This window comes from Trachypithecus francoisi, unplaced genomic scaffold (genome assembly GCF_009764315.1).
Source record: "Trachypithecus francoisi isolate TF-2019V2 unplaced genomic scaffold, Tfra_2.0 Lachesis_group20, whole genome shotgun sequence".
In the NCBI taxonomy this organism is placed as follows: Eukaryota; Metazoa; Chordata; class Mammalia; order Primates; family Cercopithecidae; genus Trachypithecus; species Trachypithecus francoisi.
This window is the reverse complement of record NW_022681466.1, coordinates 45,609,587-45,679,267: the sequence shown is the minus strand read 5'-3', so window position 1 is coordinate 45,679,267 and position 69,681 is coordinate 45,609,587. Positions and strand designations below refer to the sequence as shown.

Here is a 69,681-nt window from a genome sequence, read left to right as displayed (position 1 = left end):
TGGTCCCAGTTACTTAGGAGGCTGAGGTGGAAGGATCACTTGAGCCCTGGAAGTTGAGGCTGCAGTGAGCCATGATTGAGCCACTGCGTTCCAGCCTGGGCAACAGAGCAAGAACCTGTCACAAAAAAATAAATAATAAATAAATAAACAAAGTAAATTTTAGGCTGATTTCCCTTCAAATATAAAGTTAATACATACTTAGAATAAATAGACTTTTTTTTAATGGAAAGTAGAAGAAATGGGTAAAACATCTATAGCCCTCTACTCAAAGGTAGCCACTGATAATATTTCTTAATAATTTTCCTTCTAGTGTTTTAAAATGTATCTTACATCATAATACTCCAAATAGAGTTTTGTCTTAAGGTATTTTTCATTTAACATTTAAACATAGTCATTTTCCCATGTTACAAATTCATCATTTTTGTTGCACCCTAATTTAATAATAACTAACACTTACTGCATGTTTACTGAGGTTTATGAGCTAAGCACAACTTTAAGAGCCTTACTCGCATTAACTCAATTTAATCTTCATAATAATCTTATGAGACATACACCCTGTTACTCCCATTTTACAGACAATGAAACTGATGCATAGAGAAACTAAGTAATTTCCAAGATCACAGAGTAAGTGGCAGAGTCAGGATTCAGACTCAGGCATGCTGGATCTACTCTCTCCGAAGTACTTAACTATGCTGGATTGACAGACAGTTGCAGTTCCTTTCAGTTACAAGATTATTGTACCTCTGTCTTCCAAAACGTAATTGTGTTATTTTACTTTTTTTTTTTTTTTTTAGAGACAGAATCTCGCTCTGTTGCCCAGGCTGGAGTGCAGTGGCGCTATCTCGGCTCACTGCAAGCTCTGCCTCCCGAGTTCACGCCATTCTCCTGCCTCAGCCTCCCAAGTAGCTGGGACTACAGGCGCCTGCCACCATGCCTGGCTAATTTTTTGTATTTTTAGTAGAGATGGGGTTTCACTGTGTTAGCTAGGATGGTCTTGATCTCCTGACCTCGTGATCTGCCTGCCTCGCCTCCCAAAGTGCTGGAATTACAGGCATGAGCCACTGTGCCTGGCCAGCTGTTTTACTTCTTTAAAGGTGAGATTGTAGGCCGGGCACGGTGGCTCATGCCTGTAATCCCAGCACTTTGGGAGGCTGAGGCAGGTGGATCACAAGGTCAGCAGTTCGAAATCAGCCTGGCCAACATGGTGAAACCCCGTCTCAACTAAAAATACAAAAATTAGCCGGGTGCAGTGGCGAGCGCCTGTAATCCCAGCTACTCAGGAGGCTGATACAGGAGAATTGCTTGAACCCGGGAGGTATAGGTTGCAGTGAGCCGAGATCACACCACTGTACTCCAGCCTGGGTGACACACAGCAAGACTCCATCAAAAAAAAAAAAAAAAAAAAAAAGAAATTGTAATACCCTATCTGTTCCCATCTCTGTATTCTTTACTTTTTTAGACTAATTGTCAGGCTTCATCACCTTGCTCTTGAAGTCTAAGTCCATTCTTTCGTACTTTGCTGCTTTCATAAGAATGACAGAAATGAATCATGAAGCTATTTCTTTTGTATATGGTATATTCAGAAATTATAGTGACTTGTGCTCATAGGACGTATGAGCCTTTTAAACCTAACTCTATAGTTCAAATCTTGCCAATTTTATTTACTACTATTTTTTTAAAAGTTACTAATTATAATGCTACTTTGGAAATGATCAGAAAATTTCAAATGGTACCAAGGGCATATGGTAAAATAGGAGTTTCTTTTTCACCTTTGAGCCCTAGTGATCTTGTTTCCCCTAGTAAGCACAGTAGGCAATGCATATAAGCATATGTGTAGATAAATACATACATGTTATTGCACTTGCACATGTATTCATTCCCTTAAACTGGCTTTTTTTCCCCACGTAAAAATATTAGATACAGATTTTTTTTTTTTTTTTTTTTTGAGCCTGTTGCCAAGGCTAGAGTGCAGTGGCGTGATCATGGCTCACTGTAGCCTTGACTTCCTGGGCTTAGGTGATCAGCCTCAGCCTCCCAAGTAGCTAGGACTTACAGGTGCCACCACACCCAGTTAATTTTTTTGTATTTTTTGTAGTGACGGGGTTTCACGATGTTGCCCAGGCTGGTCCCAAACTCCTGAGCCCAAGCTTTCCTTGGCCTCCCAAAGTGCTGTGATTACAAGCGTGAGTCATCATGCCTGAATTTTTTTTTTTTTTTTTTTTTTTTTGAGAGAGAGTATCACTCTGTCTTCCGGGCTAGTATACAATGGCACGATGATAGCTCGCTGCAGCCTTGAATTCCCAGGCTCAAGTAATCCTCATGCCTCAGACTTCTGAGTAGCTAGGACTATAGGCACATGCCACCATGCCTAGCTAATTAAAAAAATTTTTTTTCAGAGAAAGGGTCTCGCTGTGTTCCTCAGGCTTGTCTCAAACTCTTGGCCTCAAGCGAGGCTCCTATCTCAGCTTCCAAAAGTACTGAGATTGCAGATACAAACCACTGCACCTGGCCTTTTTCTCCACCCCTGACACTGGCTCCTTCCCCAGGCTGGTCTCGTGCCCCTGGACTCAATTGATCTCCCACCTCAGCCTCCTGAGTAGCTGGGAGCTGGTACTACAGACACACACCACTCCACCTTATTTTTTTTTTTTTTAAGCTTGGCAAGAAGTGACTATCCCCCAGTGACAGATGTGCTCTTTTCAGTAGATAATGACATTTTTAGCACTGTTAGCGTGACTCTTTGGAATACTAGTGTATTTTAATTTCTGTGAGGACATGTCAGTTACTCCTCCGAAACCAAAAATTTCCAAGACTTGTATATTTTTGTTGATAGGTGGAGGTATAGAGTAGCATTGCTTCAAAGCCGATTTCTTTTTTCTTAGGAAAAGAATTCCATGGCAACATCATTAAAGTGTCCTTTGCCACTAGAAGACCTGAATTCATGAGAGGAGGTGGAAGTGGAGGTGGGCGGCGAGGTAAGATCCTTGCTGCGCACAGTCCTGGATACTATCCAAGAGTTTAAATTTGAGTTCATATTCTGTTTCTATTTGTGTGAACTTGGTACTGCTTTTTCTCTCACTAGGTCTTTTTTCCTCTGTCTTAAAATGAGTTCGGGTACTGAATAGGTAAATGAGATATTGTAATAGCTAAGAAAGTAGTGGGAAATGGTTGTAGCAATCCCTTTGGAAAGCTGTATCGTGGTTTGCTGTTCACTTGGAAATCAGGAGGCAATTTTTTTTGGTTTTTGTGTTTTATTGAGATGGTGTCTCGCTCTGCTCAGGCTGGAGTGCAGTGGCGTGATCTTGGCTCACCATAACCTCCGCCTCCTGGGTTCAAGCAATTCTCCTGCCTCAGCCTCTCAAGTACCTGGGACTACAGGCGTGCACCACCATGTCCAGCTAATTTTTGTATTTTTAGTAGAGACGAGGTTTCACTGTTGGCCACGCTGGTCTCAAACTCCTGACCTCGTAATCCACCCACCTTGGCCTTCCAAAGTGCTGGGATTACAGGCGTGAGCCACTGTGCCTGGCGAGGCAGTTGTTTTAATGATACCTAATTAGGTAATTAATCTGACCAGTTTTGTTTTGTTTTGTTTTGTTTTTGTGAGATGGAGCCTCGCTCTGTCACCCAGGCTGGAGTGCAGTGGCACGATCTCTGCTCACTGCAAGCTTCGCCTCCCTGGTTCACGCCATTCTCCTGCCTCAGCCTCCCGAGTAGCTGGGACTACAGGCGTCTGCCACCATACCCAGCTAATTTTTTGTATTTTTAGTAGAGACGGGGTTTCACCGTGTTAGCCAGGATGGTCTCCATCTCCTGACCTCGTGATCCACCCGCCTTAGCCTCTCAAAGTGCTGGGATTACAGGCGTGAGCCACCGCTCCTGGCCAACTAATCTGACCAGTTTTTAAGCTACCTGATACAGTTACTGCCAGCTTTTTAAAAAAAAAATTTTATTTTAATTTTTTGTTTTTGAGACAGAATTTCGCTCTTGTTGCCCAGGCTGGAGTACAATGACGCGTTCTCAGCTCACCACAACCTTTCCCTCCGGGTTCAAGTGATTGTCCTGCCTCAGCCTCCCGAGTGGCTGGGATTACAGGCATGTGCCACCACGCCCGGCTAATTTTGTATTTTTAGTAGAGATGGGGTTTCTCCATGTTGGTCAGGCTGCTCTCAAACTCCTGACCTGAGATGATCCGCCCACCTTGGCCTCCCAAAGTGCTGGGATTACAGGTGTGAGCTACCGTGCTCGGCCCAGCTTCTTTATTTCTATTAGATTCATATACTTGTCTTTTTTGTTTTGTTTTGTTTTGTGGGTGAATGTTACTGTGGCCTTTACATTCATACTCTCACATTTGGAGTTTGTCTTCTCACCTCATCTTCATCATGGAGATTCTCTAAGTAGGGTATAGGTTAGGCATCGTAAGTTTGAAAATCTGAAATTGGGAATCCAAAACTTTGAGTACTGACATAATGCTCAAAGGAAATGGTCATTGAAGCATTTCAGGTTTTGGTTTTTTGGATTTGGGCTGCTCAACTTGCAAGTAGAAGGCAAATATTTCAAAATCTGAAAAACCCAAAATCAGAGACAGTTTTGGTCCCAAGTATTTTGAGGAAGGGTTCCTCAACCTGTATTATAGAAAATGGACTTTGAAGTTTTCTAGTGCATTATTTGCACTGTATTGTGTGCCTAGGGTCTGTTTTCAAGGTCCTCTGTTTACTGAGTACAAGACCCAAATCAAAGAATTACAAAGTCCTGCTGTAAGGGGTTAATTTGCAGAGTGCTGCCTAAGTATTGATGGGTACCTACTCTTACGTTTTATCTGATGCTTTTCTTCTGTTTTGTTAATGTCTGCTGCTGATTTTTCTCCCCTGGCCCCATCCCCCTAGGCCGTGGAGGATATAGAGGTCGTGGAGGCTTTCAAGGGAGAGGTGGAGACCCCAAAAGTGGGGATTGGGTTTGCCCTAATCCGTAAGTATCTTGTTTATTTTGGTGAGAGTAGGGGTTGGAATTGGGGCTGGAGGGTACAGAAAGGAGTTCTGAGTCCATTAGAAACTATCTAGGAGCATTATATTTTCCTCCTTTCTTAGGTCATGCGGAAATATGAACTTTGCTCGAAGGAATTCCTGCAATCAGTGCAATGAGCCTAGACCAGAGGACTCTCGTCCCTCAGGAGGAGGTGGGTCAGCCTTTTAATGGCATCTGCATCGTGCTTATCTTCTGACTAGCATTAAGGGGGCTTTACGTTGTTTCTGCTGGCCTCATTGTTTGCATTTCTACCTTGCAGATTTCCGGGGGAGAGGCTACGGTGGAGAGAGGGGCTACAGAGGTCGTGGGGGCAGAGGTGGAGACCGAGGCGGCTATGGTGGAGACAGAAGTGGGGGTGGCTATGGTGGAGACAGAAGCAGCGGTGGTGGCTACAGCGGAGATAGAAGTGGGGGCAGCTATGGTGGAGACAGAAGTGGGGGTGGCTATGGTGGGGACAGAGGCGGCAGCTATGGTGGGGAGAGAGGAGGCGGCTATGGAGGAGACCGAGGAGGTGGCTATGGAGGAGATCGAGGTGGCTATGGAGGAGACCGAGGAGGAGGCTATGGCGGAGACCGAGGCGGCTATGGAGGAGATCGAGGAGGTTACGGAGGAGATCGAGGAGGTTATGGAGGAGATCGAGGAGGCTATGGAGGAGACAGAAGCCGGGGGGGCTATGGAGGAGACCGTGGTGGTGGCAGTGGCTACGGTGGAGACCGAAGTGGAGGCTATGGAGGAGACAGGAGTGGTGGCGGCTATGGAGGAGACCGAGGTGGGGGCTACGGAGGAGACCGAGGTGGCTATGGAGGCAAAATGGGAGGAAGGTGAGTATTAGAATGCGTTTATTAACCTTTTTACTTCACCACACCTAGATTGAGGGGTTTGAACCACATTTTCTTTTTACCAATTTTTTGGAACTTGAGTTTCCCATTGGCAGTTCTCTCAGGATGGAGAAGATGATTTAGTTTCCTGCTTAGCAATTTCTAAAATTTTGTTTTGGAACTTTTTATTTTTTAACTTTAATTTTTATTTTTTAGAGACAATAAAAATTAAATTTAGTGACAGAGTCAGGGTCTTGCTCTGTCATCCAGGCTAGAGTGCAGTGGTGTGATCATAGCTCATTGTAACCTCAAACTCTTAAGACTCAGGCAATGCTCCTGCCTCTGTCTCCCAAGTAGCTGGGACTGTAGGTGTGTGCCACCACACCTGGCCAATTTTTTAAAAATTTTCTGTAGAGACAGGGTCTCACTATGTTGCCCAGGCTGGTCTCAAACTCCTGGCCTCATTCCTCCTGTCTTGGCCTCCCAAAGTGTTTGGATTACAGGTATGAGCCACAGCACCTGCTGGAAATTCTTTATTATTATTATTATTATTTTTTTTTTTTGAGTCTCACTCTGTGGCCCAGGCTGGAGTGCAGTGGTGCGATCTTGACTCACTGCAAGCCCTGCCTCCTGGGTTCATGCCGTTCTCCTGCCTCAGCCTCCCAAGTAGCTGGGACTATAGGCGCCCACCACCATGCCCGGCTAATTTTTTGTTATTTTTAGTAGAGACAGGTTTTCACCGTGTTAGCCAAGATGGTCTCGATCTCCTGACCTCGTGATCTGCCTGCCTCGGCCTCCCAAAGTGCTGGGATTACAGGCGTGAGCCACCGATCCATGCCACCTGCTGGAAATTCTTATTCATAAATCTTTATTTGTTTGGATGTATCTGTGTGTGTTTTTTTTTCTCATAAAGATAATTGAGATTGAGAGATAATAACTTGAAATTATGTGTAAATCAGGAGTTCCTAATCTAAGTGAAGGAACATACCTTTCTTTTTTTTTTTTTTTTTTTTTTTTTTGAGACGGAGTCTCACTCTGTCGCCCGGGCTGGAGTGCAGTGGCTGGATCTCAGCTCACTGCAAGCTCCGCCTCCCGGGTTCACGCCATTCTCCTGCCTCAGCCTCCCGAGTAGCTGGGACTACAGGCGCCCGCCACCTCGCCCGGCTAGTTTTTTGTATTTTTAGTAGAGACGGGGTTTCACAGTGTTAGCCAGGATGGTCTCGATCTCCTGACCTCGCGATCCGCCCGTCTCGGCCTCCCAAAGTGCTGGGATTACAGGCTTGAGCCACCACGCCCGGCCGGAACATACCTTTCATAGGGTGGTTCTTTTTCAAATCATATATACTGCCCTGCAGTTATTTTTCTGGAGATTCTGGTAATAACTTTCCTAGGTAAAAACCACTGATGGGAATGCCTTGTGCACATGAATGGTGTAGCAGCAGCAAAAGTTAAAGACCAATGATAGAAAGTAACTTCAATTATTATACTAAGGACCTCTATGCCAGCAGCAGTATAAGGCAGTGAGAATTAGTATAGAATATGGTTAAGAGCGTGAAGTTGGGAAACAGACTGTCTGAATTTAAATCCTAACTCTACCACTTATTAGCTATGTGATCTTAGGAAAGTTACTTAATCCTTTGAAGTGTTGGAGTGTCAGTACTTTTTTTTTTTTTTTGAAATGGAGTCTTGCTTTGTCACCCAGGCTGGAGTGCAGTGGCACGAACTTGGCTCACTGCAAACTTCGCCTCCCAGGTTCACACCATTCTCCTGCCTCAGCCTCCCAAGTAGCTGGGACTACAGGCGCCCGCCACCACGCCTGGCTAATATTTTGTATTTTTAGTAGAGACAGGGTTTCACTGTGTTAGCCAGGATGGTCTCGATCTCCTGACCTCATGATCCGCCTGCCTTGGCCTCCCAAAGTGTTGGGATTACTGGGTGCGTGAGCCACCGCACCTAGCCTGGAGTGTCGGTACTCTTATCTGTAAAATGGGGCTAATAAAACATCCTTTTCAGATTTGTATTAGATTACGTTGTACTAGTTGCTGGCCCATAGTAAGCACTATATAATTTTTAGCTATCATGAGTAACCTAATTACCATCTGTTGAACACTTATTAGTGTGTGGCCAATACTGTAAAGTGTTCTTATAGTCTTTAGTTCTAGTCCTGTCATCCCTATGAAGTATGTATACTTCTCATTTTATAGAGTCAGAGTCATTTAGTGTAACTTTTCCAAGGTCACCTAGTAAGTGGCAGATCCAGAATTCATGCATGTAAGTGCTTGCTTATTCCACTATGCCACTCTCCTATTTAGAGTGCTGGAATTGGGACAGTTTCTGATCTCCTGAAATATTTGTGGTTTGAAGTCTTTATTCTAGGTGGAAAATTTTTAAGAGTGAAGCAAAGATTGTTCTAGGAACTTCGTGAATCTTAAAGCTGATAAATTAGACATTTAAGTATCTTCTAGGAGTATAGAAATAAATGAGGCATGGTGTCATTCTTTAGAAATTGTCTAGCTGATGCCAATCACTTAGCACCCTGAAGTAGTGTCTGATGCCTCCCCCTTGGTAGAAAATTAGAATTTAGTCTGGCTCTTTATTTTTCATTCCTAGAAACGACTACAGAAATGATCAGCGCAACCGACCATACTGATGACTGTTTTGAATGTTCCTTTGTCTCTGACATGATCCATAGTGAAATTGCCAGAGTTTTGCCTGCTGCTTTCCTCGTGGCCTCTTCTTGGGTAGTGAAATTAAGTGACATTTGGATTTTTGTTTGGGTGGGAGGGCTGGGACAGTTTTTCTTTTAGAAATGTCTGTTGAGAGTTCCCCCTTTAGTTTCCAACCTTCTCCCCAACCCTTGGAGCTAAATGCGTTGTAAAATATTGCCAAAATGGAAAGTGTTTTGTAATACTGCAATAAAGGCTGCTTGTTTTTGTGGACTTTTGTACATATTAGTGCATTGTTCTGTCACACACAGGACTCAGTTACATTAGACTCTAATCCTAAAGAATTAGGAAATGAATTATGTACTTCAGTAAATTAAAATGTTACTTTCAACAATATTTATTGAGCTCCTAATGTGTTTAGTGGTTCCCAGGAATGACTACAAGTCAGAATCACCTGAAGAGTTTGTTAAAATTAGATTCCTAGGTTGTTAAATTTAGATTCCTAGATTCCCAGCCCCGTAGGTCTGCTGGATCAGAACTCAGTGAGGTATGGGGAGTTAGGGCTGGAAATACTTATTTATATCAAGCTTACCAGGTGATTTTGATACAGTTGTTTAGTATCAGTTGACATTTATTTAGAGGAGCGTTCTAGATGCTGGGAATATGAAGTTCCAAGGAAGAGAAAGGATTTACAAGCCAGGGTTAAGATGGCAACATATGTTATGTTTTTGCTGTTTATTAGAGAACTATTTATTCTACTCTTTTTTTTTTTTTTTTTTTCCTTTCTGAGACAGAGTCTAGCTCTGTCGCCCAGGCTGGAGTGCAGTGGCGCGATCCCTGCTCACTGCAAGCTCTGCCGCCCAGTTTCTGGCCATTCTTCTGCCTCAGCCTCCCGAATAGCTGGGACTACAGGCGCTTGCCACCACACCTGGCTGATTTTTTGTATTATTAGTAGAGACGGGGTTTCACCCTGTTAGGATGGTCTCGATCTCCTTACCTCATGATCCGCCCTCCTTTACCTCCCAAAGTGCTGGGATTACAGGCGTGAGCCACCGCGCCCAGCCTATTCTACTCTTAACTGTGGGTAAGGCACTGGATCAGATTGTAGATACGTTGCTGGCCAAGTAAGCAGAAAACATAGTCGATAAGTGCACCAGTAAAAAGTACAAGGTGCTTAGAGGGCCGATTTGGAGGACACTAAATTTAGTCACATGGGAGTAGGGAAAGGCGAATGTGGAGGGAAGACGAGGAGTTCACTAAGTACAGAGACTGAGAAAATAGTGTTCACTCAGTACAGAGGCGAGAAAATAGTGTTCCCAGAAGGAAACGACATGAATAAATCAGGAGTTAAGACAGAGTGGGGAGCAGGATCTGCACTTGAGAATTGTATTTAGTTCTTTGTGACTGAAGGGAAGAGTTCAAGGTTCGTCATGCAAAAGAAAAGACTGGAGAGGTAAACAAGCTCTATGACAAGGTCCTTGCATTTCACTTTTTATCTCCCTCCAAATAGGGAGTCATTAAAAGATGGTAAATTGGTGTGGCATGATCTGAGTGGCATCAGATGGATGATGATTATGACTGCCTTGCGGGAAGGCTGGACTGGAGACAGCCAGGTGAGGGATTATATTGGCCTGAGGCTCAGAAGGTGACTAGAAGAAAGGAAATAAACTAGATTTGAAAAATCAAGAGGGAAATTTGACAGGATTTAGTTGGATGTCAGAAATAGTGGAGAAGGAAGAGTCTGGTTTCTGGCCTGCGTGATTGGGTAGATAAGTTCATTGGGAAAGGAACAGCTTTGCAGGCAAGATGGGAATTAATTCCATTTTGAATATGTTGAGTTCGGAGTACTCATGAAACTTCTAGAGACATCCTCTAATTCTGCAACTCAAAGTAGCATTTAATACCATGTTCCCCTGATTGTCAGCCTTACTGAATTACATGTCTACCTTTTCAACTTGACCTCTACATGTTGGAAGTTTCTCGGGGCTTTTTCTAAGCCCCTTTCTCTTAATCACTTTTATCCTGGGCAAGCTTATTCAGGGTATGGCTTTACCATCTAATATGGTGATAACTACCAAATTTATGTCTCCAGTCCTGACCTCTCCCCTCCCAGTTGCCTACTTGACCTTTGCACTTGGATGTAAAATAATTGTGTTAAAAACATGTGGACTGAATAGAACTTTTGAGCTTCCCTTCCAAATGTTTCTTCCTAGTATTCCTAACCCACTCCAAAACAAATCTGTGAATGAGGCCTGGGCATTTTTTATTGTTTTGAAACAGTCTTGCACTGTCACCTGGGCTGGAGTGCAGTGGCACGACCTTGGCTCACTGTAACCTCCGCCTCCTGGGTTCAAGCAATTTGCCTGCCTCAGCCTCAGCCTCCCGAGTAACTGGGATTACAGGCATCTACCACTGTGCCCAGCTAATTTTTCGTGTTTTTAGAAACGGGTTCACTATGTTGGCCAAGCTGGTCTCGAACTCCTGACCTCGTGTTCTGCCCGCCTCGGCCTCCCAAAGTGCTGGGATTACAAGTGTGAGCCACCTTGCCTGGAGGCCTGGGCATATTTTAAGAGCCCCAGGTGATTCTAGTTTTCGGGGACAGTATATGGAAAGAGAAGAGCCTAGGAGGAAACTTGGAGAAATACTGATATTTAATAGATGAGCAGAAGAGGATCCTAAAACAGATTAGAATGGAATGGCTAGTGAGGCGTGGTCAGTGGAACCCAAAAGAAGAATGAATTTTAGGAAAGGAGAAGCTAATAATATCAAGTACTTAAGCCAGGCTATGTCATGTAAAGGATAGAAGGTATTCATTACATTGATCAACATATTTATACATTATTTTAGCGCAACGTTTCTCAACCTTGATAATATTGATATTCTGGGTTGGAAAATGCCCTGTGGGATGCTGCCCTGTGCATTGTAGGATGTTTAATAGCATTCCTTGCCTCTACCTACTGGATGCCTATAGCAGCCCTTACCTCTCCATGTTGTGACAACCAAAAAATGGCCTCAGATGGCCACTAGGGGGCAAAATTGCCCCCGTTGAGAACCACTGCCTTAGCAAAAGTAGTTTGGGTAGAGAATTGAATTCTGAACTCAAACTGCAGTGGGATAATAGAAACCCATAATGGAAAGTTAATAAAAATTGGAGAAATGGATACAGGACAAAGAATTTTGATTATGATGGGTAGAGGCATGATGTGAGAGGAGATAGCTAGATGGGGATACTGGCATGTGGAAGGTTATTTTTAAGATGGGTGAGAACTGAGCATATTTATACACTACATGGAAGGAAATTGAATAATTGATGTTCAAGTCCCTTGAAGGGATGGGGTCTAGAATGTCGGTGAAGGATTTGCCTTAGGAGAATGCCTCTTGCGTTGCAGTTGGAGGTAAAAATAGGTGTGAATGCTGATAGTAGTAAAAACATGACTAACATTAATTGGGAGCTTACTGTGTGCTAGGCACATAAGCAGTCTATGTGTATTATCTCATTTGACTCACAGCAATTCTTTGAAGCTAGGAGGTATCGGAAATACTTCACAGAAGAGGTAGATGGTGTAAATGATTTTGAATGCCATTGGGAAGGGGCTTTTTAGGGGGTACAGTAAGGAACAGAGGCACTGAGAAATTGAGCAACTTGCTCAGATCAAATCTTTAGTAAGTGGCAGAGCCAGGATTCTAACCTAGACATCTGCCTTAGAGCCTGTGCTCTTATCTACTTTTGTGCTGTAAACAAGGATAAACAAGCGTATAGCTGAGGTGTCAGGAAGAAGTTGAGGTAATTTCATCTGATGTCTTTTTGTTTTCCTGATGAGAAAGTATAATAGTCTGCAGAGTTTGGGGAAGTAATACAATAGAAAGTTTTTTGCCCAGACTGGAGTGCAGTGGCACGATCTCAGCTCACTGTAAGCTCCGCCTCCCAGGTTCACTCCATTCTCCTGACTCAACCCCAGAGAAGCTGGGACTACAGGCGCCTGTCACCATGCCCGACTAATTTTTTGTATTTTTAGTAGAGACAGGGTTTCACCTTGTTAGCCAGGATGGTCTCGATCTCCTGACCTCATGATCCACCCACCTCGGCCTCCTAAAATTCTGGGATTACAGGCGTGAGCCACCACACCCGGCTGAAAGTTTAAGAGATTGTAGGATATGTGAGGTTAGAAGGGAAGGCTTGACATATAACCACTGTGGGGATCAGGAAAGTATGTGCCTAGGAACCCATACATCTGCCAGGTGACAATAAGGGCTCAGTTGAAGTAGGAGGCAAGTTGGCCAGGCGCGGTGGCTCATGCCTGTAAACCCAGCACTTTGGGAGGCCAAGGTGAGCGGATCACGAGGTCAGGAGATCAAGACCATTCTGGCTAACACGGTGAAACCCTGTCTCTACTAAAAATACAAAAAATTAGCCGGGCATGGTGGCAGGTGCCTGTGGTTCCAGCTACTCAGGAGGCTGAGGTAAGAGAATGGCTGGAACCCAGGAAGCGGAGCTTGCAGTGAGCAGAGATCGCGCTACTGCACTCCAGCCTGGGTGACAGCCAGACTCAGTCTCAAAAAAAAAAAAAAAAAAAAATAGGCAAGTATTTAGGGGTACCAGTCTGTATGGATATGTGATTTTTTCAACAGCTTTGATAGCAACGTGGTTATAGGAGCAAAGGCAGTTTGATTTAGAGTAGGGGTTTTTCTCATCAGAGATGATTAGAGATGAAAAAAGGGAGGGTAGTGATTAATGGATGGGATCCAGGTTGAGTAAGAAAAAAAGAGGGAGTAATAGGGAGGATGGAGGGAAGTCAGGACTTTAGTGTTGATGATGAGATTCAAAGAACTTGTTTGGATAATAAGAACGTCATAGATTGAAGGTTTGGTCAGAAAGTGAGATGTGAACATTTTAGAGATAGAGCAATTCCTAGGATGACAAAGGTTAGGTGTGATGTTGGAGGTGGGTAGCTAAAGTGAATGGAAGGGAAATGTCTTTGTAATTGAGATGAAGGACTGAGGGGCTGGAGTATTGAATGATTGTCCAAAGGGATGCCATCAATGAGGTGACAAGATTAAGATTCAGGCAATGAATGAGAGGAAATGGAGAAATGGACCAGTGGTAATTGCTGGTTGGAGAGCAGGATCCTCAGCGAAACACTGATTTTCTTTTTCTTTTCTTTTCTTTTTTTTTAAGATGGAGTCTCGCTCTATTGTCCAGGCAGTGGCATGTTCTGGGCTCACTGCAACTTCTGCCTCCTGGGTTCAAGCGATCCTCCTGCTTCAGCCTCCCAAATAGCTGGGATTACAGGTGCCTGCCACTGCACCCAGCTAATTTTTGTATTTTTAGTAGAGATGGGGTTTTGTTATGTTGACCAGGCTGGTCTCAAACTCCTGACCTCAGGTGATCCACCTACCTCGGCCTTCCAAAGTGCTAGGATTACAGGTGTGCGCCACCACGCCCAACAGATTTTTCTTTTTATTTTCTTTATTATTTATTTATTTATTTATTTATTTTTTGAGACAGAGTCTCGCTCTGTCACCCAGGCTGGAGTACAGTGGCACAATCTCGGCTCACTGCAAGCTCCGCCTCCTGGGTTCACGCCATTCTCCTGCCTCAGCCTCCCGTGTAACTGGGACTACAGGTACCCGCCACCACACCTGGCTAATTTTTTTATTTTTTAGTAGAGACGGGGTTTCACTATGTTAGCCAGGATAGTCTCAATCTCCTGACCTTGTGGTCCGCCTGTCTCGGCCTCCCAAAGTGCTGGGATTACAAGCGTGAGCCACTGCGCCCAGCCTATTTTTTAACAGTCTTACTCTGTCGTCCAGGCTGAAGTGCAGTGGCACAATCTTGTCTCACTGCAACCTCCCCCTCCTGGGTTCAAATGATCCTCCTGCCTCAGCCTCCCAAGTAACTGGGATTACAAATGTGTTCTACCACATCTGGCTAATTTTTGTATTTTTAGTAGAGATAGGGTTTCACCATGTTAGCCAGGCTGCTTTTGGACTCCTCACCTCAAGTGATGCTTCTGCCTCGGCCTCTCAGAGTGCTGGGATTACAGCCATGAGCCACTTCGCCTGGCTGAAACACTGATTTTTATATAGATGTGCAAAACAGTGGTGATATTGGGAGGGATTTAGGAGAATCAACAACACCTGAGCGATTTCAGAAAGGGGCCCAGTCAATAGCCAGATTTCAGTTACAGCCTGAAAGATAGATGAGAAGGTTTGAAGGAGAGTGGAGGGTGTGAATGCTTTTTGTTTGCCATCAGAAGAAGCATCCAGAGATCCCATTAGAAAGGTTTGGGTTAGAAGAGAGAAAAGAGAGGGACTTACATTTTGAATAGTGTCTAGGGATCACTCCCAGTATCTGAGACCAGTGGGTATCTTTGGACTATGAGAGAAGCCAGCTACTGCTTGGATAAAGTAGACTTCTAAGAGTGATCTAGATAGCTTTGGTACTGGGAGGGCTCTAGTATATTGGTGGTGTACCAGATGGTGAGTGCTCTGTGAAAACCTTTATGCCCCTCACTGCCATCTTAAGTCTTCTTGTGGGGACTGGTGAAATTAGGATTGAGGTGCTACTAAGCAGATATTTGTATCTGGTTGAGTAATAAGACATCCTCTGGAGATACCTAAAAATATGGAGGTGGAGTGGCTGGGGATCTGTGGGCAGGATTTTGCAGAAGTTCAGTTTGAATTATGTAGTTAGTAAGGCCATGTCTTGTACTCACAGGCTTTTGAGGCACAGGGAAATTTGGGTTATGTTGCTCATGGACCCAAAGCAGCGGAGTAGGCAAAAGAGGAACATCTTTCCTATCATTGGACTTTGATGTCACAATATTAGAGGGGTCCCCCAGGCAGTGCTGCATACACTCAAAATAGTGAAACCACCTTGGTTTTTACTTACAGCTTGCTCTCATGCAAAACATGAATCTAGAAGTGATGGGGTAGGTTAAGAGATAATTCTGAGTGACACACTATACAGGTTTAGTATCCCTTATCCAAAATGCTTGGAAACAAAAATGTTTTGGATTTCAGATTTTTTTTCCCAGAGTTTGGAGTATTTACATTATACTTATAGGTTGAGTATCTCTAATCCCCAAATCCTAAATGCTGCAATGAGCATTTTCTTTGAGTGTCATGTTGGTACTCAAAAAGTTTCTAGTTGGAGCATTTTGGATTTTGGATTTTTGGATTAGGAGTGCTCAGCCTGCACTGAATTCAGAATAACTGTTGGGACTACTGTAGAACCTGGGGTATGGGGAAGTAGAAGGGAGCGTCTGTTTTACTTTGACTTTTCTATGCTTGAGGGGAAGAACTTGACCTCCCAGTAAATCAGTAGGATTCGGGGAAGAAGAGGAGGTGGCAGGAGACAGCCGTTTTTAACCTCTGATGGTCACAGGCTCACATGACAACATTAAAGAGGAAAGGAGAGAAAAGTTCATATTTGGTTGTTTACTATGTAATGACAGGCACTGTTAAGCTTTATGGTAATCCTCATGGGAGCTTTCTGAGGTAATAGGCATTATTCTTTTCATTTTATAGGTGAGGAAACAAAATCACAAAGGTTAAACATTAACCTTTAATAATAATAACTTGTTCAAAGTTAAAAGTGATGAACTGACCAGGCGCAGTGGCTCACGCCTATAATTCCAGCACTTTGGGAGGTCGAGGTGGGCGGATCACGAGGTCAGGAGATCGAGACCATCCTGGCTAACACGGTGAAACCCCATCTGTACTAAAAATACAAAAAATTAACCAGGTGTGGTGATGGGTGCCTGTAGTCCCAGCTACTCTGGAGGCTGAGGCAGGAGAATGGCATGAACTCGGAAGGCGGAGCTTACAGTAAGCCGAGATTGCGCCACTGCACTCCAGCCTGGGCGACAGAGCGAGACTCCGTCTCAAAAAAAAAAAAAATGATTAACCTTAGGATTAGATACCAGATTTGTCTGACTCCAAAGTCTGGGCCCTTCCTTCTTGATAGGGGTTATAGCTTGTTGGGATTGGTGTGGTAGGTCCTGTTAGCAAAGGGAAACTAAAGCTTCTTCCGTAGAAACGGGAGAAATTAAGGCAGTTTTAGAGAATAAAAAGGGTCTTTCAAAGGGAATGACCTAGAGAGTAAATAGGGTCTTTCAAAGGAAAGGGTAGAAAGCAGGTACCTAGGTAGAAGAGGCAGCAGAGAGGATGGTTGGTTCTGATTAACGCTTAATTATCTCCTGACCACTGGTAGGGAGGTAAGGGGTGAGGGCAAGTTAGTAAGAGGACGTGATCCAAGCTTTCCAGCATTTTCTCCTAGTTTTCTCTATCTAGGCAGAGACTCCTCTCTAGCTTTGCCGTCAAATTCTGGACACAGATAAGCACTTGATTTAGGGAGGCAGGCTGGCCGTCCAGAGAAGCTTTGACTCTGTCCTTCCCTCTTTCCTCTGGTAGAAGGGCGTGTGGCTGAGTGGAAAGTATACACAGGCCGGAGTGAGGAGACCTGTGTTCTAGTGGAGCTTCTGATGAACAGAAGTGGCAGTAGTGATTCCGAGAAATGTGGTAGGTAGACTGACACTTGTTTATTCATGGAAGGTAAGTATAGATTGTTTTCTCAGGGGAGCCTGAGAAGCATCTTTAGGGAGGGAGTCAGGGAGTAGGCCCAAAGAACTGACTTATTTGGCAATTTCAGCAAGGACCCGGAGCTGTTTCTTGATCCTTGGCTGCCAGGGCCCTATGGCCTGTGGCCTATGTTTTCGTGGTTTCAAGCAGTACGATGGGAAAGCAGGTGTTTTCTTTTGGCCTACTTTGGTGATGGACTTTGCAGTAAACAAGGGGTTCAGCTTTGCAAGTCGAAAGTCTTGAATAGTTAACTCTTCTGGGTTCTCAGGCTCTTTCCGGAACCTTGTGGGCTCTACCTTCACATTGGTCTTAGGTGCCTCATATACAAAGAGAACCTTGTTTTTCAGCTTGTTTTGGATCCAGGGATCAATTGAGGCACAAAGGATTAATGTTTCTTGTAGCTGCATTGAAACAAAGGTCCTAGTGCTGGCTCACTTTGGGTTCAGGCTAGGAGACTCCAGAGAGGGGACACCCAAAGGAAGGGGGAATTCTAGCCATAGGGCACTGTGGCCCCAAGGAACAAGGTCAAGGGACAGTGTCTAAGGGCTCATGACCCTCTCCTCCTGACAAGGAGCAAATGGTGGTGAGATAGGTGGGAGAAGCTTGGAGGAGGGAGGGATAGAGAAGAGGAAAAGATGGGCAGGAATGCCTTACTTACACTCTTCTTCACAGCCTGGTGGTTTTCTGCATCTAGTAAATCCAGGAGCAAGTGGAACACTTGTGGGCTGCGGATCCCCAGGACACCCTGGTAGAGGCAGAGTGAGAGTGCCTACGTAGTCAGCCCCAGGAAGACGCCTTATACTCTTTCCCATTCTAGCCCCTTTGTGAGACTCTGCAGCATAGAGAGCGGGGAGATAGGGTTTCCCAGCTGAGATACTCCTTTCCTTGCCATTTGGGACCACTACATGGGACTTTAATGCCCATATTTGCTAGGAGGAGTCGACAATTTCGGCAGCATCTAAGCAACACCCCTCACATCAATCTTCTGTCCCTTAGCCCACCCACCCCCAACCCTGAAGAAAAGGTTATCTTAACTCTCAGTAGGGCTGGAATTCTAAAATAAACAACTTTCCCAAAATTTACAGGCCTTTATTCCCCTCTGACTGCTCAATCGCCTCCTCCCCCTGCCATCAACACAGGAATTGGGTCAGAGAAGCAGAGCCCGCCTTACCAAAGAGATGACTGCTTCCTGGCGTGCAGTGGCATCTGGGTTCATCAGTTGTCTGTGTAGAAGGGAGTGAGTATGTTATAGTTGAATTAAGGAGTAGGGGAAGTGGAAGGGAGGCTGGTTGCTTTTTAGGTCCAGAGTGAATTAGGCAAAGTGATGCTAATTTCATTCATTTCCTTCTCTTGTTTCTTGGATCAGAAAAGGGGCTGGGAGAGGAAAAAGAGGCACTACAGTTTGCCAGAAGGCACTGAATGATGATCAGGACTGTCCAGAACTTTTAAAAGTTCTTTTCATGTCATATTTTCAGCCTTATAGCAATCTATACCTAACCTTGGTAGGTGGTATTATTCTCTCTTTACAGATGAACAAAAGCTCAGGGGTCAGAGTTACTTGGTTAGGGGCACAGGAAAGGGAGAGCTCAGGATCTGCTGCACTGCAGGTTCTCAGCTCTCACTGACCCTCTGCCCCCTTCCCACTGATGCTCTCACTGACCCTCTGCCCCCTTCCCACTGATGCTCTCACTGACCCTCTGCCCACTTCCCACACCTAGGATTTGGCCCTGGCAGCTCCCAGGCCACTCACGCCTCCACCAAGTTCATCATCATAGGCTTCAACTTGAGTTCTTCTACAGTTTGAGCCACAGCCTGCCTCACAGCCTACAGAGGGATCAAAATGAGTCAACAGAGAGAGGGAATGCAAGGGTGTACACTTAAGAGCCTCTCAAATCTTTACTGAACATTTCCTTTGTGCTACATAGAGTCCCTGCCTTGAGGAGCTCATAGTCTGGTGGAGGAAGCAGACAAGTAAATAGGCAATTACAGTACTGCATAGGGTACACATAGGAGGGTCTCCTAACTCAGTCTTGGGTGCCAGGAAGACTTCCTGGAAGAGGTGATACCTGAGCTGAATGAAACTTGGAAGGTGAGTAGGAGTTAACTAGGCAGATGGTTGGGGTTGGTCAGATTTTAGGAGCAGAGGGGAGAGCATATTCAAAAATCTGGAGGCAGGAGAAAGTGCAGAGAGGATGGGGAGCTGAAAATAGTTCAGCTCAGAGAGGTGACCAAATGGACTCTTCCAAGCACTCTGAGTGCTCTAATTACTCTGGGACGACAGGTATAAATCAGGACATGGTTGTCATAAGCATAGTTGGTGCGTGGTTTTGGCAGGGAGAATGATGAGAGGTGAAGCTAGAGAGGCAAGCAGGCTTGAGCTGCGGAAGCAACATAAGCCATCCACAGGGCATTGGGAGCCAATAGAAAGTTTTATGTAGAGAAGGCACAATCTGATTTATATTTTTTAAAAAATGTCTTTAGAAATATAACACCTAGTTTTATAACAAGCTATAGTAAATACAAAAGCAAGGGAACATAGAGGAAGGTAGGATTAATGCTGGTTGGTGATTTGGGAAAGCTTCCCATAGGAGGTATTGTTGGGATCGGTCTTGAAGGAGCCATACAGTATTTTTAGTAGGCAGAAGGGGAGAGGGGTTACTTACTGGTGTGAGTGAATAGTGTGAGACAGTTTATCTTATAGAAGGAAGGATGACTCATCTTTTTAACCTGAGAAAACTGCCTGAGCAAAGGCAAGGTGATATGAAAACATGAACTGCGTTAGTTGAACAAGAGTAGGTCAGGATGAACATGATACTTTGAGGGAAGCCAGGGGAGGTCTCCAGAAAAGGGAAAAGAGAAAGGTTTGGGTGTCTCTGGGCTTGGGAGCTTTGGTCTCACTTACGAGGAAGGGTTCATTATGCGTCTTCCTCCTGAGCAGGTTAAATGTGAGTTCCTCTAGCCCCTGTGCCTGGATCTGTTCCAGCCCAATGGTCTTGAGCATTTGGGTGGCTTCAAAGCGGTCCTGAGGTCGGGGGTGAGGGTTAGCAGGGAGGTGTGAAAGATGGATTCCCTTCTTCATCCCCTAACCCTATCCTAGTGCCGGGAAAGGAAGGGTACAGCAGTCCGGAGCTTACCTCAAGGACACTGGAAGAACACAGCTGGTCTAGGATGGCCCTGATGACTGGGGCTGAGTGCACATGCATCACCTTGACCAGCATCCTAAGTGCCTATGAAGGGCAGGGTAGGGCAGGGTGTACAGGGCCTATAGGCATCATCTGTGTGGCCAGGTGGACTTGAGGTCTGAGCCTAGAACTGGTGAGGAACAGCTAAGGTCCTTTTTCCTGCCTCTTGGCCTCTTGAGAACAGAAGTTCATGTGTGCATATACATAAATGAACACCCATACCTATCAAATATACACAGACACATGTACACTTATATGTCTGTATGACCCCATACTCATACATGGACATAGTTATAAGCACGCAGAGGATCCTGCAGTGCTCCACCACTAGGATGGCAGGATCCAGACCACACACAATTCAGCAGCAGCTTCTGTTTCCCCGGGTATCCCAGCCTCCCGCCCCTCACACCTTCATCTGCTGGGTCTTGAGTCCTTGGCACAGGCACTGCAACAAGAACTCTTGGACCATGTTGCTGCGAGGCCTCAGGAAACCCAGGCACAGGGCTGCCTCCAGAGATGCTTCACTGGATGACTTCTTGATCAGTGTCTGGAGTACAGGCACCAGCTTGCCCTCATCCCCGACTTGAGTCCTCTGTGAGGGAGACAGGACACAAAATGGGTAGGGGGAGGGGCTATGTATTTAGCCAGGCTTTGTGCTTTATGCTTCCAGACTATATTCACCTGCCTCCCTAAAATGAATCTTGTGCATCAGATTATTTCACCCAATTAACTTATTCTTGCTGTCACCTACTTGCTCCTAGGTCAGATCTCATTTCTCTATAACTATCTCATGGATGGATCACTGTTACTCTCTTCAACACTTCTTCTGTGTTAATTCCTGTCATTTAAAAAAATATACATGTGAGTGATCCCATACCTCTCCTCCGATATCCTTGTTCTCTTCTCTGCCTCAGCCATCCCACTGAGACACCTGATCATTACCCACAAATGCAGCTTCTCCATAATCTCCATTTCATGGATCCCACTCTGACCATCACCTCTTTTTCCAGTTCCCGAGGCCAACAATTGTTTGACTCCACAAGGGACTAATAATCCATTGAGCCTGCCACCTTTGCATTCCTCCACACCTCCGTCCCTCATGACCCAGCTTAAATTCCATGATCCTGCTGTAATCACTCCCCTTCCTCACCCTCAACTTCTTTACCTACTCTTGCTTCATTCTACTCCCTGGACAGAACTACAATCCTGGCTAAATCCAACTCTCCACTTTGTGCCACCACTTCCTGGAGAAAAACACCGTGGCAGTGAATGATCTTATTAAACTGTGTGAACACAGACCTCATATAGACCCTCAGTGCTGCCTGGTAATCATACTGTTTTTCCCTGGTTAGTTCTCTTTCTCACTCTTCTAATTCACATCGTTTCTGGAACACTTCTTCCTCTATTGTTATTCTTGGCTAGTGACCTTGCTTTCTACTTCACTGAGAAAATAAAAGCAACTAGAAAGGAAGTTCCATAGACTCCTACGACCACTTCTGTCCAACTTCCAATACTTGCACCCATATGCCCTTCCTTTCTACTTGTTAACTATGGACTATAACCATCTATCTAAGGCCAGTCTCCACTTGTGTCAGACTTTATCTCTTCTCACCTGTTTAAGGACATCATTTAAGATCATTGCTATTTTTCACACTCTCTTCAAAGTCCTTATTTATTTATTTATTTATTTATTGAGATGGAGTCTTGCTCTGTTGCCCAGGCTGGAGTGCAGTGGCATGATCTTGGCTCACTGCAAGCTCCACCTCCCAGGTTCATGCCATTTTCCTGCGTCAGCCTCCTGAGTAACTGGGACTCCAGGCACCCACCACCACGCCAAGCTAATTGTTTTGTTTTTGTATTTTTAGTAGAGACAGGGTTTCACCGTGTTAGCCAGGATGGTCTTGATCTCCTGACCTCGTGATCTGCCCCTCTCTGCCTCCCAAAGTGCTGGGATTACAGGGGCGAGCCACCGCGCCCAGCCCAAAGTCCTTATTTTTCTAACAACTGGATCATTACTCCTCAGTGTGGAAACATGCTGTTTTCTTTTTTCTTGACTCTACTTCTGTGCCAACTACCACCTTTCTAGCAAAACTTGGAAAGTTGTCCATATTTGCTGTCCCTAATTTCTTTCTTCCCAATCTCTCTTAAACTCACTCAAATCAGGCTTTCACCTCCACTACTCCACCAAAATGGCTCTATTAAGATAATCAATGATTCAGCTGGGTGCGGTTGAGCCTGGGCGACAGAGTGACCCATCTCAAAAAGAAAGATAATCAATGATTCCCACATTGTTAAATCCACATATGAGTTCTCAGTCCTTACATGACTTGATATGTTTGATTTCTCTTCTCTCCTGGATGTATGTTCTTCACTTGATTTTCAGAACACCACACTCTTGGTTGTCTTCCTACCCTACTGGCCACTCCTCAGTATTTACTTGTTCCTTCCCTTCTCCCTGACCTCCTAATATTGGGGTGCCCCAAAGCTCAGTGATCTCATCTAGTGACATCATATGCTGACAACTCCCAGATTTCCTTCCCTAGTTCAGACTTCTATCCTAAACTCCAAATTGTATATCTAACCATTTACTTACTGCCTCCCTTGGAGTTCTGGTAGATGTTTCAGACATAACTTATCTAAAACTAGATTTCTGATGCAAACTCCAAACCTCTTCTACAGCTTTCTCAACCTTAGTTGATAACAACTTCATCTTTTCAGTTGCTAGGCCAAAAATCTTGGCTTCATCCTTGTTTCCTCATTGTCTTTTACACCTCATTCAACCTGTCAAGAGTTTTGCTTTCAAAATATATCCAGCATTTGAGGCCAGGCGCAATAGCTCAAGCCTATAATCCCAGCACTTTGGGAGTCTGAGGCGGGCAGATCACCTGAGGTCGAGAGTTCAAGACCAGCCTGACCAACATGGAGAAACCCCATCTCTACTAAAAATACAAAATTAGCCAGGCATGGTGGTGCATGCCTGTAATGCCAGCTACTCGGGAGGCTGAGGCAGGAGAATCGCTTGAACCCAGGAGGCAGAGGGTGCAGTGAGCTGAGATCGTGCCATTGCACTCCAGCCTGGGCAACAAGAGCGAAACCCCATCTCAAAAACTCCCAAAATTATATATATCCAGAATTAAATCACTTCTTACCAACTCCACTGGGATCCCCATGGTCCAAGCCATTATCACATCTCATCGGGATTATTTCAGTAGCTCCTAATTGATCTCCCTGCTTACACTTTTGGCCCCTAACCCCCAGTCTTTTTGCAGCATATAAGTCAGAGTGAACCTTTTAAAATGTAAGTTACATCATGTTATTCCTCTGCTCAAAAACTTCGAATGGCTCCCTATTTCTTTTCTTTTCTTTTTTGAGACAGTCTTGCTCTGTCGCCAGGCTGGAGTACAGTGGCATGATCTTGGTTCACTGTAACCTCCACCTCACGGATTCAAACAATTCCCCTGCCTCAGCCTCCCAAATAGCTGGGATTACAAATGTGCGCCAGTACGCTCAGCTAGTTTTTTGTTTTTTGTATTTTAGTAGAGATGAGGTTTCACCATGTTGACCACGATGGTCTTGATCTCCTGACCTTGTGATCCACCCACCTCGGCCTCCCAGAATGCTGGGATTACAGGGCTGAGCCACTGCACCCAACTGGCTCCCTATTTCACTCAGAGTAAAAGCCCAAGTACTTAAAACAGCCCAGAAGGCCACATATGACTTAGTCTCCTACTAACTTCTTTAATCTGACCTCATTTCTTATTGCTGTATTCTTACTTCATGTTAACCACACTGGCCCTCTTGCCTTTTTTTTTTTTTTTTTAACTTTTTAAATGATTTTATGTGCAAATAATGAGCAGATGTTGTACCCATAAATTCTACTTTCCAAAAACGAGCTTTTTAAAAGAAAACCACATAACAACTTTTAAAAGGCATTGGGATTCCTCTGCTTCTAGATCATTGGTAGGCTAGAAAAATAAAGTTTGTTCTACCAGGAATCACAAGTTAGAACTGAATATTCTCCAAAGTGGAAACTCTAGAGTGTAGTGTCACTCCAGGCAAAGATTATTCAGTTCTCATACCCAACATCCACAACTACCTATCAGAAGGGTTAAACCAGGTCAAAACAGTCCAGCATAATTAGGCTTCATCAAACAATGTCATTATGCTCTTCTAAGATGCAAATAAACCAAAATAGGAAATATTAAAATCAAAATAATATTTGACACTGTCATACAGATTGTTAGTTCCTTGGTGTATTCCTCCTTCTGTAACATTAATAAAGGGAATATTTTACTGCAAAGAATATTTTGTTTTATATATCACTAGCCATGGATTTTTGCCATTAGTCATTATATGCTGCCTAATGTCATTATCCAAATGGCATAACCGTTTTATGTCCACAATTCCCTTCTGTAGTTATAAGTAGAATTTTCATGATTTACGTAAATCTATTAGTGAAGATTTAACACTGAGATGAAATCTAACATTCGTAATACCTGATATTTTGTAGATGGCAATGTAGGAAAGATATATTTTAATAACTTTTCACTTAAGTGACCTTATGTAAAAAATAAACTAATAATTTAGCAGTTCCAAGTCTTCAAAGGACATTTTCTAATGTACATAAAAGAAATGGTTACAGAGATTTTTAAGAAGCATCCTCTTGTCCACATCCTCTTGTAACTGCTGTACCATTTTCTCTTCCAACTGCTTCACTTTGCCTGCAAGAGGGGCTCGGATAAGATGGATGTTTTGCTTGACTTCTTTGATATCCTGAACTTTCTGTAGCTCTTTATTTTTCTTCTATCTGTTCATTATAAATATAGCATGGCATTTCTGTCTGATCTCTTCAACTCTCTTCATTGCATCAATAGTTTTATGCCATCACTCTTGCTAGTATTTGATAGGTTCATTTCTACGTTTTTAAAATTCAAATGAATTATCCACTGTAAGCTCTTTCCGGAATGCTTTGGTCCACCTAACTTTGTGAGGATTGCGCTTCTTTTTATAGTTTTTATGACATTTAGATTTACAAAATCTGAACACCTTGCAATCATTGCGGACAAGCATCATGTCGTGGCTGGGGGTAGGTGGGCCCCGAAGAGAAGTAACACTTCTTGATACCCTTGTTGAACCTGTGTAGGTCCCCACCAACCAAACGCCATGCTTGAAAGCCCTCTTGCTTTCTTAACCATGCCAAACATACTCCTCCCTTTGCATTGGTCCTTCTGCCTGGAATGTCTTCTCTCAGATATCGATAAGGCTAACCCACTCACTTTCTTTATGTCTTTGCTCAAATGCACCTTCTAAATGAGGCCTTCCCTGTCTACTATATTTAACATTGCAACCCATCCCTACTCCCACTTGTCACTCCTGATCACTCTTACTTACCCTGCTACGTAATTGTTTCCATTGTACCTGTCACTTCTAACATACTACATAATTTTCTTTTCCTTTTTTTTTTTTGAAATGGAGTTTTGCTCTCATTGCCCAGGCTGGAGTGCAATGGTGCAATCTTGGCTCACTACAACCTCTGCCTCCTGTGTTCAAGCAATTCTGCCTCAGCCTCCCAAGTAGCTGGGATTACAGGTGTGTGTCACCATGGCTGGCTAAGGTTTTTTTTTTTTTTTTTTTTTTTTTGTATTTTTAGTGGAGACAGGGTCTCACCATGTTGGTCAGGCTGGTCTTAAACTTCTGACCTCAAGTGATCCACCCGCCTCAGCCTTCCAACATGCTGGGATTACAGGCATCAACCACCATTCCCAGCCTAATTTTCTAAACATAAATGTATTGGTTATGATGTGTCTCCCCCACTAGAATGTAACCTCCTCCATAAGGGCAGAGATCTTTGCCTGTCTGGTTCACTGCTATATCCCAAGGGCCTAGGACAGTGCCTGGCACATGATAGCTGTTTATTTTATATTTGCTGAATAAATGGATGAATGATGGATTCTCTTTTACATAGGGCAATGATGGAGTCAAAGTAAGAGAACACTAAAGGAGAAAAAAACAGTAGGGTCTGAGGACTCTCTTGGGCCCCGTGTCTTCTTGACAGGTTTTACCTTAATAAGTTATTTTAGAGATGATGATAATAATGATGGTTACCACTGAAAGAGCATAGGCATTGTACTAGGTGTTTTACATACATTATCTCATTTAGTCCTCTCAACAGTACTATCAGGCAATTACAGATGCTCCTCTATTTACAATGACATCCCATGGATGAGTTTATCAGGTTGTAATGTCATGCCCATGGTAAGTTAAGGAGTGTACTGAATGTGTGTTGTTTTTGCACTGTTGTAAAGTCAAAAAATTGTAAGTTAAACCATCTAAATCTGGAACCATCTGTACTGTCTCCATTCTCCATTTTAAATACAAACTGCAGCTCTGAAATTTGGCTTTTCAGAAATGGACTAGTAAATGGCCAAGCCATATGCTTCTATTCAACTTCCGAGGGAACTTCTCAAGGACAGTGTCTTCCTCTATCAAAGCTGTGCTAGGTTACCTTCTTCCTCACCCAACCCCCAGCTAAACCTATCAATTACCTTGTCCAGCTTTGCCCCGTTACAGACTGTCCTCCCAATCACCTTGTCTTTAGAGACAGCAGCCCAGGAGTTAAGAGCCATTCGTAGCCCCGTCAAAGTCTCCATCCTTTGACCCTCATTTTTCTCCCTCAGCTGTTTGATGAGAGCCCGGATCACATGCTTATTCAGGCAACCTGGACAGGGAGGGGCCTCAAGTCAGGGCAGAGCCTCTGGTACTGCCCTTCTCTGCAAGGACCTATTGAACTCCACTTTGCTATTGAGACCTAAGTTTCAAATCCTAGGTACCACGGTGTTGCCCATCCTCCCAGGATACCAGGGCAGCTGACTGAACATGAACACAATTCCAAGCGCCCTCCCCTCTCCCTCTCTCTAATGTCTTTTCCCTTTTCACCCTACCTTCCTCTCTTGGTTCGACGTAACTGGGATAGTTCTCAGGCCTTGCCAAATGCTAGGTTGGAGTAGGTGTATGCTCCTCACCCATTTGTCCTTACCCAAAGAAGAAAGTGGTTGCACTTTCTCAACTCCCCACCAAGAGAGAGGACATACTTACCCAGGATGGCCAGGGTTCGGTAGGCCTCGTACTTTACTTTCTCTGGACCAGTTTGGGCCTAATTTAAGAGGCGGGTGGTAGGAACATATAATAAGGTGATGCAATGTCAGAGCTTTAGGGATTGTCTCAGCTTAACTTTTCATTTTACAAAAGAGGAAACTGAAGCCTAGAAAGTGACCTATCTATTCTCTTTTTTTTTATTTATTTATTTTTTTTTCTGAGACGGAGTCTCGCTCTGTCGCCCAGGCTGGAGTGCAGTGGCCGGATCTCAGCTCACTGCAAGCTCTGCCTCCCGGGTTTACGCCATTCTCCTGCCTCAGCCTCCCAAGTAGCTGGGACTACAGGCGCCCGCCACCTCGCCCGGCTAGTTTTTTGTATTTTTTTAGTAGAGACGGGGTTTCACCATGTTAGCCAGGATGGTCTCGATCTCCTGACCTCGTGATCCGCCCGTCTCGGCCTCCCAAAGTGCTGGGATTACAGGCTTGAGCCACCGCGCCCGGCCTATCTATTCTCAAATACAGAATACAGGCAAAATGGTTCAGTGGAAGGAACAATGCAGTTGGGAGTTAGATGTTTGTTCAAATCTCTATCTGGTATCTAGTAGCCACTTGGCCTTGGGCAAGACCCTTGGTCTTTCAGAGCTTTCATTTTCTTTTAGAAAAATACAGATACTAATTCCTGGTGTTGTTGTAACAGTTAAATGACATTATGGATATTAAGAATGCATGTTCCCAGTGGTAAGCTGATGTGTACATATGCGGTGTTTCCAGTTAAGGCAGAGAATATACTCTGTTCTGGTTTTCAGACTTTCCTGGCTTTTCAGTCCAATGTCTTTTTGGTTAGACCAGGTGGATCTTCAGATTCTTCCTTCCCCATCTTTTACATCCAGCTGCTCTTCTAAGAGACCAAGGACATGAGATGGGGGCATGCTGCACAGTGGTGGCTGTGTCCTTACTGGATCTGACCTGCCATCCTAGCACCCTGAGGAGCCTTGTCTATGCCCATGTGCCACACATCTCAGACCCTGTTTCCTTCTTTCCTGAACTCCAGCAGTTCTCAGACTCACCACCTGCTGTAGTGCCTTCACGACAAATTTGTCACTGATGCGTAAGCATCCCAGAGCCTGCAGGAAGAGGGATGGAGGAAAGAGAAGGAATCCTGGACACAGTCCCCAGGAGTTACCATTCTCTGGACACAGCTGGAGTTTGTGCTTGGAATACCATCCCCACAACCACCATCACATCAAGCAGCTTTTTACTTTCCAGCTCGACCAGTTCCTGGCTGTAACCACCCTCCTGTATCCTTGCCTTTTCTCACCTGTGCTGCATAGAATTGCTCATCCTCTCTGGGAGATTCCAGGCTTTTTGTGAGTTCCTGGCCACCCAAGGCAGCCAGTGGAAAGGAAGACAGAGAAAAACACAGAATTTCAAACTAAAGGGAGCTCATCCAATCCAATCCCTTTTCCTACCCTCCCTCTGTTTTTCAGGCAAGGACTGAGGGCTGAAGGATGGTGTGAGCCCAAGGGAAGGGCACCCAGAGGGAGGGAGTCCCCCACGTCCTCTCCCACATGGTCCTGACCCTTAATCTTTGCCACTTCAGGGGGTCCCAGGTAGGCTCTAAGGGCCTAGATCGCATCTCAGATTTTATAGTCAGCTTGCTCATGGGGAGATGGAACATTTGGATGTGGGTTTGATGTACCTCTTTGATGTACCTGTGTGAGAAATTGCATAGGCAGCTTTGGTCCCCTTGTACCTTCCCTCCTCAGGTTGCACCCTCACCTCTGCCACAGGGCTGCGGCCCAGCTCAGAAATGGGACCAGAGGAAGACAGATGAGGACTCGGTGATATCCACCAGAGCCATCTGAGCCAGCCAAGCCAGGTGGAGCTGAGCCGAGCCGAGCCGCCCTAAGCTCCTCTCTGGGACCTGTAGGCTGACTTGCCTTACTCCCTGGCCCACCCCTTCCTTGCCGTTCCTTACTTTCCTAGAAGATGTGGAGAATGAGGAGAATATGGAGGCCAGCAAAACACACCTATGGTCATCTCTCATTTTCCTCAACATCTTCTTAGCCTCCCGTTCCTCTCGCCGATCATACAGGTCGTGCCAGTGCGTGTAGATCTCAGGTTTCTTGAAGTAGCAGTACGGGACTGAGTTTGGCTTGCTCGGATGCTGCCTCCAGCACTCTGGACTTGGGGGAAACTCTTCCTTTGGCATCTGGGGGTTGCAAGTGGCAGAACAGTCAGAGGGGTCCCCTAGGCCCTTATTTGGGGTATGGGGAGGAGGGGGTAAAGGGAGGGAAGGGCAGGGTGAGACAGATGCCCTCTAGCCTCTCATCTGAGCTGGAGTCACAGCTACAACTTAACCCATTGCATAACTTGGGCAAGTTACTTCATCCTAGCAAGGTCTCAGTCTTCTTATCTGTAAAACAAAGCTAATAATCCTTGCTCTGTGTCCCTACCAAGGTTGTTGTAAAGATCAAAAGAGATCCAGATTGTGAAGCCACTGGTGATCTGTAAATCGATCTGAACACATAGTTTGGTTAGCTGAGGATCTCAAAGCACTTTGAAAATGACATTTGGGTAGGGAAATGAAAAGGCAAGGTGTGGGGAGGATGTGGAATAAAGGTGGGGAAAAGACAGACTGTTGCTCATTCAGATATTTATTTGAGTACCAACTATGTGCCAGGTACTGTGCTAGGTGCTAGGGTTGCAGTCATCCTTGCCCTCATGGAACTTAACAGTTTAGCAGGGAAACAGACTTTCTTAAAATAATCTATCACTTAAACAATTGTGAAACTACAGCTTTCACTGTAATGGAGGATTTTGAGTGGGTCAGGGGCTTTCTCTGAAGATGTGGCTAGGATTCATCCCTGTCTCTTCTTAAGCCTTTCTTTCACTCTTTGCAACAGATCTGGGCAACAGGGGAGAGAGGCTTCAGCTGTGGTTCCCAACTTTGTGCTGAGAAGATCATAGTAAAGGTTCTCAAGTGATTGGCATAAGTTCAAAAAATGGAGCATTGACTCACAGTGAGTAGGGTTGCAGATTTAGGAAGAAAAAAAAAAAGCTCCCTCCTCCCCAACAAAAAAAAATACTAGGATGTCAAGTTAAATTTGGATTTTAGGTAATGAATGAAATAGTCGGGGCACATTTGTACTAAAACACCATTTGTTGTTTATCCAAAATTCAAATTTAATTGGTCATTCTATATTTCATCTGGCAACCCAAACTGTGAGGGTTGCTAACTGTCCCTGTGTTAACTAATAAAAATGACTTCCATTAGTAAGCACTTTCTGTATAGCCAAGGCCTCATAGACTTTGTCTCATAACAACTCCACAAAGGGAGGTGGTCAGGTGTTAGCCTGTGACACAGGAAGCTCCTGAGGCTCTGAGGGGGAAAGTGACTTGTTCAAGATCACAGAGTTAATGGGAGCGCCAGAGATGAATGTCAGGGTTCTATGAGCTGGTTTTAACGGGAAGGGATAGTTTGCTGCCCCTCCTAACTTTGATACAGCTCCCAGGATAACAAAAGTAAGGGGTCTTACCTGGTAGCAGGACAAGGGCAGATGAACAGGAGCCATGGCTTTTCTGAGTTCTGGCAAGAGGAATAAGAGTATGTGTGTGGTTCAAATGAGATAGCAGTTGCAGGCTGGGTGCAGTGGCTCCTGCCTATAATCCCAGCACTTTGGGAAGCCAGGAAGGGCAGATCACCTGAGGTCAGGGGTTTGAGACCAGCCTAGCCAACATGGTGAAACCCCATCTCTACTAAAAATACAAAAAAATTAGCCGGGCACGGTGGCTCACACCTGTAATCCCAGCACTTTGGGAGGCTGAGACGGGTGGATCACGAGGTCAGGAGATCGAGACCATCCTGGCTAACACGGTGAAACCCTATCTCCACTGAAAATACAAAAAAGAAATTAGCCGGGCATGGTGGCAGGCGCCTGTAGTCCCAGCTACTTGTGAGGCTGAGGCAGGAGAATGGCGTGAACTCGGGAGGCGGAGCTTGCAGTGAGCTGAGATCCGGCCACTGCACTCCAGCCTGGGTGACAGGGCGAGACTCCGTCTCAAAAAAACAAAAAAAGAAAAAGAAAAACATTAGCCAGGGGTGGTGGTGTACACTTGTAGTCCCAGCTACTTGAGAGGCTGAGGCAGGAGAATCTCTTGAATCTGGGAGGTGGAGGTTGCAGGGAGCCGAAATCGTGTCATGCCTGGGCAACAGCAAGACTCAAAAAAAAAAAAAAAAAAAAAAAAAAGAGCAGTTGCAAAGATGGGTTAAAGAATAAATACATTCGAGCATTTATTTATTCAGCGTTTAGTGACTACTACTACCAGATATTTCACCAGGCACCAGGGAGATAAGGTATAATTCCTACCTTTAAGTGGCACATAGCCTTCTACTACCTTCCTAACTCAATATGTGATTTGCGGAGCAGCAGCATTGCTGTGCATATTAGAATATTTGTGGGAATTTTGAACATGTCTAGGTCCTTCATCAAACTAATCAAATCAAATTCTGTGGGTATGGGGCCTAGGCATTTTGGAAAGCTCCCCAGAAGATTCTAATGTGCAGCTGAGGGTGAAAACCGCTGGGGTCATTCAGTGTCTCAAACTTGATTGTGCATTAGAATTACCTGGAAAGGCTGGGCATGGTGGGTCACATCTGTAATCCCAGCCCTTTGGGAGGCCGAAGCTGGCAGATTGCTTGAGCCCAGGAGTTCGAGACCATTCTGGGCAACAAAGTGAGACCGCCCCCTAACCCTCAATTAGAAAAAAAAAAAATCACGTGGAGAGTTTGTTAAAACATAGATTTCTGGGACTCATACCCACAGTATCTGATTCACTAGATTAGGGTTGGGGTCTGAGAATTTGGATTTCGTGTTTTTTGTTTTGTTTTGTTTTTTTTGAGACAGAGTCTTGCTCTCTTGCCCGGGCCGCTGGAGTGTAATGGCACAATCTTGGCTCAGGTCAATCTCTGCCTCCCAGGTTCAAATGGTTCTCGTACCTCAGCCTCCCGAGTAGCTGGGATTATAGGCACCTGCCACCACGCCCAGCTGATTTTTGTATATTTAGTTGAGATGGGGTTTCACCATGTTGGCCAGGCTGGTCTCAAATTCCTGGTCTCAAGTGATCCGCCTGCCTTGGCCTCCCAAAGTGCTGGGATTACAGACGTGAGCCACTGTGCCTGGCCGAGGATTTGCATTTCTAACAAGATGCTGATGCTGCTGGTCATGGGATCACGTTTTGAGGACCACTGTTCTGGCTAGAGAGACAAAAGTGTTTCTTAGTGATTAACAGAGGGAAGCAAATGTGAAGATAGATGTAGACACAGGTGGTACACTTGAGAGGTACCTAACCTGGCTGGGAGGATAAGGGAAGGTTTCCTAGAGTACTCGAACTGCACAAGCTGAGTCTTCAATACAAACAGGAGCTAGCCAGGTGGATAAGGGGGAAGAGTATTAGACATGGAACACCCTATGCAAAGATTTGGAGGTGCAAGAATTGAGGGTAAAGAGCAGGGTGCAGGTGTGGGAGCAGAAACTGGGGAGACACACAGGTGTCCCATCTTAGAGGGCCCTGTAGGCCCTGCTGAGGAGCCTGAGACTTACCTTGAGGACTGTGCAGAGCCATCAAAGTGTCCAAGGGCCTGCCCTGATGTTTCCCATGGGTTTGCTGAACTCACCTAGACCCTTGCCTGGGAGTGAGAGCCAGGTAGCATTTCTTTTTCAGTCCCCTTCTCTGGACTCCATTTCTGTCCATCCCAGCCTCACCTTTGGTCCTGTCTGGATATTCCAGCCGTGGATACAGGAACATTGACCTGGACACATCAAAGATATCAGTTGATTTTTCATAGGCCATCTTCTTCTCCTGGTGGGGTCAGAGGGAACCTGCAGCGGGGAATACAAGGCTTTTAGGGGAGTAGGGGCACAGCTGGAGGAGACCTCTCCTCTGTGGTGCAAGAGGTACAGGTGAGGTGTCTGGAATTCTGGAGGTAGAAGCTTCCAAGTGCTAAGCAACCAGGTTACTTTGGTAAATAGAACACTCAGGTTTCACTTCTGAGCCCCAGCTGTGGCATTTGAGCTAGTCACTTTATTTTCTGAGTTTCAGTTTCCTCACTGGACAAGTAGGAAAGTCATGTATGTCTGGCTTAACGAAAGGGCCTGTGGTGAGGCATAAACTGGAGAAGAAAGTCAAACCGTTTGGTGAACTGTCAAGCTCAAGTAAGCCCATGTTAGGATCAGGGATTGTTCTTAGGATTAGTCATTGTGAAAATGGCAGGGATGGGAAAGTCCCTTTAATTTATTTATTTGTTTGTTTGTTTTTTTGAGAGGGAGTCTCATTCTGTCACCCAGGCTGGAGTGCAGTGGCATGATCTTGGCTCACTGCAGTCTCCGCCTCCCGGGTTCAAGCAATTCTCCTGCTTCAGCCTCCCAAGTAGCTGGGACAACAGGTGCATGCCACCACACTGGGCTAATTTTTGTATTTTTAGAAGAGACGGGGTTTCACCATGTTGGCCAGGCTGGTCTCAAACTTCTGACCTCAGGTGATCTGCCCACCTTGGCCTCCCAAAATGCTGGGATTACAGGTGTGAGCCACTGCGCCTGGCCCTGGAAAGTCCCTTTTATACACACCCTCTCCCTGTCTTTGGCAGCAAAAGACTGAACTCATCTGTGTGGTAAGGAGCTGCCTTTTTCTTTTCTTTTCTTTTCTTTTCTTTCAACTTTTTAAATTTTATTTTATTTTACTTTATGTTCCAGGATACATGTGCAGAAAGTACAGGTTTGTTACATAGATACATGGTAAATGTGTGTCATAATGGTTTGCTGCACCTCTCAACCCTTCACCTAGTTATTAAGCCCAGCATGCATTTGCTATTTGACCTGATGAAGGAGCTGCTTTTTATACCTCTTACTTTTGCATATTCTGTTCCCTCTACCTGTCAGTCTTTTCCTTTTAAACCTGTTAAACTGTCTCTCAGATCTTTCAAAAAGTCCACTCAAATGTTTTCTCATCTTTGAAGTCTTTATTCTCCCTCAGGGTTCCTGCCCCCCGCCCCCCGCCCCCACTCTGTGATAGAATTCCCTCTCTCCACAATGTGACCACAGCTTTTTTACACTTTGCTTTACTTTAAGTCTTTTTCATATGTATAATCTGCTCACAGGTCTGTCTTCCTTACTGGACTATGAGAAATTCGATTACAGACTGTATATTGTGTCATTATTAAGTTTCCTGAGTATGGTACGCATGTTGTGGTTTTGTATAATGTCCTTGTTATTAGTAGATACATCCTGACACTTTTTTTTGTTTTTTCTTTTTTTGAGACGGAGTCTTGCTCTGTTGCCCAGGCTGGAGTGCAGTGGCGGCAATCTCGGCTCACTGCAAGCTCCACCTCCTGGGTTCACGCCATTCTCCTGCCTCAGCCTCCCGAGTAGTTGGGACTACAGGCACCCGCCATCACGCCCGGCTAATTTTTTGTATTTTTAGTAGAGACGGGGTTTCACTGTGTTAGCCAGGATGGTCTCGATCTCCTGACCTCATGATCCACCCACCTCGTCCTCCCAAAGTGCTGGGATTACAGGCATGAGCCACTGCACCCGACCTTGTTTCTTTTTTTTTTTTTGAGATGGAGTCTCTCTCTGTTGCCCAGGCTGGAGTGCAGTGGCGAGATCTCGACTCACTGCAAGCTCTGCCTTCCAGATTCATGCCATTCTCCTGCCTCAGCCTCCCGAGTAGCTGGAACTACAGGCGCCCGCCACCACGCCTGGCTAATTGTTTGTATTTTTAGTAGAGATGGGGTTTCACCACATCCTGACACTTTTTTTTAATTTTTAAAATTATTTTTATTTTATTATTTTTTTATTATACTTTAAGTTCTAGGGTACATGTGCACAATGTGCAGGTTTATTACATATGTATACATGTGCCTGACACTTTTAAGAGTGACATGATATCACATTTGCAACTTACTCTCAAGTGGTTCAGAAAAAAATGTATATACTGACCACACCCTGCCCCCACACACAGATAAAGCAAATGTGGTAAAATGTCAATATTTGACTCTAGATGAAGGGTATGTGGTATATTCTTGCAAATTTCCATACGTTTAGAATTTTGCAAATTAAGGGTGGGAAAAAAAAAGTATGGATTTTGGCATTAGACCTGATGGGTTTAAACTTAATTGTAAAGTTTTATCAACTGCTTTATTTTTCTTCTTCTTTTTTTTTTTTGAGACGGAATCTGACTGTGTTGCCCAGGCTGGAGTGCAGTGGCATGATCTCGGCTCACTGTAAGCTCCGCCTCCCGGGTTCATGACATTCTCCTGCCTCAGTCTCCCGAGTAGCTGGGACTACAGGTGCCTGCCACTATGCCCAGCTAATTTTTTTGTGTTTTTACGAGAGATGGGGTTTCACCATGTTGGCCAGATGGTTGCGATCTCCTGACCTTTTGATACGCCCTCCTTGGCCTCCCAAAGTGCTGGGATTACAGGCGTGAGCCACCGAGCCTGGCCCACCTGCTTTATTTTTCTTTGAGCTGTGGGGCTTTGGGCAAGTCATTTCCCTCTCTTGCTAAGGGTTTTCCTGAGTATAAACAGGGCTAATAACTGTACCTAACCCTATAGGGTTTTAAGGATGAAAAAGAATGATGAATGTAAGGGGCTGAGCCAATCCCTGTCACATAGTGAGTGCTCAATTAATGTTAACTATTATTATGACCACATATATTGTCAATACATGTTTACATAAAGGGACAAGCTTGGGAAAGTTGGAATACCCCACCTTATAAGAGCTGGTGTACTAGTGGAAAAACCACAAAATACCTCATTGTTCTTATTTCAAAGACCTGAGGCATTTGGAATTGCCATTGAATCCCATTCCAGGGGAAAGGGTGGTGTTAAAGAAATCCACTGGGGATAAGGTGGAGGGTAGGCCAGGGAGGAAGGGCCAACCAAGGTCTGAGGAAACAGGGTGACGCTGTGGCAGGCAGTAAGATAAACTTGGGGACTCAGAGGTGGGGACGTAGTGACTATTGTCTCCCCTCCCCCTCCAGAGTGGATAAGTCACTGATTAGTTTAATTGCTCTGCCTACCCATGCCCCCTTCTCAGAAAGCTTTTGTTTTCAGCCCTGTCATCCAAATCTAGGATGGATATCAGGTGTTTGCAAGCCCTGGAGCCCTGTGTGCTCAATGCTCATGGGGAAGGAGAGTTCCCCAGGAGGAAATCAAACCAAGTCAGCTTTATAGTTGCATTGAGAACTTTAATGGAAAGCCGATTTTTCAGGTTTGCCGGTAAGCTCCTGTGAGGGGTTGAGATGGAAGCTTAGGAGCTCAGTGTTCTTCCCCTCCTTGCCTCTAGAGGCACGCTGACTCCTTCCTGATCACAGAGCCCTGGCAAAGCCAAGGGGCTTCAGAGCTCAGAAACTAGAGACTTCCTTTTGACAAAGCAGTGCCTCAGAAGCTCTTCTAGGCTTTAGATGGGGAGGCTTCTTTTTTTGTTGTTGTTGTGACGGAGTCTCACTCTGTCACCCAGGCTGGAGTGAAGTGGCACAATCTCAGCTCACTGCAGCCTCCACCTCCTGGGTTCATACGATTTTTCTGCCTTAGCCTCCCAAGTAGCTGGGATTACAGGCATGCACCACCACGCCAGGCTAATTTTTGTATTTTCAGTAGAGATGGGGTTTCATCATGTTGGTCAGGCTGGTCTCAAACTCCTGACCTCAAGTGATCCACCCGCCTTGGCCGCCCAAAGTGTTGGGATTACAGGCGTGCGCCACCACGTCCAGCCTGGGGAAGGTTTTTATAACTGCTGCTGTGTGGTAGAATCTGGGCCCTTCAAGGAGGGGGTGGGGTAGGATAGTGAGGGGAAGCCTCCCAAGCTAGGACAAGAGCAAGCAGAAACAGGCGAATTTGTGTAAGTTCAGGTTCAAGGGCTCTCCATCCTAGCTCATCTCCAAAGAGTTGATGTACTCCCGAACCCATTTCTTCTCTGGGTTGGCACACACTTGGCGGTTCTTTCGGGTAACAAAGCTGTGGGAGAGGAGAAGAGGGAGGATGAGACCTTGCCAGTACTGGGACAGCCAGTTTGGGGGATGAAGTGGATTAAGGTATAAAGGGAAATGATAATGGTATTGGGGTAGGGCATATTTGGAGCTCCATAAGATTTTATTTGTGGCTTTTAAGGAGAGGACATTTCCTCTTCTGTTGGATCAAAGGGCTCCAAACCAGAAACAAATCTGTGTGCATTTTAACCACCTTCACACAAATATATGTAGCCTGAAAAGCTAAGAGGATATGGAGCCTTGAAACTCCGGGCTGAGCCTGCCAATCACTAGCCTTTTATCAGCACTTCCTCTGTTCCAGGCCCTGTGCTGGGTGCTTAAGATGCAGAGAGAATAAGGTGTCCCTCAAAACTGAGTCATGGCTGAATAAGTGGGAGATGAGAAGTTCTTTTTTTTTTTTTTTGAGATGGAGTCTTGCTCTCTTGCCCAGGCTGGAGTGCAGTGGCACAATCTCGGCTCACTGCAACCTTCGCCTCCCGGGTTCAAACGATTTTCCTGCCTCAACCTCCCAAGTAACTGGGACTACTGGCGCCCACCACCATGCCCAGCTAATTTTTGTATTTTTAGTAGAGATGGGTTTTACCATGTTGACCAGGATGGTCTCAAACTCCTAACCTCAGGTGATCCACCCACCTTGGCCTCCCAAAGTTTTGGGATTACAGGTGTGAGACACCGTGCCCGGCCTTTTTTTTTTTTTTGAGACGGAGTCTCTGTCATCCAGGCTGGAGTGCAGTGGCGCAATCTTGGCTCACTGCAATCTCCACCTCCCGGGTTCACGCCATTCTCCTGCCTCAGCTTCCTGAGTAGTTGGGACTACAGGCGCCCGCCACTACGCCTGGGCTAATTTTTTGTATTTTTGGTAGAGACAGGGTTTCACCATGTTAGCCAGGATGGTCTTGATCTCCTGACCTCGTGATCCACCTGCCTCGGCCTCCCAAAGTGCTGGGATTACAGGCATGAGCCACCGCCCCTGGCCGAGAAGTTCTTGAAAGAACATCTGATTTGGCTTTAGACAACGCAGTGCCTGGCACACTCAACAAATGAATACATCTGTGCATGGGTGGGTGAATGAAAGAAGGGCATGACCTTGAGTCTTCATTTCACCATTTATTAGTTTGATCATTTTGGGCAAATCACTTAAAGCCTCTGAGTCTATTTGCTTAGCTCTGAAATGTAGATAGAAATAATTCTTTGCACAATTACTGTGAAGCTCAAAGGATAATATATATGAATAAGTTTGGAAAAATACCATTCATGTGTTGTTACTAGAATGCTCTGCAACTTCTGCTTTAGGGTGGATGAGAGCAACATGAGACTAAAAGTCCTGGTACTAGACATTGTGGCTCAGGGGAGTTGAGGGCCATGAGATAATGGCAGTGTCAAAGCAATTCCACCAAGTAACCAGCGAGAATGTGGAGGCCTATGAAAATCAGAGGCCTTATCTCTATAGGCATTGATGGTAAAGCTGAAAATGTAAAAGTTGGGGGTCATGAGGGTCAGTCCAGCTGCCTGCCTCACCCTGTCTGCTGGGAGACTGATTCTACCTGTGGGACACCTTGGGCCTTGCTAGCAGTGCTGCCAATTAACACGTTACTTTAGGGTCAGTCCTGCCTAGTTACCCTTTTCCATTTTGGCTTTTCCTTTAGGATTTTTTCCTGCACATCACTATTATGATTATTATTTGAAATTTGAACACTGATTTTACTTAAGTTCAAATACTGGATATGTTATTTTAGAGGTTCTCATAGGAAGAAATTCAACTATTTACTGTGCAGCCATCCAGAAGTTTGTTTGTTTGTTTGTTTGTTTATTTATATTTTTGAGACAGGATCTCACTGTCACCCAGGCTGGAGTATAGTGACATAAACACAACTCACTGCAGCCTCAACCTCCTGGGCTCAAGTGATTCTCTCACCTTAGCCTTCTGAGTAGCTGGGACCACAGGTGTACACCATCACATGTGGTTAATTTTTTAAAAATTATTTTTGTAGAGACAAGTTCTCACCATGTTGCCCAGGCTGGTCTCAAATTCCTGGGCTCAAGCCATCCTCCTACCTCAATCTCCCAAAACGTTGGTATTACAGGGGTAAGCCACTATGCCTGGCCAGAAGTTTATTTTATTTTTTATTTTTGAAATGGAGTTTTGCTCTTATTGCCCAGGCTGGAGTGCAGTGGCACAATCTCAGCTCGCTGCAACCTTCGCCTCCCAGGTTCAAGCGATTCTCCTGCCTCAGCCTCCTGAGTAGCTGGGATTAAAGGTGCGCACCACCATGCCCAGCTGATGTTTTTGTATTTTTAGTAGAGACAGGGTTTCATCCTGTTGACCAGGCTGGTCTTGAACTCCTGACCTCAGGTGACCACCCACGTCAGCCTCCCAAAGTACAGGGATCACAGGCGTGAGCCACTGTGCTCAGCTAGAAGTTTATTTTTTAACTCTTATTGACCCACACAGTATGCCACATGATTACATGGCATAACAAAGGAATTATATATCTCAAACAACACAGAAATTCCACCTTTGCTTTTGTGATTGCTATCACATTTAAAAAAATAGAAATGTATTCCCTAGATGGAAATATTATTCCCAAATATGTTCTGTTGTGCTATGTACCCACCTTATTTAAATATTTCATCACTTATTCATTCTTTGGTTTAATATTTTCATTCTTTCTATATGCATGTATCGGTGTATCTGTCAAAGTCACTAAGCTCTTGTGGTTCTCCTGATTCTGTGCCTAAGAGCATGACATTTTTTTTTAAATCGTGGTAAAATATTCATAACGTAAAATTTACCATCTTAACCATTTTTGGATGTGTCCTGCACATTCTTAAGCCTAAATGTTTTCAGACAAAGTGAAGCCTTAGATTGTCTGGTGAGAATGAGGATTTCTTGGTTTCTCTTTGGGTTTCCCTTTTCCCAGCCTCATTCAGAGCCACTTGACCATCTCTTTTTCTCCCACCCTGGTGTGCAGAGATAAGAAAGGGAGCAGAAGCAGTATTCTGGCCTCTCATACTTCCTAGAGTTTGTGTTCTTATTTAGGGTGGTGTGAGAGTTTCAGACCCAGACCTTGCCCTTGTTCAGCCAGGAGTCATACAGGAAATCCTGCCAGACTTGCTATCACTCTCTCTTTGGCATCCTTGACCTGTGACTAGGAAATTAAAAAGCCAGGAAATCAATACCTGAGGTGAGGGTAGCTCAGGCCTCCATTTCCTGCCCCCAACCTCCCTGCAGATTGTGACACCGAAGAACAGCCCCTCCTTGCCAAGTCTTCCCTTGTTACCTCCACTTTTAGCACCCTCTGCTTGCCTGACTTCCTCCTTCTGCCTGCCCCTTAAGAGTGGATGTTCTCAAAGCTGCTGCCCTTTTCTCTTCTCTGTGTTTTTTCCTAAGTATCTGGCCCTGGGCCTGGCACACAGTTGATGCTTAATGGATGTTTATTGAATGAGTAAGTGAATGAATGAATTGCAATCATTCCTTAAGTTTCACCTGTTACTTTAGTGCATGCAATAATGCATTTAGATGATGATGATAATAATAAGCTAATATTTATGCACCTACTGTGTGCCAGAGCATATTCTAAGCATTTTCATCTTACTGTGACCCAGTGGGGGAAGTACTTCTATTACCCTATTTTGTAGAGGAGGAAATTGGGGTTCCGAGAGGTTAATTGAAAGGCCTACACTCAGCAAGTGTCATAGCTGGAGTCCTAACAAAGCAAACTAGCTCTAGAGCCAGTACTCACCAAGGCAGGCTGCATTGCCTTTTTAAAGTTGGGATACCCCTTTTTCCTACAAAAGAATGTCATATTTTCAGCCCTAACACCATTTCCTCAGCTACCAACCCTTCATTTCACCGTCACCACTGGATATATCCACAGGGTTATCTTGCTGGCACCTTAGCTCTTTCCTCTTTAAACAGCTCTTCCACAAGGCTTAAGATGGTTCTACATTTCTCCAGCCAGAGGTGGAAACCTCAGTGTCATCCTCCACCCCCATCTTTCTCCCTTGATCTTGACCTCAAATCACCTGCTAGGGCTTACAAATTCCACCTTTGAAGGTTTCAAAGGTGTCTGTCTTTGAAACCTCCTGTTTCTCCTTTCCTTCAGGCACTGTTCAGGTTCCAATGCTACTCACATGGAAAACAACAGTAGCCGCTAAACTGGACTCCTGTTTTCTCAGCTTTCCCTGTTCTAGCTCATTTTATACTTGACAGCTCTAGCACTTTTGCTGCATTTTCCTGACATTCTGTGCTTTCCTACATGGAGACTCTACATTAACCAAAGTAGAATCCTGGGCGACAGTCCCTCTTCCTGATATATCCCATTCCCTAGGCTTTTCTCTGCCGGGCCAAATCTCTCCTCAGACAGCACTATTTGCAGCAAACCTGTAAATCCCTGAAGCTGAATGTGTTTCCTCTCTCTTTCCCTTGTCACGTTTTTTTGCTGGGTACTCTAGTCATTGCTGTGTCTGTCTTGCCCCTCTTATTAGACTATGAGCCCCATAAGGTTGGGCTGGGACAGTGGCTTTAGTAATCTGTGTCTGCCCATAGTATGTGCTCAGGGAAGGATTTTCTTCTTTTGAAAAATATTTGTTTTCAGAAATAAAATTAGTAGTTGTTAAATATTACCACTATACTTCAAAAGATTCATCAGACCCAAAGTCTGTCTTTGAATACCTCTAACTTTGCCAGTGTCATAAAAATTTTTGCATTAAAAAACTTCACCCTGGCTGGGCACGGTGGTTCACTCCTGTAATCCTAGCACTTTAGGAGGCGGGGCTGGACAGATCACTTGAGCTCAGAAGTTCAAGACCAGCCTGGCCAACATGGTGAAACCCCATCTCCACAAAAATTACAAAAGTTAGCTGGGCGTGGTGATGTGTGCCTGTAATCCCAGCTACTTGGGAGGCTGAGGCAGGAGAATTGCTTGAACCCAGGAGGCAGAGGATGCAGTGAGCTGAGATCACACCATTGCACACCCCCCTTGGGCAACAGAGTGAGACTCTGTCTCAAAACAAAAACAAAAACAAAAACTTCACTCTTATATAGGAAACTTCAGGATTGCATCATTTTCATTTTTGAAGTCTCTACCATAAATTTCTTAAGCAATTGTCACTAATGACTTTGCTATAGCAGAAAGAGGAGGCTCTAGAGATGGGCTTCATCCCTCATTTACTGTGCAGCCTTGGCTAAGTCAATAAACCTCTCTGAATCTTAGTTTTAATACCTGAAACATGGAGAGAATTATGCATACTCGTCAGAGCTAAGTGTAATTTAAAGATCATGCACATAAGCCATTTGACACATAGTAGGCATTTCCTATATAGTAGGGTTTATTATATTTTTCCAAATATACTAGCTTGCATATTTAAAGGTGAATCTTATTTCCTTATTTCTTCTTTGATGGATGGCTTTTTTTTTTTATTTGACTGCAATTATAGATCCCTGACCTCTGACCTCTCCTCCCTAGTTCCTCTGAGGTTTAGGTGGATTTGATTGGGTGTGAAATATGGGGGACTGTAGGGTTCTTCACTAAGGGGGGTGACTGACTTGATCTTCCCCACACAGGAGCATTCCAGACCATGTTGAAGTAGAGGCCACACTAGTAAAGATTGGAGTCCTAGGTCGGGCACGGTGGCTCACACCTGTAATCTTAGCACTTTGGGAGGCCAAGGTGGGTGGATCACGAGGGCAGGAAATTGAGACCATCCTGGCTAACACGATGAAACCCCGTCTCTACTAAAAATACAAAAAATTAGCCGGGCATGGTGGCGGGCACCTGTAGTCCCAGCTACTTGGGAGGCTGAGGCAGGAGAATGGCGTGAACCCAGGAGGTGGAGCTTGCAGTGAGCCGAGATCGCGCCACTGCACTCCAGCCTGGGCGACAGAGTCAGACTCCGTCTCAAAAAAAAAAAGATTGGAGTCCTAGGAACATGGTCCATCAGAGTGGGCAGGATTCTCTAAGGACAGCTTGTCTAGTCTTTTTTCATGACAGTAGGGGACTCTGAGGCTAGAAATGGAGGAGCTGTGGCTGCTTGCAGCTGGAGGATGCGTGGGAGTGGGTAGGGCATCCTCTCAGAGGACTCCTGGGGGAACAGCCTCTGGGAGGGCTCCATGGGGCTGAGACTCACACGACTGCTGGGTTGGAGCACTTGCCACTGGTGTAGAAATACTCCTTGATGTGGGCACGGGGCAGTGGGCGGGCAATGTAGGCAAAGCAGCAGGGTGTGGTGTCGGAGGCATCTGGAAGAGGAAAGGAAGGAGGGAGACCCTTTTATTCATTGCTACTGCACACTGGACATTGTGCTGGACACTTTGTATGATTTATTTAGAAAGAACTGTTGGCCGGGCGCGGTGGCTCAAGCCTGTAATCCCAGCACTTTGGGAGGCCGAGACGGGCGGATCACGAGGTCAGGAGATCGAGACCATCCTGGCTAACACGGTGAAACCCCGTCTCTACTAAAAATACAAAAACTAGCCAGGCGAGGTGGCGGGCGCCTGTAGTCCCAGCTACTCGGGAGGCTGAGGCAGGAGAATGGCGTAAACCCGGGAGGCGGAGCTTGCAGTGAGCTGAGATCCGGCCACTGCACTCCAGCCCGGGCGACAGAGCAAGACTCCGTCTCAAAAAAAAAAAAAAAAGAAAAAAAAGAAAGAACTGTTATCTTCCTTGACAGAAACTGAGGCTCAGAGAGGTAAAGTCACTTGGCCATGGATAAACAGTGGCAGAGTGGGGATTCCAACCCCTCATCTAATCCTTGAGCCAAGCTTGTATCCACTCTCTACACCATAACCCTCTGCCCTTGGCTCTCAGGGCCTCCTCCTGGCTTGTCCTGGGTCCTCTGGCCTCATTCTTGCCCTTCCAGAATCCTCAATGAATTCAGAACTTGGTTTCTTTGAGACCTAGGGCAGGTTGTGGGGAGGCTTCCAAAACTCAGGCTCCATGACTCAGCCAGGATCCTAAGAGGGGCCTGGAGATGCATATTGTATCTTGAGAGCTCCTGTTGAGCTTCAGTGAGAAGGGCTCTCAACAGAGAACTTCTTGTTGGTCAGTTAATTCAAGATCACGCTGGGAAGCATCAGTTGCCACTTCCCAGCAGAGGAGTAGTTTTTATCTTCCCAGCGAGATGGTACCAGGTTTGAATATCAGTCTCCCCATTTCCTAGCTCTGTGCCTGCCCATGGACAAGTTACTTAACCTCTCTGTTTTCTCATCTGTAAGTCAAGGACAGCTACTCAAAGAAGAGTTGTAGGTATTAAATAAGATGTACAAAAATTGGCCAGGCACGGTGGTTCACGCCTGTAATCCCAGCGCTTTGGGAGGCCGAGGAGGGTGGATCACGAGGTCAGGAGATCGAGACCATCCTGGCTAACATGGTGAAGCCCAGTGTCCACTAAAAAATATAAAACATTAGCCAGGCATGGTGGTGGGCACCTGTAGTCCCAGCTACTCCGGAGGCTGAGGCAGGAGAATGGCGTGAACCCGGGAGGCGGAGCTTGCAGTGAGCCGAGATCGTGCCACTGCACTCCAGCCTGGGTGACAGAGCGAAGACTCCATCTCAAAAAAAAAAAAAAAGAAAGAAAGAAAAAGAAAAAAGATGTAAAAAAAAATCAGCACAATGCCTGATCCAGAGTAGCCATTTAATTAGCTTTCATTATCTTCTCTTTGTTTTTATTTGTTTTTTAAATGTATTCACTCTAATAAAGCCATATACCCTCTCATAAGCCAATTTTTTACATTTATGAAATGAGAGAGAATATGGCTATCTCAGGGTCTCAGGAAGTTTTAGTTTAGTTAAATTTCTTAGAAACCTTGCTGCTGACAGGCATGAGTCAGTCATGTTTCAAAGTCAGTGTGAGCTACTCATGACTACTAATCTCCCCAATATGAGTCCACACTCAGTGAACTCCTGTAGGCCTTGGGGGTGTAAACCTTGAAGACAGGAAAACTGATTAGGAGATCCCTGCCATGAAGCAGCATAGAAACCCCTCAAGGACAACAGGACATCTGGGTAAGACAATCCACAAGAATGTAAATAATGGGGTTCAGACAATATTTATGCTACAGTTGAAAAGAGGGCAAGGTCTGGGACAGTCATTGGGATGGGGTGGGCATTCTAGGCAGAGGATCCGACTCCACAGGCTGTGGTGGTCAAGACCAGGACTTACATGGGGAGGCAGATGCAGGAGCGCAGAGGGCTGTAGTGATGAGGATGACAGCCAGGGCAGCCACGGAGACCTTCATGGTACCTGTGGGAGAGGCTGTGGGAGGTCCACGTGCTGTCACAGGATCCTCTGCAGGAATCCTCTGCAGCTCAGACTGGCTCTTTATAGGGCCAGCTGAGGGGTACCCCCTAAGGGGAGTTTCCAAAATAGCAACCAAGCATTGGCTGGTATCATAAGTGAAATTGCACAAAACGGAAAAGAAAACTGAAATAGCCTCCGGAAATTCGAGTCTCTGTCTCCCCCTCACTGCCCTCTCATCTAGAGTGAGCTCATCAGTTTCCCCTTTGACCAAGCACCAATGGTGGAAACATTTCTCTGCTGACATCCTTAGTTTTACCTTTCAGGGAAGGGGTCCTCCTCAGAGAGCAGTAAGCTGCTTCCTTGGGGACAACAAGGAGAGGCAGTTAGAACAGGATCATATGTCACTAAGTCTTTATTACTCACTGAGTCACTGAGTCTTCAAAGTTCCTGCTTATTCATTACAGATCTTATCTCATTTCCCTCATCCATGGAAGGATGTTATTTATAAGGTGTTTTATTGAGGAGGGTGCTCTGGATATAGAGTCCCCAAAGGAGGTGAGCACACTCACACTGTACATTGAGGCAGTTGATCTGAGCTGGGCATTGGGGACCTTTTCACCAGATATGAGTCGGAATGAGTCCTCTTGTGGGAATTTCTTGCTTTCATCCTGGCCATAGGGTCTCTCCCATTTACTTGCTAAGTGACCTTTGGGAAAAGTGCTTAATGTCTTTGAGTTCTATTTCCTTGTTTATAAAGTAGAATAATTGATTAGAGACTTGTTGAGAAGCAGAGAGAGAGAGAGAGAGAGAGAGAAAGATCTCTTACAGCATATTCTACCATTATTGGCTACCATTTACTGAGGGCTTATCTGTGACAGCCACTATTCTACCGGCTTAGCGTGTGTCAACTCATTTACTATTATTATCCCCATTTTATGAATGAGGAAACTCAATATAATACTGGGATCCCATCTCACTGAAGGCCTTCTTGGGCACAAAAGTTACAGAATATAAAAGCTTCAAAGGACTTTAGGGATCCATTTTTTTCCATGTTCTTCAGTTGCACAAGAGGGAATCAAGGCCCAGTGAGCAGGAGTGACTTGCTAAGAACACACAGCAAATGAATGACAGAGATCATTCATCAGAATGATCAGAACCCAGTTGCCCTCGCTCCCACTTCGGTGCTCCGTCCATTAAGTACTGCCCAACATTAAAGGGTTTGTGGTTAGGAGTATCCTCAAAACTGAACCCATGTGGAACTTCTGGATTAGAGCCAGGTCCTTATTCCATTCCAAAGAACTGGATACAGTAAGTCTTTTTTTTTTTTTTTTTTTTTTTGAGACGGAGTCTCACTCTGTCGCCAGGGCTGGAGTGCAGTGGCCCCATCTCAGCTCACTGCAAGCTCCGCCTCCCGGGTTCACGCCATTCTCCTGCCTCAGCCTCCCGAGTAGCTGGGACTACAGGCGCCCGCCACCTCGCCCGGCTAGTTTTTTGTACTTTTTAGTAGAGACGGGGTTTCACAGTGTTAGCCAGGATGGTCTCGATCTCCTGACCTCGTGATCCGCCCGTCTCGGCCTCCCAAAGTGCTGGGATTACAGGCTTGAGCCACCGCGCCCGGCCTACAGTAAGTCTTTATCAATTCCTATTTTAGTAGTTAACAATTAGCAACAATTTGATCTGGGCTAGGGTGAAATTGTCATCTGAATTATTATTATAATTATTATTATTTTTGAGATGGCGTCTTGCTCTGTCACCAAGGCTGGAGTGCTGTGGCGTGATCTCAGCTCACTGCAAGCTCTGCCTCCCTGGTTCACGCCATTCTCCTGCCTCAGCCTCCCGAGTAGCTGGAACTACAGGCGTCTGCCACCATACCCGGCTAATTTTTTTGTATTTTTAGTAGAGACAGAGTTTCACTGTGTTAGCCAGGATAGTCTCCATCTCCTGCCCTCGTGATCCACCCGCCTTGGCCTCCCAAAGTGCTGGGATTACAGCCGTGAGCCACCGCGCCTGGCCGGCATCCAAATTATTTAAAAGTGTTTATTGAGAATGACAAAAGCAAAATAAACAAAATGTAACCCTCTATTGAGATCACTTTCTGTTAGCTACTCTCACACTTGTAACATGGTGGTTGAGGGTGACTAAATCACCCAGAATGGGAAGACTTAGTCACATTTCTTCCTCACGATGACTTTGAGGCAGAGTGGTTATTATTCTTATTTGATCAAAGGGGAAACTAAGCTTCAGAACAGACAATATCTTCAAGCTCAGGCAGCTGATAAGTGCGATTTGAAGGCAGGTGTTTCTGATAACCATGCCCCAGCTCTGACCAGTGAATCACATCAATAAGGCAGTTAACAGTTATCAAGGCCTTTCTAGGTTTCAGCTGCTATTCCAAGCTTTTTTTTTTTTTTTTTTTTTTTTTTGAGACAGAGTCTCACTCTGTTGATCAGGCTGAAGAGCGGTGGTGTGATCTCGGCTCGCTGCACCCTCAGCCTCCCAAGTTCAAGCAATTCTCCTACCTCTTGAGTAGCTGGGATTACAGGCATCGCCACTATGCCTGGCTAATTTTTGTATCTTTAGTAGAGACAGGGTTTCACCATGTTGGCCAGGCTGGTCTCGAACTCCTGACCTTGGCTTTCCAAAGTGCTGGGATTACAGACGCGAGCCACCACGCCAGGCCTTGTTCCAAGCTCTTTACAACAATCCTCTTACACCTTCCTTATAGCTCAATCAATTAACAATGGAAACATAATTTTGGAAAGTATGGCCATCTCATTTAAAGAAACAAATTGCAAGCACTTTAGAAACATTCATCCAGCCACGTAAAAATGTTCTACCAATTGTTTCCTTCACAAAGCAGTGTTAGGTCTAAGGTAAGTTGCCAAACATGTGAGAGGTTCTGGAAAAGGCAGTGGGTTAAGAGCAGGGACTTGGCAGTTTCTCCTGTTCATTGGCCAGGTGGCCTCAGGTAAGTTATTAATAATCTCTCTGGTCTCAGTTTCCTTACCTATAAATCAGTGATAATAATAATAGTCCCTCACACAACTGTTAAGACAATTAAGTCCCTATAAATGTTCTCATGCTTGCAAAGCTCTTAGTGCAACGTCTGACACATGTTGTTAAGTACTTAATAACACTGGCTGTTATTATCATGCTATCATTAAGAGTAAGATGTCAGTGCCTTTAAGGATATTCTGTAATTTATGCTTTTCAGCAGTCTAAACTAAACCCCCAGTCAATATTACAAAAAATCTTTATTTATTTATTACAAAAAGTCTTTTTTTTTTTTTTTTTTTCCCGAGATGGAGTCTTGCTCCGTCGCCCAGGCTGGAGTGCAGTGACACGATCTCGGCTCACTGCAAGCTCCACCTCCCGGGTTCACGCCATTCTCCTGCCTCAGCCTCCCAAGTAGCTGGGACTACAGGCGCCCACCACCACACCTGGCTAATATTTTGTATTTTTAGTAGAGACAGGGTTTCACTGTGTTAGCCAGGATGGTCTTGATTTCCTGACCTCGTGATCCGCCCACCTCGGCCTCCCAAAGTGCTGGATTACAGGCGTGAACCACCGCCTCCGGCCTTTTTTTTTTTTTTTTTTAAGATGGATTCTCTCACTTTCACCCAGACTGGAGTGCAGTGGTGCGATCTTGGCTCACTGCAAGCTCCACCTCCCGGGTTCATGCCATTCTCCTGCCTCAGCCTCCCGAGTAGCTGGGACTACAGGTGCCCGCCACCACGCCCAGCTAATTTTTTGTATTTTTAGTAGAGACGGGGTTTCACTGTGTCAGCCAGGATGGTCTCGATCTCCTGACCTGGTGATCCACCTGCCTTGGACTCCCAAAGTGCTGGGATTGCAGGTATGAGCCACCGCGCTTGGCCACAAAAAGTCTTTTTTATTTATTTTATTTATTTTTATTTTTATTTTATTTTATTTTATTTTTTTTTTGAGACGGAGTCTCGCTCTGTCGCCCAGGCTGGAGTGCAGTGGTGCGATCTTGGCTCACTGCAAGCTCCGCCTCCTGGGTTCACACCATTCTCCTGCCTCAGCCTCCCGAGTAGCTGGGACTACAGGTACCCGCCACCACGCCTGGCTACTTTTTTGTATTTTTAGTAGAGACAGGGTTTTACTGTGTTAGCCTGGATGGTCTCAATCTCCTGCCCTCGTGATCCACCCGCTTCAGCCTCCCAGAGTGCTGGGATTACAGGTGTGAGCCACCATACCCAGCCTTTTTTTTTTTTTGAGACAGAGTATTGCTCTGTCACCCAGGCTGGAGTGCAGTGACACGATCTCGGCTCACTGCAAGCTCTGCCTCCCTGATTCACACCGTTCTCCTGTCTCAGCTTCCCAAGTAGCTGGGACTACAGGCGCCCACCACAATGCCTGGCTAATTTTTTGTATTTGTGGTAGAGATGGGGTTTCACCATGTTAGCCAGGTTGGTCTTGATATCCTGACCTTGTGATCCGCCCGTCTCGACCTCTCAAAGTGCTGGGATTATAGGCATGAGCCACTGCACCATACTGGGCTAATTTGTAAATTTTTTTATAGATGGGATCTTGCCACGTTGCCCAGGCTGGTCTCGAAGTCCTGGCTTCAAGCAATCCTCCCACCTTGGCCTCCCAAAGTGCTGGGGTTGTAGGTATGAACCACCACACCCAGCCGTGCGAGTATTTTTCTTCCCTTTCAGTGATTCCAATAGATTGTGAGGAGCACAGGAGGGAGGAGAACCTAATTTTTATTTCATTTCTACCATTCATTTTCTCCTATGCAAAGTCAAGGTTTGGGCTTGATGGGCTATCTTCAATTTTTTCTCTGGTGCTAATGTACTGATTCCATGTATAAGCAAATTAGAGAGCCCACGTAAACAGTATGGTGCCTGGTATAGGGTGGGTGTTCAATGAATGGCAACTATCATTATTATTCACCCAGCACATTATATTCCTGAAAACCAGGAACTCCTTCCTGTCTGACCCATGGTGGGGAGGATCAAGGGCAATAATGATCATGGATGTGCTTAGGAGACGTAAGGTGAGGTATACCAGTACACCATCATGGAGCAGTCGCTGCTCTCCCTGTGCCTTCAGTGTGCTTGGTCTGTACCATGGCTAGTAAGACAGGCAAAGACCTGCCATCTGGAGCTTGTTTGGGTATAGGGTAGGGGGACGGGGAGAAGGGAGATAAACAATAAACAAGTAAATTTACACTCTTTTATTGTGAATCATCTTTTCACTGGTCTTGTCTTAACTCCATGAAAACAGTGACAGTGTCCTGTGTGTTTTCTATTTATTTGTATTCTCCACCTGCTTTCCAATAAATATCTTAGACATGTTGTTAAATCACTGCTGATTAAGTCATACTAACTTCTTGTAGCATCTTGATTAAATGGGCTCTCTAGAGTCAGACTGCTAGGTTCAAAATCCAGCTTTATGACTTATTATTTATTTATTTTTAATAATAACTGTATTTTTAATAAACATATTTACAACATGCCATTTTGATATACATATACATAGTGAAATGATTATTGCAGTTAAACAAATTAATGTATCCATCTCTTCATACAGTTACCGCTATTTTTGTGTGTGTGGTGAGAGCACCTGAAATCTCTTCTCTTAGGAAATTTCCAGTATTCGGCCGGGTGCGGTGGCTCATGCCTGTAATTCCAGCACTTTGGGAGGCCAAGGCGGGTGGATTACCTGAGGTCAGGAGTTTGAGACCAGCCTGGTCAATATGGTGAAACCTGGTCTCTACAAAAAATACAAAAATTATCCAGCCATGGTGGCACACGCCTGTAATCCCAGCTACTCAGGAGGCTGAGGCAGGAGAATTGCTTGAGCCAGGGAGACGCAGGTTGCAGTGAGCCGAGATTGTGCCACTGCACTCCAGCCTGGCCGACAGGGAAAGACTCTGTCTCCAAAAAAAAAAAAAAATTTCCAGTATTCAATACAATATTATTAACTATACAGTAGTCCTCCCTTATCTATATTTTGGTTATTCTGGTTTTGCTTACTACGGTTTCAGTTACTCTTGGTCAACCATGGTCAGAAAATATTAAATGGAAAATTCCAGATATGAACATTTATATAAGCTTTATTACAGTATATTGTTATAATTGTTCTATTTTGTTATTGTTGTTAATCTCTTACTGTGCCTAATTTATAAAGTTTATCATAGGTAGTATAGGAAAAAACACATAATGTAATAGTATATAACAGGCACTATCCATGGTTGCAGGCATCCATTGGGGGTCTTGGAACATCCACCACAGATAAAGGGGCACTGCTGCAGTCCTCATGCTGCACATTCGATTCTACATAACCACAACTTTGTGCCCTTTGAGCAGAATCTCCCAATTTCTCGTACAGCCCCACCACTGGTAGCCGAAGTTCTACTCTTTGCTTCCATGTATTTGACTTTTTTTGATTCCACATGTGAGATCGTGTAGTATTTTCCTTTCTGTGTCTGCCTTGCTATTATTAATGATGACTTTGAACAAGTTGCTTACTTTCTCTGGGCCTAAATTTCTTCATCTGTAAAGTAAGATATTGAACCTAACCTGTTTGGGGCAATGGAGCCATTTAAGAATCTGATGAGGGCTGGGCACAGTGGCTTATGCCTGTAATCCCAGTACTTCGGGAGGGGGAGGCGGGTGGACTGCTTGAGCTCAGGAGTTCAAGACCAGCCTGGGCAACATGGTGAACCCCATCTCTACTAAAAATACAAAAATTAGCTGGGCATGGTGGCACGCCTGTAGTCCCAGCTACTCGGTGAGGAGGCAGGAGGATCGCTTGAGCCCAGGAGGCAAAGGTTGCAGTGAGCCAAGATCGAGCCACTGCACTCCAGCCTGGGTGACAGAGTGAGACCCTGTCTCAAAAAAAAAAAAGAAAGGAAGGACCGGGCACGGTGGCTCACGCCTGCAATCCCAGCACTTTGGGAGGCCAAGGCAGGCAGATCACCTGAGGACAGGAGTTCAAGACCAGTCTGGCCAGTGTGGTGAAACCACATCTTTACTAAAAATGCAAAAATTAGCTGGGAATGGTGGCAGGCGCCTGTAATCCCAGCTACTTGGGAGGCTGAGGTAGAATAATTGCTTGAACCCGGGAGACGGAGGTTGCAGTGAGCTGAAATCGTGCCACTGCAGTCTAGCCTGGATGACAGAGCAAGACTGTCTCAAAAAAAAAAAAAAAAAAAAAAAGCCCAGTGCCGTGGCTCACACCTGTAATCCCAGCACTTTGGGAGGCCAAGGTAGGAGGATCACTTGAGGTCAGGAGTTTTAGACCAGCCTGGCCAACATGGTGAAACCCTGTCTCTACTGAAAGTACAAAAAAGTTAACCAGGCGTGGTGGCATATGCCTGTAGTCCCAGCTACTTGGGAGGCTGAGGCAGGAGAATGCCTTTAACCTGGGAGGCGGAGGTTGCAGTGAGCAGAGGTTGCGCCATTGCACTCTAGCCTGGGCCACAGAGCGACACTCTGTCTTAAAAAAAAAAAAAAAGGAACCTGATGAGGATGTGGGGGTGATCTGGTTGCAACATCTGTCACCCTATTGATCACCAGGGTTGGTTCTGTTACCCACCATGGTTTCTTGGGTTCTCAATGCAATAGAAATTGACATGAGGCCGAAAGAGTTTTCCCAGACAAGACTTCATTGGAGCTTTTGCCTGGACATAAGGGAGACAGCACAAGAGAGAATTCCCTGACTGACTCTGTGCAAATAGCTGGTAAGGCATTTTAATTAGGCAAAGCGCGAGAACTGACATCAGCGGTAGGGTACACAGGCTGGGCTGGGCAAAGCATATGAGTGGTAGGGTATGCAGGTTAGCATTATCTGGTTGTAATGGTTATCTTGAGGAATTGGCTAACTGGTGGTCTGGCTGGGGCAACAAGTCTGTAAATCAGTTGTTCAGCATTCCTTCCTGAGGTGGAATACTCCACAACCTTGGTTTGATACTTGGATTTCCTAAGGCCAGTTCCTGGAATTTGTGAAGTAAAAGACATGGTTAGACATGGTGTCAGTGAGGTAGTGGTGTGCGGTTTGTGGCCAGTGGGAATGCATGAAAGAAAGCTCTAGTGCTGGTGAGCTGCAGCCAAGTCCCACTCCTAGTTGGTCTCAATTTGGCTGATCTAGCTGGCTAGGCCCGTGTCCCCTTCTCTCTTTACTGTTCCATGTGTGTCCCTCCTGAAGCTGCGCACTTGGTTTAATCACCCAATGGGTTCTTCTTGCCCGCTGCCCAGATAGAGCAAGTTTATCAAGACACAGGAATTGCAATAGAGAAAGAGTTTGATACCAATAGAGCCAGCTAAACAGGAGACAAGGGTTTTATTATGACTCAGATCAGCCCCCCTGGAGATGTGGAGGCTCGGGTTTTTTAAAGGTAGTTTGGCGGGCAGGGGCGAGAGAAGCGGGAATGCTGATTGGTTGGGTCGGGGATGAAATTATAAGGAACTGAAGCTGTCCTCTTGCACTGAGTTGGTTCCTGGGTGGGGGTCAGAAGACCAGATGAGCCAGTTTACTGGTCTGGGTGGTGCCAGCTGATCCATCAGAAGGCAGAGTCTGAAAAATACCTCAAACACCAATCTTAGGCTTTACAATAATAATATTCTCTACAGGAGCAACTGGGGAGGTTAGTGATCTCAAGGCCTCTGGCTGCATGACTTCCGAGCTGTAATTTCTCATCTTGTGGCCAATGCGTTAGTTTTACAAAGGCTTTCTGGTCCCCAAGCAAGGAGTGGGTTTGTCTCAGGGAGGGGCTGTTATCATCTTTGTTTCAAAGTTAAACTGTAAACTAAATTTCTCCCAAAGTTAGTGCTCCCTATGCCCAGGAATGAACAAGGGCAGCTGGGAGGTTAGAAGCAAGATGGAGTCAATTAGGTCAAATTTCTTTCACTGTCATAATTTTCTCACTGCTATAATTTCTGCAAAGGCAGTTTCAGAAGAGGACAACCTTCCCAAATAGGGGAAGGGTATACGAGTAGCTGCGCTCCCCTGCTAGAACCTCCAAACAAGCTCTCAAGGTCCATTTGTAGGAGAATGTAGGATAGTCAAACTTCCAAGACTCCAGACACATCCAAATGAGGTGTTGCATGTGGCAGTGTGCCTTTCTTAAAAAAAAAAAAAACTCATGAAAGTTGTGAACACTTCCACCAATCTGTAGAGACCTGCACAGACAGACACATGTAATTTTGCATGTAAAGAGTTCATAGACCCTGCAGGCTCACTGATGGACCTCTTGATTCACAGGGCTTGTTCCTATCAGCTTTCATGCCTCTGGCACCCCTTTTCCTAGCGTAATCCTCTAAAGCCATGCCCATATCCCCTCCAGCCTAGTGTAACCCTTCTCCTCCCCTCCCTTCCCTTCCTAACAGTCTTTTTTTTCTCTCCCATCATTCACTCTCTTCCAAAGCTAAGCTGGCTGCTAGCCAAGTCTCACATTGTGATGTTAGGAAACCAAATGCAGGCAGAGAAAATGAAACCTTTCTTCATCCGGATTCCAAAGCTTTTATCTGACATGGAGTTCCCCTCCTGACCTCGGACTGTTGGCAGCAGCTCTGGCTGTTCTGCTGCTCTTAAAAACATGCCTAAAGCAGGGAAATTCCCCTCATCCTCTAGAAATCTGGGACCCCAAGAGAAGCCTGAGGCAAAGTCATTTCCTCCTGATGGACCTTAATTTTTCCCATCTGCAAATTGGAGAGTTACTTCCTGGTTGTTTCTCTCCTTCTTTGCCCCTGTTTACAAGTCTAAATATTCCCCACCTGAGACTGGAAGCTATCTCACTCTTTGTTTCTGAAGGACCCTGCATGGGATAGGTGCTCCATTGGCGCTGGGTGGAGGATCTGCCAGAGGCAATAGGGTGCAAACCAAGACCTTGTAGTAGGCTCAGGGGACTTCCCAGGAGGAGGCAGAATTTGAACCCAAGACTACAACATCCTGGCCTTGATTTTTGGTCCAGCTCTGGTTTGTTCTTTCTGTGTTATTCTGTTCTGCTCCTCTCCTCTCCTCCCCTCCCGTCCCCCCTCCCCCACTTCTGTCCCCTTTACACTGTGCACTTTAATGCGCATTGCACTATGTCAGGGTACTAACTTTGACAACTGCTCTCATAATTCCAACCACATTCAGGCTGAGGGTTGCAGCTTGGCTCCCCTCACTCTTCTCACCTTCACCACACAGGACATTGGCTGTGCACAGCCACTTGTTTATTGCAGCTGGAGACCACACACAGTGTGTTTGTTGATCAGAGCAGGGCTCACCTGCCTCTGGTTACTGGAGGAGCCTGTCACAAGATATCTTGGGGGTGGGGTGGCCGTAGGAACAAGGCCCATGGAGAAGCATCAGTTCTTCCGAAATGGCTTGGTGCCAGATGACTTCAGACTGTCCTCCTGACACCTTGGGGTCTGTTTTTGTTGTTGTTTTCCTCTGCATGTTGGTGGCCGGTGGCTTCCCCTCTCTTGGTGTATACCCCCTCATGAAGTACTCTTCAAGAACTCTTATTGCTGGAGCACTGCTGTCCCCTGCAAACCCCACCCCTGCCCTCAGCCCCACTGCCTCCAGCCCTCAGGAGAGAGTGTGGTAAAGCAGGACAAACTTGGGGTTGAAATCAGACAGCGCATACTTTCTGCATGTCGTTTTTTTGTTTGATTTTTCTTTAGAGGTGTTGCCCAGGCTGGAATGCAGTAGCTGATCTTTGCTTACTGTAACCTCAAACTCTTGTGCTCAAGCAATCATTCTACCTCGGCCTCCTGAGTAGCTGGGACTACAGGTGCATGCCACCATGCCTAGCTATTTTTTTAAAAAAATGTTTTATATTGAATGTGACTTTTGTGGCAGAATTTTTTTTTTTTTCCCTAAAGAGGGGATCTCACTGTGTTGCCTAAGTGGGTCTCAAACTCCTGAACTCAAGTGATCCGCCCGCCTTGGCCTCCCAAAGTGCTAGGATTACAGGCGTGAGCCACTATTCCTGGCACTTTTCCATATGTTTTTGAACAAATTATTAACTATTTTTCACCTTGGTTTCCTTTCTGGAAATGGGGCTGAGAATACCTAACTCCTAGGATATTTCAAAGGATTAAATGAAGCAATCAATAAATTGCCCAACACCATTTCTGGCACAAAGTAGATACTTGGAAAACAGTTCCTTCCCTTTCTTTCCCCAATTGTCAAGGTGCCAGCATTTCTTCCCTCAGTGGCTTCCCCTCCCAGTAGAGAGGTTCATCTCACCTGAGAGTTAGGAGACATGGCGGTGGGGGAGGGGAAGTTGGGGATTTTCTGTGAGCTGTCAGGCACCGTGCTAGACACTACACATTATTTCACTTATTAGGAAGAAACACACAGAAAATGTGATGACTCAGACCTGCCCTGAGCTCTCCTGCCCTCAATGCAGTGGGCTACAGACACTCAGCCCCATGCTCTGTCCTTCACTGGATTTCTATCTCTCAGAGCCTGGCCACGGAGGGGGACGAGATCCTTCCTTCTCCCTTCCTGGCTGTCTTTGCAGGCTAGTACACATACCCCGTTTCAAAGAGTTTCACAGACAGGCTTAGGAAGGAAGCCTTAGAAAGGAAGTAACAAAGTTTCAGAATATTACAGGACTCTAGTTGTAGTCTGGATGCTGCTTTTTTTAGCTGGTCCTGGGAAGCCCCTTGGCTTCTTGACTATTACTTCCATTCTCAGGGTCGGGGGTCCCAGTCCCCTGCTTCCCCACTATGCTGCTTCTCCTGCTTTCCAGTATTCAGGTTAGAGTATTAGGGCCCTTAGAACCTTCCTAGGCATTCAGTACATTTTTGAAGCTCTCCAGCTTGCATGAAAAAGTCCCCTTGGGGAATTTCCTCAAATTAGGGTTTGGAAATTTTGCACCATAGTCATTCCAGTGTCAGCTTTGGGTGGTGAAAAAAGCAAGGAATGGGAATTAAGAGACCTAAGCTCTAGTCCCATTGCAGCTCCAAACCCACTTGTTACATTTTGGCAAAGCACTTGCCCTTTGTAGGCCTAAGTTTTCTTATCTGTGAAATGAGGGTCTGACAATGTTATTTATTTCCTTCTTAGTTAAAAGATACAAAAGTAAAGGATTTCTAGTACACTAGAGTGAGATTTGGGGATAAGTTTCCTGTTTGCCCCTAAAATCAGTTCACATTACTCCTCCTATGGGTAAGGCTGAGGGAGTGACATCCCCTCTTTCCCTCTTATCCATCAAAGGCCTGGGACTCACTTTACCACTTAGCTCATGAACTTCTGTGAGCAGCACTGCCCTCCTCCACTTACCCACTCCTTCCTACCTTCCACTCATCCCTTCACTCCTTCCTGTCCAGCATGCGTCTCTTCATTCATCTGTTCCTTCACATCTACATCTCGTGTCTGTTAAAATTCTTTGTGTTCACGGCCGGGCACAGTGGCTCATGCCTGTTATCCCAGCACTTTGGGAGGCTGAGGATCGCTTCAGCCCAGAAGTTCAAAACTGGCCTGGGCAACATAGGGAGACCCTTTGTCTACAAAACATTTAAAAATTAGTGGGGCATGATGGCACACACCTGTGGTCCCAGTTACTCGGGAGGCTGAGGTAGAAGGGTCACTTGGACCCAGGAGGTTGAAGCTGCAGTGAGCCATGATCACACCACTGCACCCCAGCCTTGATGACAGAGCGAGACCCTGTCTCAGGAAAAAAAAAATTATTTGTTCATAAGTGGAGAAAACTTTTGTGGACTGGGAGTGTGGAAAAAAACACTCAACATGCATTTTTCCTGTTCTCTTACACCATAACAACACAGAAGACTTCTGTGACCAAATATGTAGGGGTTTCTTTCCACACACGAAGTAATCAATCATTTCTGCAGTGGACACAGCCAGGTGTCCACCAGTTAATTCATTTGTGGCACCATCTACCTGGAAATAGCCTCAGAAACCACAGGTTGAGGAATCAGTTCCACAGAACTGCTCCCTCCTTCCCACCAGTCATGAGTCTGGGCTTCCAGAATGTCTGACCAGCTGGTTTCAAGTTGGGGTTACCATGACCCACCCTCTTCAGGTTTGATTAATTTGCTGGAGGAGCTCACGGAACTTGTGGAAGTACTTACTTACATTTAAAAAGGATGCAAATAAATAGCCAGATGGAAAGATACACAAGGCAAGATCTGGTGGAGTTGGGCTGCACCACTCGCCCAGTGCATGGATGAGTTCTCCTCCGTCCTGTCAGCCTCCATGCGATCAGCTATCCAGAAGCTCTCTGAATCTTGTTTTCTTGGGCCTTTTATACACTTCATTGGATAAGCATGACTAAAGCATGGACAACCATGTTGAAATGTGATTGGGCAAAAAGGGTATGATTTAATACTAATAGACCGAGGGGGGAATCCAGCAGGGCCTGTCTGCTCAGATTCTTTTCGGCCTCTCTATGCAGCATTCCTTCCTCCGGGGTATGGGGCAGGGCCTTCTCTGGAATGAGGGTCTTTTGACCCACAATTAGATTACAGACCTGCCTTGGGCAGACGAAACGGGGGCAGGAGAGGTCAGAGAGAGAGAGAAATTCTGCTTCCTGAGGCCTGCTTCTAAGGCCTAAAGTGTCCCAACATTATAACAGAAGACTGTAAAAGGGCTATGGGAGTTATAAGCCAGGAACTGTGGATGAAAACTTATGTACATGTAATTATATACACACATAATTATATCACACTAACTTAATCAGGAAGGTAATGTATTGGGAGTAATGTTGTGTAGCTCATAGAATGGGTAGGACATTGGAGAATTTGGCTTGGAAGAATGACAAGTGAGAAACCAGAAACACTCTGGATATGTGGACAGCGGGAACTACTTGGCAGTGCCATCAGGGTGCCACTGTTGATATAAATGTATTCCGGCTAATTTTCCTATCCTCATCTCACTCTACTCAGGATTCACAGTTCTAGGAGAGGGAGTATGACCAGCTAAGCTTGTGTCATTTGCTTGCTTCTTGGCTAGGAGAAGTTAGCATCCCTGATATGTCATACCACTGAGACTGTATACCCTGGAAGGAAGAAGTAATTGCATAAAAAGATGTCAAGGTGATTTTGAAGGGGGCATGGATGCTAGTAGAAAAATAAAAACAAGTAAACAAGTGAACCAATACTCAACGCACCAGTCACCCACCCACCCACTCATCCATCCATTCATCTGTTTGCCTATTCATTCATCCTCTCATCCATATATCATCCATTCTCTCAGCCAATCAAGCAACACACCTTTATTGAGTACCCATCGTGTTCCATAGGCCATGCCAGGCACTTAGATACAGTAAAAAGACACCGCTCAGAAACATCCCAAGAGTATCCTCACAAAGGATGCGGCTATGAAGCTGAAAGATACAGAGAAAGGAATGCATATACGTCCATATACTGGGGGGTTCAAAACAACATTGCTAGGGACATGGTGACTAATTCTGGATGTGGACAGATCAGAGCTGGTTTTTACAAACCTCTCATATTGCCAGGAGATTGCTCAACATAGGGCAGAACATGGGACCAGGATTAAGCACCAGAAAACCTGGGTCGGCCTCCTGGGTCTGCTTCTCTGGAAAAGGCATACTTCATTTTCCTTATCTGCTCAACAAGAAGAATGAATATAAGAATCCTTTTTTTGTCTAATTCAGAGAACTGTGGAGGTAAAAGGAGTTAATGGATGTGAAGGCATTTTCTGACACAAAGAAAGATAATTATTTCACCTTGGTTACTTCTGTTTCCTGAGTGGCTGATAGCACTGTGGCTAAGATGCTCCTTTGACTTCTTTCTCACGCTCACTGCCCACTATCCGGTGGTAACTGTGCATTTCAGTTCCTTAGGCTGGTCGATGAATGTCCAGGGTCATCACTACTACCCATCTCAGAGAAGTGGACGCTTAAGATCCTGTGGGCCCCAAGGAGGCTGGAAGTAGTAGCTGTGTGAGTGTGTATGTGTGGGACTGGGGCTGTTTTCTCATATGTAGGAATGAAATAACCAGGGGAAGTTCTGAACCATGTGGCAGGCCCAACTATTTTCAGCTCACAATAGGAAGGAGCTGGATTCTCCAACTTGTAGCCAAGCCAACACAGGAGACCACAGCCTGAGGTCAGACGGTGAAGCACACACTGTCTAGAGGAATTAGCCCTGAACCTACAGTGTTCCAGGCCACAACCCTGAGTGAGGCAAGTCGGCTCCCTGAGCCCCAGTTTTCTCATCTGTGAAATGGGTGGCTTGCCTGTAGGGAACAGGCTGTTGGTGGTGCCGGCTCATCTTCTTCACTTGTCCTAGGATGAGTTTCTGGGCCAGGCATGGGCCTACCTGTCTACTTCTCAGTTAGTCTCTTCCAGCTTTTTCCTCATCTAAAAATCACTCCTGGTGGGGCGCGGTGGCTCACACGTGTAATCCCAGCACTTTGAGAGGCCGAGGCGGGCAGATCATTTGAGGCCAGGAGTTCCAGACCAGCCTGGCCAACATGGTGAAACCCCTGTCTCTACTAAAAATACAAAAAGTTAGCCGGGCATGGTGGTGTGTGCCTATAATCCCAACTACTCGGGAGGCTGAGGCAGGAGAATCACTTGAACCCAGGAGGCAGAGGTTGCAGTGAGCCGAGATGGTGCCATTGCACTCCAGCCTGGGCAAGCTGGAGTGCAAGACTCCATCTCAAAAAAAAAAAAAAAAAAAAAAAGGACTCCCTTGACTGCCTTTTATTATTATCATCAATATTATTTTATATTATTATTATTGTTATTATTATTATTATTATTTTGAGACAGAGTTTCACTCTTGTTGCCCAGTTTGGAATGCAATGGCTCGATCTCGGCTCACTGCAACCTCCACCTACTGAGTTCAAGTGATTCTCCTGCCTCAGCCTCCCAACTAGCTGGGATTACAGGCGTGAGCCACTACGCCGGCTAATTTTTTGTATTTTTAGTAGAGATGGGGTTTTGCCATGTTGGCCAGGCTGGTCTTGAACTCTTGACCTCAGGTGATTTGCCCACCTTGGCCTCTCAAAGGGTTAGGATTACAGGCATGAGCCACTGTGCCCGGCTGTGCCTTTTATTATTAATGGGCTATACATTGCTACATCCTCTATAAAGTGTGAAAAAATTTAAAAGTACATAGTGTATTTAAAAAGCACTAGTATTCCTACTTCTTTTTTTTTTTTTTTTTTTTTTTTTTTTTTTTTGAGACGGAGTCTCGCTCTGTCGCCCGGGCTGGAGTGCAGTGGCCGGATCTCAGCTCACTGCAAGCTCCGCCTTCCGGGTTCCCGCCATTCTCCTGCCTCAGCCTCCAGAGTAGCTGGGACTACAGGCGCCCGCCACCTCGCCCGGCTAGTTTTTTGTATTTTTTTTAGTAGAGACGGGGTTTCACCGTGTTAGCCAGGATGGTCTCGATCTCCTGACCTTGTGATCCGCCCATCTCGGCCTCCCAAAGTGCTGGGATTACAGGCTTGAGCCACCGCGCCCGGCCTAGTATTCCTACTTCTAGGAATTTATCTTACAGATGTAGTCACATATGTACAACTTTATCTATACAAAATATTCATGGTTTGTAATTGTGAAGATTGAAGTTCATCAATAAAGGACTAATAAAATAATTCTGGCACTTCCATATAACAGAATGCCAGGATGCTACTAAGAATAAAGAGTCCAGGCACAGTGGTTCATGCCTGTAATCCCAGCACTTTGGGAGGCCGAGGTGGGCAGATCACAAAGTCAAGAGATTGAGACCATCCTGGCCAATATGGTGAAACCCCGTCTCTACTAACAATACAAAAATTAGTTGGGTGTGGTGGCACGTGCCTATAATCCCAGCTATTCAGGAGGCTGAGGCAGGAGAATCGTTTGAACCCACGACGTGGAGGTTGCAGTGAGCCGATATCGGCACCGTTGCACTCCAGCCTGGGTGAGTGAAACTCAGTCTCAAAAAAAAAAAAGAGGGCAGTCTTCATACTTACAGAAATGAATAACCCCTAAGACACACTAAGTGAAAGAAACAAGGAGGATAGAGTGGCTTACATAGTATGCTACAATGTATGTGTGTTTAAAAGGAAGAGAGAGACTCATCTATGTTTGTAAATGCTTTTGGAGGCTGCATAAGAAATTGGCAACAATTCCCTTCCTGTTAGGAAGGATAATGGGAGCGAGGCTTGGACGCCTGGTCCTGAGCGGTAGGAGGGAGACCTCCTTTTCCTTGTATACCACTTTGTATCTTTAGAATTTTGTATCATGTGCATATTTGATCTATTTCTAAGAAGTCATGTGGTAGGGGGCACCCAGGTATTGGAGGGAGAATTCCCATGGAGCTTCAGCCCCAGTCTTAGAGCTTCTTTTACCCCCTCAGGGCAGTGAGAGATTCAGGCTCTCTCAGCGGAGGTTGAGGTGCATGACTCACCCAGTGGCTCATTCCTACCCCAGCCCCCTCACCCAACCCCTCACCCCACCCTTTACCGCATCAGGGAAGTGGGCTTTTAGAATCATATTTTGACACCAAAAACAACCATACATGCCTTCCCCCAAAAGAAGAAGAGTGATATTTCATCATCTCCGGGGAAGGAGTGGTAGATACTGTCTCCTCCGATGGAAGGTATTTCGTAGTGGAAACACCATAGTCTTTGGAGTTGTACAAACTTTGGTTCAAATTCCAGCCTCTGCTGCTTGTGCTGTAAAAGCTCAAGAAACTGTCGTGCTCTTGCTGGACTGTTTCCTCATCTGTAAAATGGACCTTCTACTGAACTCACGTGACTGGTAAAGACCAGATCAACTCATTGCGTGTGATGCCTGGCACATACTAGGTGCTCAGTAAATGGAAGTAGTTGTGCTCACAATCACTGAGATCAGCTCAGCCTACTGGAGCCCTTTATCACAAAGGAAGGAGGAAATAGTAGTGGCTGGAATTGGACTCAGTTCAACAAACACTGATGGCCCTCTCTAGGCTTGGCCCCTTGCCAAGTAGAGGTAGACAGGCACAGTGTCTCCTTGCCAGGGATGCACGTTAATCAGAATGGTCCAGGAGAGCCTCAAGTTTGCAGCTGCCTCTCTGTAGCTCTGAGGTCTAGCGATAGTGTGGTCAGCCCCAAGGGGGCTGTTTCCAGGGCAGACTTTCTTGTCAGGGAACAAGCTGTGTTGGGAAGGAGTGAGAATTCTAGAGGCTGCTTCATGAAGATGGTGTGTTGGACCAGTAGGGACCTTGGGAACAAGCTTTCCCAGCGTTGAGGGCTCCTGTCTCCTGCCCTGTCCCCTCCACAGAGGCCCCTGCAGTACACTGGCCTTTCTTGCCACATGGGAATTGGTTCTGAACATGGGGTTTGCCTCTCAGCTGCAGACACATATCTCTTTCTCCCCGATGGGCAGTGGCAGAGAGCATGGGCATTTAGAGTAAGCAGACCTGGGTCTGAGTTCTTGCTTGGCTGTTGATTCACTCAGTGGCCATGCTCCCTAACTTTGCTAAGCCTCAGTTTCTTTGTGAAATGGGTATAATAATATTACCTACTGCTTCATGTGAGGATTCAAAAAATACCCCATTACAAAAATGTTTGGAGGCATTACACAACTGTTTTAGTAAAGCTGCCTACCATTGAGCTGGCTGATCTAAAATGAGGGCAAAATTCTTCTTAGGGAGGGAATTACTCTTAGGATTAGGGGGAAAATACCTTAATGGGCATGTGTGATTATAAAAAGGGAAATCCCTCCATTCCATCCCGCCCCTACCTCATGTTGCCTAGAGAGGGCTAACTCTTTCTGTGTAAGAACACAGGATTGGAAGTCACTCATGGTCAGTGTGAGAGATGGGGCAAGGATATGGGGTGGCGAGGGAGAAGAGGGGAGATGTGCAGGGCTCTAGAGCACAGTGGGCCAGATCCCAGGGGATAAAATCAGGCCAGGGAGAGATTAATTTATTCTGTCAGGGAATGGCCAGTGGTTTTTTAAGGCAGGGATTTTTATGGCTGGTATCCAATTTCAGGTTCTCGCCTGAATTATTCTGTGCTATATTCAATACCTATCTTATGTGCAAATCTGCAGTAAACATGTTACATCCAATAGCCTTACAGCATGGTTGTTTTGGGGGAATGAAGAAGTGAGGGCTCTGACCCTCGTGGGGTGAAGCAGCATGTGAAGAAATGGAGAACTCCGTGGAAGCTGGGAATCAGAGGAAGAGGCGCCGTGATGTAACAGGAGCCTTCAGTTCTTCTTGGGGATGTTGATGGAGTGAGTCTTGACTACTTGCAGTATCTGAGACGGAGAATGAGAATGACTTTTTGGATATTTTGGTGAGGTTCCGGATGCCCACATAGCAGAGGCTGCCAAGTTGGCAGTTTAAAGAGGATAGAGGACATGCTAAGACTCAGATCAGTGAGCACTGGGTGGGGCCCAGGCAGCAAGTGGCTGTGGGTTCTGGCCTCACCAAGAACACACCACAAGGTCCGCCAGCTGTAACACTGGAGCATCTGGAGGGTCCCAGGGCAAGGTGAGATGAGCCATATGTCAACACGTCAGCTGGAGTCAGCAGAATGAGAACCATGCCCCACCCCCAACCAGGGTCATGAGGCCTTGTATCCTGAAGCCACCTTGGGAGGTAAGAAACAGTCCTGACAAGGAGTTTGAACTTCACATTGGCCATGAATATTTACCTGAAGTGAAACTGCTTCATTTCAGAGGAGCCCATTTTCCTTAATTACCCTTGTTTAAGTGTTTCTTCCACCACTGGTGAGAGTGGGTGCTGCAGTGTGAGCTCAGTTACTGAAAAATAGACAACAACTCTTTTCTGCATGTCCAAGTTGTAACATGTACATTTTTGACACTGCTACGTGATTAATGATGAAGAGTTACCTCCAGGGTCACATATACACACAGTCCTCCAGCCGTAAAACCTCCCTCTCATGTTGCAGACACACAGGCTGCTTTCTAGCCCCATCGCCGCAGACACTCTAACCACCCGTTTGTCTTGTCAAAATCCTGTCAGTGCTTCTGAAAACAGGAGAGAACCACTGACAGCTCACACCCTCACTTTTCTGTCCTGCAGCTGCTTTTTGATTGCTCCAACCCCTTAAGCAGGCTTAATTTCCTGCAGGGACCAGCCAGGATATGCTCAGAAACTAGGACATGGAATTGTTTTGTTAAAAACAACAACAACAACAAAAAAAAAATTAGAAAAAAGAAAGAAAAGAAATGGAAAACATAGAGACAGTCTGAGTCACAGCGAGGTGGGGCGTGACCTAGACAAACTGGGTATCAGGGTGGCTGGATTTTCTCTTTACTGTTCCGTAGAACGCGGCCTTTCCCATTCTGATAATATTAGCTAATGTGTCCCTCAAGCTTTGTTGGTAAGATGAAAGAATTGAACAGTATCTGGCACATTGTAAACTTTCTCTCTCACCCTCTATACTTTTGCTCTTTTTCTTTCTCCGTCTTTTCCACTCTCTCCATCAGTGACAAAGTGAACGATAGTACCATTAAGTATCCCCACTGTGGCCAGGTGTGGTGGCTCATGCCTGTAATCCTAGCACTGTGGGAGGCCGAGGCGGGTGGATCACCTGAGGTCAGGAGTTCGAGACCAGCCTGGCCAACATGGTGAAACCCCTTCCCTACTAAAAACACAAAAGTTAGCTGGGCGTGGTGGTGGGTGCCTGTAATCCCAGCTACTCGGGAGGCTGAGGCAGGAGAATTGCTTGAATCTCGGAGGTGGAGGTTGCAGTGAGCTGAGATGGTGCCATTGTACTCCAGCCTGGGCAACAGAGCGAGACTCTGTCTCAAAAAAAAAAAAAAAAAAATTCCCCCTATGAGGAAATAGGAACTTTCCAGTTGGAGGGGGGAGCACATGGAAATAGAAGTTGTCACAACCCCACATTTTGGGCAGCCACGCCAAAAAGCAGTGTGGACCTCCTTCATCTCCTGTTTACAAAGCAACTCCACCACTTACTAGTTGTCTAATTCTGGGCAGCTGGTTGACTTTTCCAAGGTTCCCCTCCCCTCCCCTCCCCTCTTCTTTTTTTTGAGACGGAGTCTTGCTCTGTTACTGAGGCTGGAGTACAGTGGTGCCATCTCGGCTCACTGCAAGCTCCACCTCCCGGGTTTACGCCATTCTCCTGCCTCAGCCTCCCGAGTAGCTGGGACTACAGGCGCCCGCCACCACGCCTAGCTAATTTTTTTGTATTTTTAGTAGAGACGGGGTTTCACCGTGTTAACCAGGATGGTCTCAATCTCCTGACCTCGTGATCTGCTCGCCTCGGCCACCAAAAGTGCTGGGATTACAGGCGTGAGCCACTGCGCCCGGCTCCAAGCCTGTTTTCTTATTGGAGATATGAGGATGATGCTATACACTACACAATGTGGCTATGATTAGGAATTGGCCGGCCGGGCGCGGTGGCTCAAGCCTGTAATCCCAGCACTTTGGGAGGCCGAGACGGGTGGATCACGAGGTCAGGAGATCGAGACCATCCTGGCTAACACTGTGAAACCCCGTCTCTACTAAAAAAAAAATACAAAAAATTAGCCGGGCGAGATGGCGGGCGCCTGTAGTCCCAGCTACTCGGGAGGCTGAGGCGAGAGAATGGCGTAAACCCGGGAGGCGGAGCTTGCAATGAGCTGAGATCCGGCCACTGCACTCCAGCCTGGGCGACAGAGCGAGACTCCGTCTCAAAAAAAAAAAAAAAAAAGGAATTGGCCTAAAATATGTAACATGGTACTTGGCAGATACTCCATAAATGTGGCTGTTTAAGCTAAAATGATGAAGCTTAGCTGGTCAGGCCAACAACCTAGGAGGTGACTTTTCTTTCTTTCACACCTTTCTTAGGTTGGGCTCCTCCAGAAGCAGAACCTGAGATACGGGTTTGAGTGCAAATTTGTTTTTCTTTTTTTTTTTTTTTTTGAGACAGAGTCTCACACTGTTACCTAGGCTGCAGTACAGTGGTGTGATCTCAGTTCACTGTAACCTCTGTCTCCTAGGTTCAAGCAATTATCGTGCCTTCTGAGTAGCTGGGATTACAGGCATGCACAACCATGCCCAGCTAATTTTTGTATTTTTAGTAGAGATGGGGTTTCACCATATTGACCAGGCTGGTCTTGAACTCCCAGCCTCAGGTGATCTGCCCGCCTTGGCCTCCCAAAGTGCTGGGATTACAGGTGTGAGCCACCGCGCTTGGCCGAGTGCAAATAGTTTACTGAGAGGTGATCTCAGGAAGCTCCAGAAGGGAAACGGGGAAATGAGGTATACTTTATCTTATTTTAACCTCAGATCAACCCTCTCAAGATAGATATTGTTATTATTCTTTTTTTCTTTTTTTTTTTAGATGGAATCTTGCTCTGCTGCCCAGGCTGGGGTGCAGTGGCACAATCTCAGCTCACTGCAAGCTCCGCCTCCCGGGTTCATGCCATTCTCCTGCCTCAGTCTCCCAAGTAGCTGGAACTACAGGTGGCCGCCACCATACCCGGTTACTTTTTTTTGTATTTTTAGTAGAGACGGGGTTTCACCATGTTAGCCAGGATGGTCTCGATCTCCTGACCTCGTGATCTGCCCCCCTCAGCCTCCCAAAGTGCTGGGATTACAAGCGTGAGCCACCGTGCCTGGCCGTTGTTATTCTTTATATTCTATAGATGAGTTAAGTGGTGGTTTTAAACATGTCCACAATTCTATGATATTTGTACCATTAAGTGGTGGAAAGTATGTCCTCTGTTCTTGGATCTTTGCAACATTGTCAATAGATGGATCAGAATGACTCTCAATGCTAGATTAGAAAATGTTGCACAGACGCTTGCTATTCTTTTTGAAATACTCGCTCAGGAAGCCTTTGAAGTGTAGCTACCCTGAGACTGCCATGTTGGAGAGACCTTGTGGAGAGAGAGAGAGAGAATTAATATCTGACTGTAACTACCTGAGAGACCCCACACCAGAACCTCCCAGCCAACCCTTTCCTGAATTCCTAACCCACAAAAATTATGAGAGATAAGAAATGGTTCTTGTTTTAAGCTTAAAGTTCTGAGGTGATTTTTCTATACAGAAGTTGATTACTGGAACATGATCTTGATGGGGTATGGAGCATGCTACCCCAAAATGTGGCACCTTGGCCTACTAAGTATTTTAAGCTGAAAGAAACTGAGAAAACTACAGAAACAGGGAGGTCACTCTCTTATGTCCTCCCACCTTTCTCCCTTGAAGCAGGCCGTAAAAGAATTCTGACTTACCTCCTCTGAAAATAGGTCGTAAGATCCTCATTCCAGAGAGGTCCTCCCCAACCCTGGAGGCCAAGAAGAATGTGAGCAGTCAGGCCTTGATAAGTCTTCGCCTCCCTCAGTTTATTACCATTAGATTATACCCTTTTGTCTTCTAATCATACTTCTGCATGACTGTACATAAAAGTAGTTTTTCTTCAGTATTTGGATTTTCATTTCCGAAGTCTCCTGTTTTATGTAAAACTTACCATAAATAAATTTGTATGCTTTCCCTTGTTAATCTGTCTTGTTATAGGGGCCTCAGCCATGAAACTCGCAATGGGTGAGAAAAAGATATTACTTTTCCTCCCCTACAATTTGTGCCCAGATTTTTCTGACTGCAGAGATCTCCTTCAATAACTATTTATTTATTTATTAATTATTATTATTATTATTATTTTTTTTTTTTTTGAGACGGAGTCTCGCTCTGTTGCCCAGGCTGGAGCGCGGTGGCCGGATCTCAGCTCACTGCAAGCTCCACCTCCCGGGTTCACGACATTCTCCTGCCTCAGCCTCCCGAGTAGCTGGGACTACAGGCGCCCGCCACCTGGCCCGGCTAGTTTTTTGTATTTATTTTTAGTAGAGACGGGGTTTCACCGTGTTAGCCAGGATGGTCTCGATCTCCTGACCTCGTGATCCGCCCGTCTCGGCCTCCCAAAGTGCTGGGATTACAGGCTTGAGCCACCGCGCCCGGCCTTATTTATTATTTTTATGTTTTGTGGCAGGGCCTTGCTTGTAGCCCAGGCTGGAGTACAGTGGCGCAATCACAGCTCACTGGAGCCTCAACCTCCTGGGCCGGAGTGGTCCTCCCACCTCAACTTCCTGAGTAGTTGGGACTACAGTCATGCGACACCATAC

At 45.6% G+C, this 69,681-nt stretch overlaps 4 protein-coding genes and 1 pseudogene across 9 annotated transcripts in view; 1 reads left to right on the top strand and 4 right to left on the bottom strand.

The window, feature by feature from the left end:
- The window catches only part of TAF15 (TATA-box binding protein associated factor 15), a 41,760-nt gene extending 32,978 nt beyond the window's left edge, over window positions 1-8,782 (top strand). For both annotated transcript variants that reach the window (XM_033184133.1, XM_033184132.1), the window contains exons 12-16: window positions 2,883-2,975; window positions 4,887-4,968; window positions 5,088-5,176; window positions 5,285-5,846; window positions 8,454-8,782. In XM_033184133.1, coding sequence (XP_033040024.1) covers window positions 2,883-2,975; window positions 4,887-4,968; window positions 5,088-5,176; window positions 5,285-5,846; window positions 8,454-8,493 — 866 coding nt within the window. In that variant the 3' untranslated portion in view covers window positions 8,494-8,782. The remainder of the gene's footprint in view (window positions 1-2,882; window positions 2,976-4,886; window positions 4,969-5,087; window positions 5,177-5,284; window positions 5,847-8,453) is intronic.
- An 8,246-nt stretch (window positions 8,783-17,028) lies between these two features.
- HEATR9 (HEAT repeat containing 9) lies at window positions 17,029-33,753 on the bottom strand. Of its 3 annotated transcripts, none has more exons than XM_033184130.1 (15): window positions 33,134-33,753; window positions 30,908-30,957; window positions 29,399-29,580; window positions 28,948-29,080; window positions 28,687-28,743; window positions 28,436-28,492; window positions 27,370-27,427; window positions 26,862-26,992; window positions 20,684-20,866; window positions 20,227-20,319; window positions 19,995-20,114; window positions 18,843-18,916; window positions 18,264-18,315; window positions 17,751-17,837; window positions 17,029-17,493 (listed from the first exon to the last, which is right to left on the bottom strand). In XM_033184130.1, the coding sequence occupies exons 1-15, from the start codon at window positions 33,219-33,221 to the stop codon at window positions 17,146-17,148; spliced, it is 1,713 nt and encodes a 570-aa protein (XP_033040021.1). In that variant the 5' UTR covers window positions 33,222-33,753; the 3' UTR covers window positions 17,029-17,145. The 3 variants fall into 3 exon arrangements, 2 of the variants coding, with proteins under 2 accessions (XP_033040021.1, XP_033040022.1); XR_004430757.1 differs by having other exon boundaries at window positions 17,439-17,493; window positions 17,751-17,924; XM_033184131.1 differs by lacking the exon at window positions 17,029-17,493 and having other exon boundaries at window positions 17,698-17,924.
- LOC117066560 lies at window positions 24,078-26,641 on the bottom strand (annotated as a pseudogene).
- A 2,843-nt stretch (window positions 33,754-36,596) lies between the features above and the next one.
- Window positions 36,597-45,827, bottom strand: CCL5 (C-C motif chemokine ligand 5). Its single transcript, XM_033184129.1, has 3 exons — window positions 45,582-45,827; window positions 43,548-43,659; window positions 36,597-37,386 (listed from the first exon to the last, which is right to left on the bottom strand). The coding sequence occupies exons 1-3, from the start codon at window positions 45,655-45,657 to the stop codon at window positions 37,299-37,301; spliced, it is 276 nt and encodes a 91-aa protein (XP_033040020.1). The 5' UTR covers window positions 45,658-45,827; the 3' UTR covers window positions 36,597-37,298.
- An 18,814-nt stretch (window positions 45,828-64,641) lies between these two features.
- Window positions 64,642-69,681, bottom strand: part of LOC117067483 (small nuclear ribonucleoprotein E-like) — a 16,847-nt gene continuing 11,807 nt past the window's right edge. For all 3 annotated transcript variants that reach the window (XR_004430756.1, XR_004430755.1, XM_033184127.1), the window contains 3 exons: window positions 68,797-68,849; window positions 65,247-65,355; window positions 64,642-64,848 (listed from right to left, as the gene is read on the bottom strand). The gene's annotated coding sequence lies outside the window, so the exon portion shown is untranslated. The remainder of the gene's footprint in view (window positions 64,849-65,246; window positions 65,356-68,796; window positions 68,850-69,681) is intronic.

Coding starts and splice junctions, on each gene's coding strand:
- HEATR9 (XM_033184130.1), bottom strand. CDS start 33,221: ATGGCCTATGAAAAATCAACTGATATCTTTGATGTGTCCAGGTCAATG. Junction 30,958..33,133: donor ATATCCAGACAGGACCAAAG/GTGAGGCTGGGA, acceptor TCCTCTTGCCAG/AACTCAGAAAAGCCATGGCT. Junction 17,838..18,263: donor AGGAAGCAGTCATCTCTTTG/GTAAGGCGGGCT, acceptor TGCCTCTACCAG/GGTGTCCTGGGGATCCGCAG.
- CCL5 (XM_033184129.1), bottom strand. CDS start 45,657: ATGAAGGTCTCCGTGGCTGCCCTGGCTGTCATCCTCATCACTACAGCC. Junction 43,660..45,581: donor TCCTGCATCTGCCTCCCCAT/GTAAGTCCTGGT, acceptor TTCCTCTTCCAG/ATGCCTCCGACACCACACCC. Junction 37,387..43,547: donor TGCTCCAACCCAGCAGTCGT/GTGAGTCTCAGC, acceptor CCTCTCCCACAG/CTTTGTTACCCGAAAGAACC.